This window comes from Coffea arabica, chromosome 3e (genome assembly GCF_036785885.1).
Source record: "Coffea arabica cultivar ET-39 chromosome 3e, Coffea Arabica ET-39 HiFi, whole genome shotgun sequence".
Classification (NCBI taxonomy): domain Eukaryota; kingdom Viridiplantae; phylum Streptophyta; class Magnoliopsida; order Gentianales; family Rubiaceae; genus Coffea; species Coffea arabica.
In genome coordinates, this window is record NC_092315.1 from 36,725,481 (window position 1) to 36,797,569 (window position 72,089).

At 38.4% G+C, this 72,089-nt stretch overlaps 2 protein-coding genes across 2 annotated transcripts; one reads left to right on the forward strand and one right to left on the reverse strand.

The window, feature by feature from the left end:
* Positions 1-464: 464 nt before the first annotated feature.
* LOC140038482 (uncharacterized) lies at positions 465-49,492 on the forward strand. The gene is made up of 3 exons (XM_072083852.1): positions 465-1,382; positions 1,626-3,388; positions 49,009-49,492. The coding sequence occupies exons 1-3, from the start codon at positions 465-467 to the stop codon at positions 49,490-49,492; spliced, it is 3,165 nt and encodes a 1,054-aa protein (XP_071939953.1).
* Positions 49,493-49,994: 502 nt separating this feature from the next.
* Positions 49,995-52,481, reverse strand: LOC113737568 (uncharacterized). Its single transcript, XM_072083394.1, has 3 exons — positions 50,922-52,481; positions 50,350-50,827; positions 49,995-50,256 (listed from the first exon to the last, which is right to left on the reverse strand). The coding sequence occupies exons 1-2, from the start codon at positions 52,435-52,437 to the stop codon at positions 50,565-50,567; spliced, it is 1,779 nt and encodes a 592-aa protein (XP_071939495.1). The 5' UTR covers positions 52,438-52,481; the 3' UTR covers positions 49,995-50,256; positions 50,350-50,564.
* Positions 52,482-72,089: the final 19,608 nt, after the last annotated feature.

Here is a 72,089-nt window from a genome sequence, read left to right on the forward strand (position 1 = left end):
TCTGGAAAGCTAAGCCAGGGTTAAGATCTAAAGGCAAGTCATTTCATATTTTCAGGTAATATTTAAACATAGCTTCTCGTCGAAGCCCCATCATAACGCGATCCCGAAGTAAAACCCAAAGGAATCATGTAGACATGAGTACTCAGCCCGAATCGTCTGATAAGACCGCTGCAACTACCCAGCCGGAAGCCACAAGTCCCGGGGTTCAGTTGACTGAATTACTCACCAAATTTGGGGAAATGGCATCTGAAATGGCCGCCCAAAAGAAGTTGATCGACGAGCTCATTAGTAGCGGAGTGCAGCCTGAGCCTGTGCCCGCCAAACAACCGGAATCCGAACCATTTGTCATTCCTCCAATTCAAACCACTTTTGAGGGAGTTTTCAACCCGCAGTATACTTATACTCAAAATCCTCTGTTCTATCCTTCCTATGGGCAAGGATTTCAGCCTCAAGGTGGTCCAAACATGCCTCTGGATCCACAAGCTTTTTATCAGACTACCGCAGAGCCTGTTGTGCCAGAGCATACTGTTCAAACCAAGCCAGAAGTGGGAGAGTCGTCCGCCCCGGTGGATATGAAGCTACTCAAGAGATTGGATCGTTTCGATGAGTTCATCAAGAAAAGCCAAGGTTTAAGCAAACACGGGGTGCTAGACTACGATGATCTGTGCCTGTTTCCAAATGTACAGCTGCCCGTGGGGTTCAAGACTCCGAAGTTCAATAAATATGATGGTACGGGCAACCCTAAGACACACTTGCGTTTGTTTGCCAACAAGTTGGGCAGACCGGTGGATGACGAAAACTTGCCATTAAGGTTATTTCCAGAGAGTCTAGAGGGAGACGCCCTCGATTGGTATTCCAACTTAAAGCCAGAGGAGGTGAAGACTTGGCTTGATCTATCCAACGCCTTCATCAGACAATACGAATATAATTACGAGCTAGCACCAACCAGAACTACTTTGGAAGGCACAAAGAGGCGACCATCTGAAGGTCACAAGACATACGCCAAAAGATGGAGAAAGATAGCTGCCAAGGTTGAGCCTCCGATGACCGAAGATGAAATTGTTCGCACTTTTATAAAGGCGCATGATCCTCCACACTTTGAAGAAATCTTCCGTATGACCGGATGTTCATTTGCTGCGATTGTGAATAAACTCGAAGAGTATGATGATTTTGTGAGAACCGGGAAAATTGTTAACGTCTCTGCCTTAAAATCGCAAGTAGAAGCTTTGCAAGGGCAAGGGAGCAGTGGAAAGAAGCTGCATTTTAAAAAGAAAGAGGGGGATGCAACTTTTATCTGGAACCAGAACCCTTCACCCAAACCCCGATACCAACACAATCCAACCTATCAACCACATTACCCTTATTATTCAAACCCGCACCATGTATATACTACCAATATCCATCACCTTCGACCTCGCCCAAGCTATCCTAACTCACCTTTAGCTCCTTTTCAAATTTCTCAACCAAATCCGCCCTAAAACCGACCTCGCCCTCCATATAACCCAAGATTTCCTTCCCCAAATAGACATGTTTACAGCTATCCTCAACCTCCTGAACCTTACAACCGACCCCCTAGCCGTACATTTATCAATTTAGGCAGGCCTCTGGACCAATTGTATGACCAGTTGAAGGCCGCCAGGAAAATTGGTATGGTACCCCCTCCTACCTATCCATATGGCATGCCCGCGTGGTATAACCCACAAGCTGTCTGTGCTTATCATTCAGGGGCACCCGGATATTCAACTTTGGATTGCAAGGCTCTTAAGCATAAAGTTCAAGATATGATTGAAGCTGGAGAGATTGTAATTTGGAAAAGGGAGGCACAAGGGCCGAATATAAATAGGAACCCCTTGCCGGAACATGCTAATACCATTGGGGTCATTCTGGACGACAGAGAGTATGACGAACTAGCCCAAAAATTGGCAAGGGAAGCTGAGGTGTTTGGGGTCACAGACCAACCATTTGTAATAGAGATGCCATTTGAGGAAGACAAAAGACCCTTTACTTTGGATCTCACTCCAGCTGAGAGCGAGGCTTTGGAGCCAGTGGTCATCGAATTCCCAGAGCAGGCGCCTGTTCTAAGTTTGCAACGAGTGCCATGGAATTACAATGAATCTGTCATACAAATTGGAGGAAAGCCAGTTGCCAAAGAGGAGGTGTCAGTGGTCACTAGATCAGGGAGAATTGCAAGTCCGTTTGGAGCTACCGTCCCGATTAAAACAAACGGTCCCGAGCTGCCCGCTAAACCAGCAATTACTGAGAAGGAAGCCTTGGATTTTCTTAAAAGGCTGCAAAGAAGCGAATATAACGTAGTCGAGAAGCTAAGCAAGTCGCCCGTCCAAATATCCATGTTGGATCTGCTTTTTTCTTCGGATATGCATAGGGATGCGTTGCTCGAAGTGTTGACTAAAGCTCAAATCCCTAAGGACATTTCGGTTGATAATTTCTCACATATAGTTGGGAATGTATTATCTACAAAGCAAATCACTTTCTCCGATGATGAATTACCAGCAGAAGGTATTGGACATAACAAGGCTCTGTACATAGCTGTGAGGTACAATGGGAAAATGCTACCAAAGGCGTTGATTGACAACAGATCTGCGCTTAATATCTGTCCTTGGAGTACCTTGGAAAAGCTAGGGTTGCAAGATATCAAGCTGAGGTCTTCAGGGACCATAGTTCGAGGTTTTGATGGAGCACAAAGGGAACCAATAGGAGAAGTGGATTTAGTGATCGAGATGGGGCCCGCACAGTTTCAAATAACCTGCCAAGTTATGCACTTTCCTAGTGTTTACAATGTTTTGCTTGGAAGGCCGTGGATTCATAAGTCCGGGGCTGTGCCTTCTTCATTGCATCAATTGTTAAAATTCATAGTAAATGACAAGTTGATAACTATCTTTGCCGAAGAGAATTGCTTCGTAATTGCTGATTCTGGGTCCGAAGAAGATGGTAGCCGAAACGCCACAGTGACCCCTCATAGCACAGCTGATATCGTCTCCGTAAGTTGGATAACAAAAGAGGAACGAGCTCTGTCAAAGGCCAGTGTCATGATGGCTAAGGAAATGATTCGCGGAGGATATGAGTTTGACAAAGGGCTGGGACGCGATTTACAAGGAATTCTGAAACCAGTGGTAATTGTGGAGAAGAATGACTCATTCGGTTTGGGTTTCCGACCAACCGCTAAAGACATCAAAGAAATGAAGGAACGCAAGAGAGCAGAGAAAGAAAGCAGGCAAAAGGCCTTTGATATTCCACCACTGCATTATACCTTTCCACGACCAACCGAGGTGATCACGTTAGAGATTAACCCAGTTGACGAAATCGAAACCAGTTTGGCCCAATTGTTCGTTGGGGCAACATTTGAAGACAGTCTCCCAGATGAGGCCGAGTTTCCCGACATCCCTGAAGGATCAATTTCCAATTGGACAGCCGAGTTTCTGCCCATTCAGAAGGAGTTTCGGTAAAACTAGAGGGGTTTGTCATTCATGCGAATTCATGAAAATACTTCTGCATCTGTAAATAGCTAATGAAAGCATCTTTATCTTTGACTAAAATTTGCACATGTAAATATTGTTTCCGCTTGCTTTCCTTTTATTTTCGCTTTCAATCAAAGGTTTTATGAAAATGCACAAGTGGTTCTTATCATGTTGTTTTGTTTATTCGTTTGTCATATTGCTTATTCATTTGATTGTTGTATGTTTGTTTGCTTATTACCCCACGTTCGTTAATTCTTTCAGATGGCCAAAAATAAAACTGTTTGACCCTTTGGATATCACTGTTCTGGAATTCAATAATGGCAATCTCTATATCACTCACGACTTGGAGGTCTGGGAATCTGAGCTCCAAAGCGAGAGTGATAATGAGGAGGTATTCGATTCTTGTGCAAAGAACTTTGAACAATATGAGGAGAAACCAAAACCGAACCTGGAAGAAACAGAAAAGGTCAACATTGGCACTAAAGATGAAGTTTAGGAGGTGCAAATTAGTATTCATTTGAATGAGAGGCAGAAAAAGGAGATGCTTGAATTCTTGACTATGTTCCAGGATGTATTTACATGGTCCTATGATGATATGATTGGTATTTCAACTGATGTGGTAGTGCATAAGTTGCCCACAGACCCTACTTTTCCACCCGTAAAACAAAAACCCCGAAAATTCAAACCAGATATGAGCCTCAAAATAAAAGAGCAAATTGAAAAACAGCTCAAAACCAACATTATCATTGTTTTCCATTACCCTATTTGGCTTTCGAATCCAGTCCCTGTTCCAAAAAAGAATGGAGAGGTGCGAGTTTGTGTTGATTATAGAGACCTCAATAAGGCCAGTCCTAAAGATGATTTTCCTTTACCAAATATTCACATTCTCCTAGACAATACCGCTGGGCATGAGATTGAATCTTTTTGTGATTGCTTCGCTGGATACCACCAGATTTTGATGGCAGAAGAGGATAGGGAGAAAACTGCTTTTATCACCCCTTGGGGCACATTTTGCTACCGAATGATGCCGTTTAGTTTAAAGAATGCTGGGGCTACGTATCAAAGGACCATGACCACCCTGTTTCATGATATGATCCACCGGGAGATGGAGGTCTACGTGGATGACATCATAATCAAGTCTAAAAGGGCAGAGAACTATTTGGTTGATTTGAAGAAGCTGTTCGAAAGGTTGCGAAAGTACAATTTGAAACTAAATCCTGCAAAGTGTGCCTTTGGGGCACCAGCTGGTAAATTGTTGGGCTTCATTGTTAGTAAAAGAGGCATAGAGATAGATCCAGCGAAAATCAAAGCAATTCGAGATATGCCAGTGCCGAAAACTCAGAAGGACGTGAAAAGTTTCTTAGGAAATATCAATTTTATTGGGAGATTTATTGCCCAACTAACTGCCACATGCGAGCCGTTATTCAAATTATTGAGAAAGAATGTGCCATTGTATTGGAGTGAAGAATGCCAACAAGCTTTGATAAGATCAAGGATTATTTGTTACATCCGCCAGTCTTGGTGCCACCCAAGCCGGATCGACCATTAATCATGTACCTATCTGTGCTTGAAGAAGCAGTTGGTTGTGTCCTTGGGCAGCATGATGACTCCGGAAGGAAGGAGCAAGCCATTTACTATCTAAGCAAAAAGTTCACGCAGTATGAGGCTAATTATTCATTCATTGAGAAAAGCTGCTGTACATTGGCCTGGGCAGCTCAAAAGCTGAGACACTACCTGTTGAGCCATACCACTTATCTTATTTCCCGATCTGATCCTTTGAAGTATCTTTTGGAGAAGCCGATGCTAACTGGACGTCTGGCTAAATGGCAGATAATTCTCTCAGAGTTCGATATTGTTTTCACTTCACAAAAGGCTGTCAAGGGGCAAGCTATAGCTGATCATTTGGCAGAAAACCCAAAGGATGATGATTATCAACCACTTCATACTTATTTCCCTGATGAGAGAGTCTTATTTGTAGGCGGCACAGACGATATAAGTGAGCAAAGCCCTGAATGGAGGCTTTTCTTCGATGGAGCTTCGAATTCTCTCGGAGCTGGAATTGGAGCTGTTTTGGTTTCACCCGAAGGGAAGCACTACCCTGCCGCTGCCAAATTGCAATTTGCTTGCACGAACAACATGGCCGAATATGAAGCCTGCATTTTTGGTCTTAAAATGGCTTTAGAAATGGAAATCAAAGAATTGATAGCTTTCAGTGATTCAGATTTGCTCGTGCACCAAACCTTGAAGCAGTGAATAACCAAAGATTCAAAAATTCTGCCCTACCATTGTAGTCTGCTCACTCTGGCCAAGCAATTTCGAAATTTGGAGTTCAGACATCTCCCGCGAGCCCGAGACGCATTTGCTGATGCTTTGGCCACTTTAGCTTCTATGATCCAGTATCCAGATGAATTGAGTATCGAACCAATCCAGATTCAACTCCAAGACAAGCCTGCACACTGTTGGGTTGTAGACAAGTCTGCTGACAACATTCCTTGGTATAATGATATTAAGGAGTTTCTCAAAACAGAGTCTTACCCTCTGCATGCTAGTACAAAGGACAAGAGTTTTCTGCGTAGAATGGCTTCAAAATTTTTCTTAAGTGGAGAAGTTTTGTACAAAAGAACCTCAGATTTGAACCTTTTAAGGTGCGTCGATGAAGATGAAGCTCAGTATATGATGAAAGAGGTGCATAGTGGCGTTTGTGGACCTCACATGAATGGCCATTTGCTAGCAAAGAAAATCATGAGAACCGGACACTTCTGGCTTACTATGGAGCATGATTGTATAGATTTTGTCCGGAGATGTATAAAATGTCAAATGCACGGTGACGTTATACGCGCTCCACCTACTGAATTACATAGCATGACCGCCCCATGGCCCTGTTCAATGTGGGGTATGGACGTGATTGGTACAATCGATCCTCCTGCTTCAAATAGACATCGATTTATATTGGTGGCGATTGAGTACTTTACTAAATGGGTTGAAGCGGAGTCATTCAAACATGTTACGAAGAAGGTAGTTGCCAATTTCTTGAGAGATCACATCATCTGTCGCTTTGGAGTACCCAAAACGCTTATTACAGACAATGCCAACAATCTGAATAATGACATGGTATATGGACTATGCGAGCAGTTCAAGATCAGACACCGCAACTCTGCCATTTATAGGCCTCAGATGAATGGAGCTGTAGAAGCCGCAAATAAGAATTTGAAGAAGATTATCCGCAAAATGACTGAAAGGCATCGCGATTGGCATGAAAAGTTACCTTATGCATTAATGGCGTACAGGACTTCTATCCGGACATCGACTGGGGCAACGCCATATTCACTCATGTATGGAATGGAAGCTGTATTGCCAGCTGAAGTTGAAATTCCTTCGCTACGAATGCTCATGGAAGCTAAATTGGAGGAGGCTGATTGGATGAAGCGGCGCCATGAGCAATTGACTTTGATCGATGAAAAGCGGCTCAATGCTATCTGTCATGGTCAGTGTTATCAGAAACGTGTGGCCCAAGCTTACAACAAAAAGTCCATCGGCATGCGTTCGAAGAAGGTGACAAAGTACTAAAGCGGATTTTGCCAATGCAGGATGAAGCTAAAGGCAAATTTGCTCCAAATTGGCAAGGGCCGTTCATTGTCCAAAAGGTATTACCTGGCGGAGCACTTATTTTGGCAGAAATGGATGGGCGGGCATTCCCTCAACCCATCAACTCGGACATGTGTAAGAAGTTCTTCATTTGATTATGTAAAATTTCTTTTAGAAATTCACGCAAACGGCGAAATGTAAGTCAGGCCATCTTCTTTTACACTTAAAACATTTTATCCCTACTTGTCCTCTTTGAGCCATCAGAATTGACAAAATTTTTGCTTGATAAACCCTGAGAATTGCAAATCCCACACTGGGGCAAATTTATTTTGTAAAAAAAAAAAAAAAAAAGAGAGAAAGAACCCCACACTGGGGCAAATTTAGTCTTTTAATGCAATACAAGATGCAAAGAGAGAAAATCCAATCAAACTGGGGCAAAATTCCTTGGTTTCGTTTAAAAACTGGAGATAATTTCAAAATGATGCAATCTCAGGTAGTTTCACACCTTTCATCAAAATTTGCTTTCAAGCCTCAACCTTTTTCAAAGCACCCCACCGGACCTCATTACAAAAGCCCAAAGTCCTGGCTTTTGTCACTTGCTGCATTTTTACTTGAAAGTTTGCTAATTAATTGGCAAGTGATGTCCATAATGCTTTCACCTAAAATTTATATGGGAAGTGCATTTTACTGATGCCAACAATCTCTTAACCACATTTCTCAGTTGATCGGGAATGAGGTAGTTCTGCTACTCTATAGGTGAAAACCCGAAAGGGCGCCTAAAAAAAATAAAAAAAAATAAAAAAAAAGGAGGAGGGGGGCAACCTTGGTGAAAACCCGAAAGGGCACCAAGGCAGGTTTTCTCAACAGACGAAACGAGAAGGAACAGCTGGTGACCTGGTTCATTTAGACTTTTCCTCATGATTGTGATACTTCTGCCAGAATCGAATTCCGAAGCAAATATATCCAAAGGCTTGAACATGATATTCATTGGCCAAATTTGTATTTTTCCTTTACAAATATTCTTTTGCAAAATGTATCTTTATAAACCTCTTGGTTTCTCTCGATTATTTGCGTTCGATTGCTTGTGGTTATCTGCATTCTTTTGCATGCTCATCTTTGCCTGACATAGGAAATCATTCTGCATATATCATTGATTTTTATATGACAAATTTTTCATGCATCATTTTTTCATCATTGGATTCGAATGGATGATAAACCCTAAGGTTTGTGCAAGGAGTAAAATGCAACAAAGCTGCTACATAGATTTGGTGACATGGTAAATACGTACTTTGTCAGTCTCAGAAATGGAAAGGTTTCAAAATTACAAGTTCAACTAAGCCAGACGCCGCAGAACAGAAGCAAAAGCACCACAAGACTCATGTTTACACGATTCTCAAGGCAAACCGGATCAAATGATGGTGGCAAGTCCATTATTTCTTCTTTTTCTTGCAGGAACGGTGCATTTACAAATGAAACAACCACTCTCCTTTTCACATCCAAATCGATGCCAGAAAAATCTCCCCAGTAAGCAAAGATGAAGCGGTGATGTTATTAGCAAAGCTTGATCATAAGATACAACATCAGCTATCGCTTCAGCTACAGAGATCAAATCTCCCTCTTGGTACAAAAGTTTGAACTACTCCCAGGTAAAAACTCAATTTATTGTTTAAACCTCCCCGGTGAAGTCCCGTTTTAAATTCCTGTTCGGGTCAGTCTCGTTTTAAATTCCTGTTCGGGTCAGTCCCGTATTAAAATTCCTGTTCAGGTCAGTCCCGTTTTAAATTCCTGTTCGGGTCAGTCCCCTTTTAAAATTCCTGTTCGGGTCAGTCCCGTTTTAAATTTCTGTTCGGGTCAGTCCCGTTTTAAATTTCATGATTCGGGTCAGTCCCGTTTAAATTCCTGTTCAGGTCAGTCCCGGTTTAAATTCCTGTTCGGGTCAGTCCCGTTTTAAATTTCATGTTCGGGTCAGTCCCGTTTTAAATTCTTGTTCGGGTCAGTCCCGTTTTAAATTTCTGTTTTAAATTTCTGTTCGGGTCAGTCCCGTTTTAAAATTCCTATTCGGGTCCGTCCCGTTTTACATTTCTGTTCGGGTCAGTCCCGTTTTAAAATTTCTGTTCGGGTCAGTCCCGTTTTAAATTCCTGTTCGGGTCAGTCCCGTTTCTTTTTTTAAATTCCTGTTCGTTGGAATTATTTTGCAGCCAAACAACACAGGTGAGTATTTTGTGTCTACTTCTTTGTCTCAAGTTTTTCCAAAACTCAGACAAAGAGGGACAAACTGTAGACACCAAATTTTTAGTGTTAGTTTTGTATTGATTTCTTGTATTTTCTTTAGTTTTTTATTTATTGTATTTTATGTTATTATTTTATTTTTGAGTAATTTTAGCGTAAGAATTTATTGAAAAGAAAAAGAAAAATCCTTCACAAAAATGTATTTTAATCCTTTTCAAATTCAAGTTATTGTTTATCGATTAAAAAAAAAGTAAAAAAAATAAGAGAAAAGAAAAAGAGGAAAAAGAGGAAAATTGTAGTTTTTATTTTTATCCTTTGGGTGCTAATTTTGTACATTTTTATTTAAGTTTATTTAAATTGTTATTTCTGTATTATTATTATTATTATTATTTATTTTTAAAAAAAAAAGAAGAAGAAGAAAAAAAAAAGGGGGAACCCCGCAAGCGGGTTTCAGGCTATTTAACAGGTTCGAAAAAAAAAGAAAAAAAAGAAAAAGAGAGACGTTTTGTTTCAGCCGCAGCAGAAGAGAAGTGCAGCTGCGTTTTTCGGCTATTTTCCTGGTTTTCTTTAGCTCCCTTCGATCAATGTTAGCACTGTTACACCTGGCTTTCATCCACAAGCCAAAGGAAAATTTAGAAGTGAAGGCAAATCCGATGGCTGAGAGAGGGACGGTGATCTGAAACTGGTTATAAGCCATCGAGATGAGGTTTTCTAGGGTGAGAGTCTGATATAAAAGAGGGAGCTAAGGGTTTAGAGAAAAAAAGAGAAAACCGAGGTGCGGCGGCGGAGTTAGAAAGAAAAAAGGAGAAAGAAAGACAGAAAAACAGAGCAAGAGTGAGGGAGCTAGAAGGAGTTCTTGACGGCTGGAAAACTGAGGGCTTTGAGAGAGTTGAGACCGAAAAAGGTTAGGAAAAACTGAAAAAAGAGAAGAAGAGGAACTGGAGAGCGTCGGGAGTTGGAGATAAATTGAAAGCTGAGAGAGGAGAAGGGAAAAACGAGAAGGCCAAGCAAGGAAGTGTTACCGGAATTGCTGACCGAAGCGGAAAGCTGCTACCACCGCCTTCTGCTATTTTCAGTCCGGATCTTCAACAAAAGAAGGCCACTGTAAGCCATTCTCTCATGTAAACTTTTTTTTTTTTTCAGATGCTAATCCTTTAAGCTTTCCAAGTCTGTATGCGTGTGATTGGAACCCCATGCTTTTACCTTTAGCATTAAAGCTGTCGTCTTTCTGTTTGTTGTTACCTTGCACGTTCAGTTTGAGGTTCATTTGCTGTTTGTTCATGGGTTGCAATTTAATGCCAAGATGCTAGCTTTGAAAGGGGAGGGTATTTACAGGGTTTGTCCTTGCCGAAATTCTGGATAGGTTGTACAGAAAAAGGGCTTGCATTTTTTTTCACTTTGAATTTGTCTGCCTCTGTTCGAATGTTGGGTTTTATTTGGAATCTGGGATTTCGGTCTTTTTCCGCTATTGTTAGTTTCCGCAAGAACAAAAGAACCATGCCCGTGAAATTTGCATGAAAACAATAGCAAGAGCTGCGGTTGAAGGATTGCAGAAAAATGTTTTTTTTATGCTTGCTATGTCCATGTTTCTTTCTCTCGTGTGTTCATGCGCACCTGTGGCTGTCTCATTGTGTTCCTTGTTGGCTGCAACAAGATTGGAATTCCTTGTTTGTCACAGTAGTGTTGACGGATTGGGGTCTTTAGCTTGTTGCAGCAGCGTGGAGGGATCTTTTTCTTTTCTTTCGATTATTGAAATTCTGGCTGAGTTTAGCTTTCCTTTTGCTTTGGCTTGCTGAGTGATGGTGATGCCATGTATATGTTTGTTTACCATTACAAGTAGCAATGTGCGACATGCCATCAGGCTGGAACAAGTAGTCCAAAAACTGTTGCAGCCACGGCCTCTTTTCTCATTTTTAGACTTGTAGTTGTTCTAACCAAAGTCTGAGTTCACATTTTGTTAGATTCTGGTTTCGTTGTTGGTTTAGCACTATTTCAATTATGCATGTCTGTTTTCCCAGGCTTTTGTTCCTTATATTCTTTCCTGTGTTGTATGTTTTCATCCCTGAAGTTTAGTCTATCACAATTGGGAAGCTCAGTTCATGTTTTGATGCTAGAGAGATGGGATTGTATCATTCTGTCAAAATGGCATGTTATTGTTTTCTTCTATTCTGTTGTTGTGCAAGAAGTCATGAGCGAATGAATGGCTAAAGGTTGCAGGAAGAATTGCAGAAGCTTTCTTCGTACTAGCTTCGCATGAAAGTTGCATGAAAAACTTTCCAAAATTGCACTTTGGCCCCCAAGTCTTCCTTGGTTTCACTATGGCCCAATCATGTCCTAATTTCTTGCAATTAGGTCCTAGAAATATTGCAATTTGAACCATTACTTGACCCTTTCTTTACTTTTGGCCCTTTGAAGTCCCTAAAATGTTTAATTGGGTTTGAGTGCTTGATTAATGTTTGTAATTGAGTCCTTGGTGGGTCCCTTTCTTGGAAACTATGCATTATTGGATTTCATTTAAGTTGCAATTAGGAGGAATTTGGTGATTTTGTTTTATTTTACTATTAAATTGGTGCATTAATCCCTTGTTTTGATGGTTTTAGCCCAAGTTATCTATTTCTTTGGTGACTTTAGCCCAAGTTAAGTCTTGTTCACTTTACTAACATCACAAACGGGGAGGTATAACTTCTTTTATCCTTTTTTGTCTCTCCTCTATGTGATCCAACGTGCTAAGTGAGAATTGCATGTCTACTTGGCTTTCCTTGCTTTTCCTTAATTCCTTTCATTTATTTCATTTACTTTTGCTTTTATTAAGTTATTCTTTTATGGGGCATGTGTACACCTCTTGGCTTGTAATAGATAGGGCTTGGAGAGCATTTTTATTCACTTTTCCCCTTCTCCCATTTGTTTTAGTTAGCAAATGTAATAGGTTCATTAGCTTGATTGCTTGCTTTTGTTGCTATGTGTTAATTTGCTTTATTAGGCTCTTGCATTTAGTCGAGCATGCTAAATGTTATGTGCTACGTGTTTATAGGTGATTGGCATGTCTACTTGCTTTCTATAGTCGTAGATGAATATGATAGATGAATGCACGTCACCACACTAGTCCAACGCTAGTTGTGGCTCATTGTCCCGTTTTCTACTAGTCCAACGCTAGTAGGAATTCATAGATATGGGCTAGTCCAACGCTAGATCCAATAGGCCGTCCCCTCTCGTTGGTACATACTTGCATGTTTCACTACATTTCATGCATTTTTCTTAGTTTTTTTTAGCATTTGGCATGCCCCTCCAACCCTTTCCCTTTCATTTTAGGTTCTTGCATCCTCATGCTAGGTATAGGGTACATTTGCTTGAGAGTCCCCTTTCGATAAGGGAAACGAGCGAGTGTGGCTACAAAATAGCCTTAGCACGCTAGTCCTTCCTTCTAATCAAAGGGAAAATTAAAGTCGTGAAGTTAAGAGTCATTCCCGTACCCGACTTGATGCATTCCTCTAGGTTCATACACTCTCATTCTCATCATGTCACTCCATCACCTTCTTTATCTACATTTTCTCACTACTTATCTCTTTCTCAATACAAATGCCATGTTCACACTTTTTTTTTTCTTGTCACTTGTTTTTCTACCTCACAAATTGCACCCAATTGCACTTATATGTATCTACTATCATATTTTCATCTATTTGCACACAAACACCTTTATTTTCTCAATTTGCACACATGCACTTATCTTACATTTGCACACATGCACGTTTTCTTACATTTTCACACTTGCACTCATACTTGAGTCTTCATTTGCATCATTCGCGACCTCTATGAGGACTTTCCTTATTGGCCACCACAACTCATGTGGTTGGGACCAAAAAGCCTCATAAGAGACATTTTAGATTTAGGATTGCATTTTTCTTTTTTCTCGCATCTATTAGTCATATCCATCATGCAATACATACTTTGGGTAGAAGAATTAGGAAAAGTGGGACTAAGTCACGTAACTAGCTTTGGCTAGGGTAAGGGAGTGCCTTAGGCTTTGAGTTTGCCTTCTCCCTTATCAAATGTGACCCCCGATCCCTTTCTTTGGTTACGTAGACCTAAAAGTTCTTTAAAAGGGTTTGTTTACTTTTTTCTTTCAAAAACAAAAATCATTTTTTGGGTGACTTGGTACACCCTAACTCTATACCAAGTGGCGACTCCATTTTTCATTCAAAAAACCCTTTTTGAACTATATTTTTGGCCAAACCGTCGCATTTCACAATCCCACGGCCTTTTATTTTCACTTTCACACACGTTCACATACATATCTCACACACTACTCACACCATCAAAAGTGGGGAGCGACACCACGAAAATAAAATAAAATGGGATAACAGTAAATAAACGTGCACGTATGAAGTGTTCCCTATTTTGAGGGAAGGGGTTGAGAACCAACGCGAGGCTCTAAAGGTGACACACACCCCCCCCCAAATGCAATGCAAAGCGCGAGATAAAATAAGTACAATATACATCCAAACAACCAATCATATATACGTGAGTGAGGGAATACCTTGATACGCGCGCGAGGCAAAAAGTCCTAAAAAGGAAAATGCAACCCTAATATCCAAATGCTATGCATAAAAAGGGTAGAAAAAGGAAAAGAATAGCTAAATCAAATACTTGGACCCACTTAGGAAGTCCCCAGTGGAGTCGCTAACTGTCGCGCCCCACTTTTTGAAGGTGTGAAAGTAGTGTGTGGGATATGTATGTGAACGTGTGTGAAAATGAAAATAAAAGGCCATGGGATTGTGAAATGCGACGGTTTGGCCAAACAAAGTTCAAAAAGGGTTTTTGAATGGAAAATGGAGTCGCTACTTGGTATAGAGTTAGGGTGTACCAAGTCACCCAAAAATGAATTTTTTGGAAAGAAAAGCAAACAAACCCTTTTTAAAGAACTTTTAGATCTACGTAACCAAAGAAAGGGATCGGGGGTCACATTTGATAAGGGAGAAGGCAAAGGCAAAGCCTAAGGCACTCCCTTACACTAGCCAAAGCTAGTTGCGTGACTTAGCCCCTTCTTTTCCTAATTTTTCTACCCAAAGTATGTGTTGCATGTTGGATATGACTAAAGGATATGAAAACAAATGCAATCCTAAATCTAAAAATGTTTCTTATGAGGCTTTTTGGTCCCAACCACATGAATTGTGATGGCCAATAATGAAAGCCTTCATAGAAGTCATGAATAATGCAAATGAAGACTCAAGTATGAGTGTAAGTGTGCAAATGTAAGAAAAAATGCATGTGTGCAAGTGCATGTGTGCCAATAGAGAAAATAAAGGTGTTTGTGTGCAAGTGGATGAAAATATGGTATAATAGTAGGAAATATAGTAGTGTGCCAATTGGGTGTAATTTGTGAGGTAGAAAAAATAAGTAAGTGATAGGAAAAAAAGAAAATTGTGCAAACATGGCATGTGGATTGAGAAAAATATAAGTAGTGAGAGAATGTGGATAAAGAAAATGAGAAAGTGATATGATAAAAATAAGAGTGTATGAACCTAGAGGAATGCATCAAGTCGGGTACGGGAATGACTCCTAACTTCATGATTTTAATTTTTCCTTTGATTAGAAGGAAGAACTAGCGTGCTAAGGCTATTTTGTAGCCACACTCGCTCGTTTCCCTTTTCGAAAGGGGACTCTCAAGCAAATGTACCCTATAACTAGCATGAGGATGCAAGAACCTAAAATGAAGGGGAAGGATTGGAGGAGCATGCCAAATGCTAGGAAACTAAGAAAAATGCATGAAATGTAGTAAAACATGCAAGTATGAACTAGCGAGGGAAATCCCTAAGGGTCTAGCGTTGGACTAGCCCATATCTATGAATTCCTACTAGCGTTGGACTAGTGGAAAACGGGACAATGAGCCACAACTAGCGTTGGACTAGTGTGGTGACGTGCATTCATCCATTACATTTATCATTGACTATAGAAAGCAAGTAGACATGCCAATCACCTATAAACACGTAGCACATAACACTTAGCATGCTCGACTAAATGCAAGAGCCTAATAAAGCAAATTAACACGTAGCAACAAAAGCAAGCAATCAATCTAATGAACCTATCACATTTGCTAACAAAAGGGGAAGGGGAAAAATGGACAAAAATGCTCTTCAAGCCCTATCTATTACAAGCCAAGAGGTGTACACATACCCCATAAAGAATAACTTAAATAAAAACAAAAGCAAATGAATAAATGAAAGGAATTAAGGAGAGGCAAGGAAGCAAAGTAGACATGCAATTCTTCACTTAGCACGTTGGATCACATAGGAGAGACAAAAGAAAGGATAAAAGAAATTATACTTCCTCATTCATGATGTTAGTAAAGTAAACACGACTTAACTTGGGCTAGAGTCACCAAAGAAAGGGATAACTTGGGCTAAAACCATCAAAGCAAGGGATTAATGCACCAATTTAATGGTAAAATGCAAATAAGGCAATTTGAATTCACCAAATCATCGAATCTTTCTTCAATTGCAACTTAAAAATGATCAAATAATGCATAATTTCTAAGCAAAAGTGAATCATTGATCAAATTTCTAAAATAGCAAAATGACTAAGGACCCAATAACAACCATTAACCAATCAATCAAGGCCAATTGAAACATTTTAGGAACTTTGAAGGTCCAAGAGCAAGAAAAGGTCAAGTAATGGTTCAAGTTGCAATCAACTTAGGACTTAATTGCAAGAGATTGGAATGTAATTGGGTCTTTGTAGCATTACTAGAGACTAAAGGGAGCAAAGTAATTTTCAAAAGGTTGCTTTACATGCAAAATCAATGTAATCACGTAGAAGGCTTTCTGCAACAGGACAAGCAAGACTGCTGCATTTTTCATGGTTTGGTTCTTTACCATGGCTGTGTTTAATCCAATGGAAATTTCCATCCCAACACAGCTAACATTCTATCAAACATCAAGCTTCGATCATAAACAAGGAAACATAGCATTCGACACCCAAACATGCAAATTTCAAACCCAGAAATGCCATTCTTTCTCGGAAGCTTTAGTGTCAAAACAGTCATGAAGGAATAGACTACAAAACAAGTATGCATTACCCAAAACACCCAAACAAATCTAATCTCCGAAACAAACTTCTAAAGACTTCAATCCACACTCCCAATAAACAAAACCAGAACATCAGAGCAATATAAACACATCACGTCAAACATGCCAGATCCGCTGCAAATTCAGCAACCAAGAAGAAAAAAAAATGGCTGCAACAAGCCAAAAGCTTGAAGCTTGTCGCAGCATACTCTAAATCTGACTCTTAAGGGTCCTGACAGCCAAAACAAATGATACACGGACCATTTTCAAACAAAGCAAGGGGAAAGCATGAAGGATGCACGGGGAAAAAGCAATTGGTCTCTGTTTCGGATGAAATCTATGGTGATATCATCCGAAACCAACTAAAGTTTACAGCTTCATCAGCAGACATCCAAGATGACAGCCATGACGCGGATCCACCATCTCCCCAGATGTACAAATAAAAACGTGAAGGAAGAAAACTCACAGCAAATTTGGCGACAAAACGATTTAACAATCAGATGAAAGCTTGATGATTCATGACCGAAAGAGAATGAAAGGTTACCTTCACTCCTTTGAATCGTAGACAAACAACGCCTGGAGGGAGGAGCAATGAATCACTGACGCAGGCCAAGCGAAGCTGGGAAAAGTTCCACTTTTCTGCTGCGATTGCCCTCCAGATTCTCGATCACCTCTCTCCTTGTTAAGTTGCCGGTTTCTTCCTCAACCCTTGACTGTTCTTGCTTTCCTGTTCTTCCTTTCTTTTCTCTCAATTTTCTTAGCCACCCCTCTCTGGTTTCTTTTCCTAGCCGTCCGTCCTCTCTCCTCCCTCCTGTTTGCTAGCTCTCTCCAGATCCCCCCTTTTTTCCTCTGTCGGCTACTGCCAAATGCAACCCACCTTCATGCCAAACCCTTCATCCCACGGTCCTCCTTTGCTGCTTCTCCTTCTTTTCATTTTAGCCTTCCACCTTGCATGGAAGCTTCCTCCATTTAGCCAGGTGTCTGACCACCTGGAACCACCAGCCTTCTTTTCTAAAATTGCAGCCAAAGGGCTGCCCGAGGCCTTCCTTGCAAGCTGCGAAAATACGCAGCTTACATGTCACGATTTTTCTTTTCCAGGATAAAATATTAATAATAATAATAACAATAATAGAAATAAAAAATAAAATGCAATCAAAAAATGTTTGTAACTTCTTAAACAGCCCAAAACCTGTATGCGGGTTTTCTCGGTTTTTTCCCCCTTTTTTTTTTAGAATAATAATAAAACTAAGTAATAAAAAACAACAATTTAAGTAGCATCACACTAAAAACAATAAAGTTGCCATTTTTCAATCTTTTTTCCTTCATTTTTCATTTTCATCTTTTTTCTTTTCTTTTTTCTCTTTTTTTTCTTTTTCGAGAAATTCTATGCTAAAAACTTTCAAATAAAGATAAAACTAAAAAACTAAAAACTAAAAAGTGAATAAAACTAACATGACAAATAAAACTAAATAGTAAATGAAATTACACTAAAATTTTGGTGTCTACAACAAGCGATAAGTTAGGCATCTCCTGTGAGATCCCCTTGAAGGTCCTCTTGAGTGCCTGAGCAATTAATAATAATCTATCACTCATAATCCCAATTATCGAAGAAGATTGTACTAGAGTACAATCTAAGAAAATCTCATGAAAATGAGCCCTATTTACACGTGAATCGAGGCTCAAAGGCAGGGTTTTAAAGTACAAGAGAAATCTGGTTTTCATTTCTAAATTCAAGTGTAAAACGATCATGTGATATCGAAGGGAAATGGAGAATTCGAAAAACTCCATTTCCTTAAGTTTCGAAAATTTCAGTTTTGATACGAAATCTTTGAAAAATCGTATCTCATTCTTTACAAGTCCAAAATTAGAAAACTTGGTACCGTTGGAAACTCCTTCCAAAGTACTAAAAGTTCCTAGAAGATACTTTTCCATGGTTCCAAATGAAAGATATTTAAAATTTGGCTCAAAGTTACTATTTTAGACTATCAAGGCAGTTTCGGGGTTGGTTTTTGGCCAACTTTAGAAATTCGTCAAAATTCACAGAATTTGAACTAGCCTCTAAAATTTTAAACTCAATTAGAATTATAATCAAAGTTTAAAACAAACAAGCAGAACAAGAATTAGAGTTTTGAGCACCAAGATATGGCGGCTCAAAGTTATTGAAAAGTGAGACCGTTAGGCTAAATTCCAGATTTAATTCACGAATGTTGGGACTTTGGTTGAACATCTTAACGGACTTGAAATTGCACCAAAATTAACAGTCTTATACTACCATATAAGGGCTATTTCTCTGTCAGATTTCATGGAAAAATACATATGGAAAGTTGGTTAACCAAATCACTAAAGTTTCCAAATTTCTAAGGCAAATCTGCATTGTACTTGAGTTTTCCTTTTCGCAAACGTTTGGCCAACGAAGACATCTTAAATATCATTCATTTGTATAGACATTGTTTAAGAAGCATCCAAGATGTGTTGGTAGGTGATTAACACCAAGAATTTCGAAACAGCAAGTCCCAATCAAGGTTAAGGCATCAACTAGCCGAAAGATTTCAATCTCTGAATCAGTTTCGAACATCGGCCAAAAATCGCTCAATTCAACTTGGAATTGAGCGTGGTTGATGGATTTGAAAACTAGATTCATAAAGCTACAATTTCTCAGAAGAAATCATTTTCAAAATCTGTCCACAACTAGCTCACATTTGAGCATCAATTCGCTGCTCAATATAGAGCTTCCAGTGAATTAGTGAAACAGGACAGTCACGTTCAAATGATTGGTATGGATTATTCAGGTGCAATCAGAATGTGCATTTTATACCTTTGCAAAGCTGGGAATGACTAGTTTCCATTTCAGCAAATAGCACTCGATTTAGACATCGGAGTAAAAAGTTATAGCTGTTTGAAAAACACTGCCAGTGCAATACGGGAAAATTTTCAGTTTTGAATGAACTTTTGAAATCACCACATTTGGCCAACCAAATCACGTAATTTTTTGTGGAAACCTTCCACACAACCCATACAACATATATACATATAAAAAATTCAATAGGACTTAAAAAATATGCTCTAAAGGTCACGGCATTCACAGGGGCAGAAATGGAAAAATTCTCGCCTTCACTTCCTTTGAGCTTTCATCCATAATATCACTCATTTCTACTAATTTAAGCACTAATCCAACATTATTAACATCAAAACTCACAAAATCAGTCCATCAAACCATAGTGGGAGTTCATAGAGCCCACTCACCAATTTTTCAATAATTTAAAGCTACTCATAAGAAATTATGAATTCATAAGTGCTAAACAACTTCCATAAGTCAAGATTTGCAAGGTTGATCGTCACTTTCTTTCTTAGATGATTAAGGCAGAAATTTCGGTCCTCCTTACTCAAGAAAAAGGGATTTGAATCTCTTTTTGTAGCTTGAGTTGCTCTCCAAGTAGATTTCAAAGTGTGGTTAAAGTTTGAGGTGATTTGGTGGAAATTTAGTGATGAAATGAAGAAGAGCTTGAAGGAGAAATTTGGTTCTTTTCTTCTTGATATGCATGGCTGGAATGGAGCAGAAAAGCGAGTGTTTTGGGCTCTAATGAAGCTTCCAAGAGAAGCTAAAATGTGTGGCTCTAATTAATTCAAAAGTCAACTTTTTTTCCCGCGCGCACGCGCGTGTTTTGTGTTCGCTTCCCCTCGAGTTTGTTGCACTAGTGCACTAAACCTCTAATGCACTTACATTCATACTATTATTATTCACTCTTAATGGTCTTAAATTAAAGGTCTAAAGTCCCTCAATTAATCGCGCGCGTAAAAACACGTACTTCCGATTTGTGCGCGATAAAGTGGAATTTTCAAGAAATTCTTATAACGATAGTATAACTATCTAACACTTGAACACTTAAACATAAAAATACTTATTTTAAGACTAATGTACAAGTCTCCAATTTTTCAGACTCTTTGTACTCTTAAATTGGTTATTACTTCCAAATGCACATTCACTATTCTCATTTAACGAGCTTCCAAAAATTAAAATTTTGAAATAAGTCACTTTAAAAATATAATTAAGCTATAGATCCATCTAATTAGGTCTAAAAAGGTTAGAAAATAATATTCGGGGCAATTGTTCAAATAAATAATTAAATAAGTTAGAATTAGGAGTTTAAAATAAACAATTTTTCGAGGCCTCACACAAAACCACCCTAAGGAGCTCATCATTGGTGATCCATCCGAGAATGTCAGAACTTGTTCCTCTTCTAAACAACTAATGGATAATTTTGCATTAGTTTCACACTTTGAACCAAAAAATGTTGTTGATACTTTGAAAGATGAGAACTGGATTTTAGCTATGGAAGAGGAGTTAAATCAATTTGAAAGGAACAAGGTGTGGACATTAGTTGCTAGACCAAAAGATCATTCTGTCATTGGCACAAAGTGAATTTTTAAAAACAAAATGAATGACAAAGGTGAGGTAGTAAGAAATAAGGCCAGACTTGTAGCCAGGGGATATACTCAAGTAGAAGGAATTGATTTTGATGAATCATTTGCACTCGTAGCTAGGCTAGAATCAATTAGAATGTTTTTGGCCTTTGCATGTTTCAAGAACTTTAAATTATTTCAAATGGATGTTAAAAGTACTTTCTTTAATGGATTTATTGATTAAGAAGTATATGTTGGTCAACCTCCTAGTTTTGAAAATGAAATTTATCCAAATCATGTATTTAAACTCTCAAAAGCTTTGTATGGACTAAAACAAGCTCCAAGAGTATGGTATGTGAGTGGTTTTTTGATTGAAAATGGCTTTAAAAGAGGTATTGTGGATACTACTCTTTTCACTAAGCAAACTTCACATGATCTTTTAATTGTGCAAATATATGTGGATGATATTATATTCGGTGCTGCTAATGAGAGCTTGTGCAAGGATTTTTCCAATATCATGCAAAAAGAGTTTGAAATGAGCATGATAAGAGAATTAAATTTCTTCCTTGGACTCCAAGTGGTTCCAACCCAAGATGGAACATTCATCAACCAAACAAAATACACCAAGGAGCTGCTCAAAAGATTTGGAATGGAAGATTCAAAGCAGGTCGGAACACCTATGTGCACATCTACCAACCTTGACAAGAATGAAGAAGGTACAAAAGTTGATGAAAAGAAGTATAGAGATATGATTGGTAGTTTGTTTTACTTAACTGCTAGTAGACCAGATATCATGTTTGATGTGTGTTTATGTGCTCATTTTCAGTCTTGTCCAAAGGAATTTCATTTAAATGCAGTAAAAAGAAGTCTTAGATATCTAAAAGAAACCTTGAATTTTGGTCTATGGTATCCTAAATGTCATGAACTCCCTTTATGTGGATTCTCTGATGCTAACTTTGACGGTTGTAGGGTTGATAGAAAAAGTACAACAGGTATATGTAACTTTCTTGAAAAATATTTAGTATCCTGGTTTACCAAGAAACAAAATGCTATTTCATTATCTACAACTGAAGCTGAATATGTTGCCGCTGGAGCTTGTTGTGTTCAATTTTTGTAGACACCAAATTTTTGGTGTAATTCCTTTTACTTTTTTATTCTCATTTGTCGTGGTTGCTTTTAGTTTTTATTTTATTTTTAAGTTTTAGCGTAGGAAAATCATGGAAAAGGAAAAATCATAAAAAAAAGAGAAAAAAAAAGAAAAAAAAGCGTTCAAAAAATATGTTGTAGTTGTTTCAGATTTAGTTTCATTATTTAAAAATGAAAAATGATGAAAAATTAAAATTTGTAAGAAAAGGAAAAGAAGGAAAAGAATTTGTTCATAAAAATATGTTTTGAGCATTTTTTTTTAGTATTTTATTTATTTTAGTTAAAATTATTTCTTACTTTTCAAAAAAACAAAAAAAACAAAAAAAACAAAAAAAAAAAAAGGATACCAGCGGCAAGCTGCATTTGTAGCAGCTTGCAAGAAAGGACCTGTGCGGCTCCTTAAGCTGCAAATATGGCAGGATTGATTTAGGGTTTAGAGGTTAGGATTCTCATATAAAAAGGAAGAAGGATAGCAGCCGCAAGGGGGAGGTTTTGGTGGGTAACAAAAAGAGAGGGAGGAATCGGGAAAGAAAAAAGGGGAGCAAGATAGGCAAGGTGACGGGGGGGAAGAGAGAGAGAGGAAAGCCGAGAGCTAGGAAGAGGGCAAAAGAGGAGTGAGTGTGTGAGAGCTGGGAAAGTTGAGACAAGGGCGACGGCTGAAAAGTTGGAAGAGAGGGTGACGGAAGGAAGCAAGAGACTAAGAAAAGGAAAGTGGCGGGTCTTGGGAAGAACAAACAAAGAAGGAGAATCCGGCAAGGAAGAAAGCTGTGGTCTTTGGACTGAGAGAAAAGATCTGAGCAGGGAGAGAAGGAAGTCGCGTTTCTGAAAATTTGGTGGATCCTTATCGAAGGTCAGATCTTCATAGCTTGTTACTAAAATCTACAACCTGGGCTGTTTGATCCTTGAGCAGTTGCATCACTCATTCTGCCTTGAGATTTCTACCGCCCCTTTGAGTCTTCAAGACAGAGAAAGGTAACTATCCAGCCCCCTTTTGTTCATTTGTATGAAAACAAATCCTTTAGATAGGAGCATAGTTTTCTTGTTTGATGGCCTGGCTGGTCCACCGCTGCAGGATGGTTCCCCATTCCCTCGTTGATTAATTGCATATTTTTGCTCTAGAATTTCTGTTTCCAAACACTAGATGACTGGGCTAATGTTTTGACAAATCATGTTAGAAGATTAGGATGGTTTTGCTTGTTAGAATCGCAAGTTATGATTTTGTTTGTCAAAAGTTGCAAAAACCTGCACATAAAATCTGCTGCAACAAGCTCCAAGCTCTTGGTCCTGTTGCAGCAGCGTGCGCAGATACCTTTTCTTTTCCTTAGATGGCCGAAGCTTTGGTTTTGTTTCAAACGCTTGATTTGGTTTGTAGCTTGACTGAAATGTCCTGTGCATGATTGGGAACTTGGTGTCAAAGGTCATCAGTAATTTCTGGTTTGATAAATCTGTTGGTATGATGAAACAACAAGTTTGGAAACCAAAAAAAAAATGCAGCAAGTTTCATTTCGGTTATTGCAGAAGCTGTTTCGAAGTCGTCACTAGCATGAGGGGCTTCCTATAAGTTGCATTTTTGTCAGGAGGTTTTGCCATGTTTGTGACTGTAGTTGGTTCAAAGTCTTATATGACTCAGCCGAAAGTTTCATGGGATTGCAGAAACTGTTTGAACAAAAATTGCAGCAAGAAATATAGGAATGATTTTGGGTTTTACCAGTTTTTTTTCATTCCCCCCTGATTTGCATGTCTAAGTTAATGTCTTATGATGGTTTTTGAGAATCTAATGAACTCCCTGAATAGCCAAGGAAGCTTTAAGATCACGGAAAAATGAGAAGAGTTTCGCTGCACTTGTTTTTGCTGTTATAAACTCTCGCCGCCCCTTTGTTTTTTAGCAGTCATCAACCTGAATTTTCTTATTTGATCTCGCAATGAGTGTATTATTTGGCTTGGTTGATGATCATGGGAATATTTTATGTTTGTTTGACTCAAAAGTTGAAGTTTTGCTGGTAATATTTCGGTGATGAAGCACAGCAATGTGCGGAGAGAAATTTCTGCTGCATTTATTTTCCATTCTTTTGCGGATTAGTTCCTTTCATCCTTGCCGGTCTGCTTATATTCTTTACTTTGGATCTGCAACAAAGTCTAGCTATTGATTTAGTTGGTGGCTGAGAGTTAAAATCTTGGTATTCAGTGAACCTGTTTGCATGAAATTTGCCTTGAATGAACAAAGAAAGTTGCAGCAGTTTTATGCTTCAGATTTTTTTTGCATATTTTTCCAGTATTTTTGCACAAGATCTTTCTAAATTTCTGGCCATTGGATTGTGACTATCATGTAGTTTCATTTAAGTTGAAGTCTAGATGATTAGTTTTGGATTAAATCTGGAATTTTTTACTTGAAAGGAAGAGGCAGTAATGTGCACCTGTTCTTGATTGCTGAAGGCTGTGTTGCATTTTTTTCCTTTTTCTTTCTTTTGCTTTTAGTTTTCCTTTTGCTGGTTAGTTCCAATTTTGTTTATTTCAATCCTACCATGAAGTTGTATGTTTAGTAGACAATTTTGTTTGCATGGTAAATAGATAGAATTGCACCTGAACATTGCCGCAAGCTTGGAACAAAATGTCATCAGAATTCATCCTTTTTAGTTGCAGAATGTTAAGCTCTTCACGTATGCATGCATGCAAATATCTTTCAGAAAATTGCACTTTAACCCCCCCAAGTCTCTCCTTGTTCCACTAGGACCCAATCAATTAAATAATTTCATCAATTTGGTCCTTGGTAGTTTTAATTTTTGCAACTTCATTGTTTGTTTGATTCCAATTAGCCACCTTGCTTTGTTTAAATTGCACTTCATGCATGAATTTAAGAGCTTTATGACCATGTGAGCCCGTGTTTGCATATTTTCTTTAATTTCTTCAAATAAATTGGTACCTTGACCATTTCTTTTATTTTGGAGGATAAATAAGTTGATTTCACTCCATTAGAGCTTCATTTCAAGGGCGGTATATCTTCTTTTATCCCTTTTGTCTCTCCTATGTGATCCAATGTGCTAAGTGTGAATCGCATGCCTAATTTGCTTTCATTACCATTCTTTAGTTCCATTATTTCATTCCTTCTTGCTTTTATTAAATTATTCTTTTAAATGGGGTATGTGTACACCTCTTGGCTTGTAATAGATAGGGCGTAGCAAGTAATTTGGTCCATTTTCCCTTTCCCTTCTGTTTTAGTTAGCAAATGTAATGGTTGCATGCCTATGTGTTATATGTTAAATGTTTTATTAGGATTTTGCATCTAGTCAAGCATGCTAAATGTTATGTGCTACGTGTTTATAAGTGATTCGCATGTCTACTCGCTTTTTGTAGTATGGATGAATGGAATGGATGAATGTACGTCACCACACTAGTCCAACACTAGTTGTGGCTTCTTTTATCGTTTCCACTAGTCCAACGCTAGTCGGAATTCATAGGAGGGGCTAGTCCAATGCTAGACCCAATAGGTTTTTTTCCTTTTCTCATTAAGTGCATGATCACCACATATCACGCATTTTTCATTAGTTTTATCATTTGGTATGTTCCTCAAACCCCTTCCCCTTCACTTTAGGACTTGCATCTCATGCTAGTTAGCGTTCATTTGCGTGAGAGTCCCCTTAAATATGGGATATAGACGAGTGTGGCTTTTTCTAAGCCTTAGCACGCTTGTATTCTCTCTATCAAAAGGCAAATTGAGTCACGATTTAGGTCTCCCCGTACCCATTATGCATGAATTCCCTAGGTTCATGCATCCACTCTATCATTACACTTTCATTTTTTCCTCCCATTTGCACACGTACACCTTTTATCCCTCCATTTGCACACGTACACCTTTTATCCCTTCATTTGCACACGTACACCTTTTTATCCCTTCATTTGCACACGAACACTTTTATCATCACTTGCACACATGTACTTCATATTATCATTTCACACACCGCACCTTGCCCACTCACGTGCACATTTTCACTTACATATTATTGCCTTTTATTACTTTTTTTCAAACTCATGTCCTCACATTGCATACATGCATTCCATTCATTTGCATCCCACTCGCATTATTCGTGACCTCTTCAAAGGATCGTTATTGGGCTTCACAATTAATGTGATTGGCACCACTCAACCTTTGAAGGGAAATTTCCCCCAATACCCCTAGGTCTAGGGTTTTCCATTCATGTAGTACATCCAAATGTAATAAATTCTTTGGTTAAAACAAGAAAATCTTTGATTAAATCAACGCAACTAGCCTTGGCTAGGTCGAAGGGGTGCCTTGGATTTTTATCCTTGCCTTCCCCTTCGTCAAATGTGACTCCCGAACCTTTTTCTTTGTTTGCGTGGACTAGGAGTCGTTCAAAAGGGTTTCTTACTTTTTTCCTTAAAAATTCACTTTTTGGGTGACTTGGTACACCCTAACTCTATACCAAGTGGCGACTCCATTTTTCATATAAAAAACCCTTTTTGAACTATTTTTCTTGGGTCAAATCGTCGCATTTTCAAACCCCCATTTAGACCCATTTTTCTTTTAAATCACAATTCATTTTCCAATCACAAATATATTTTTCAAACCATTTATTTTATTTATCAAAAAATGGGGCGCGACAGTTGGCGACTCCACTGGGGACGTTTGAGAGTCCGAGCAAATTTGATTTAATCAACCTTTTTCTCTTTTTAACCTTTTCATTTATCACATTGGATGTTTAGAGTTGCATTTTTCCCTTTTTTAGGATTTTGCATTTCACGCGTATCCAATTACTCCCTCGCTTGCGAATGTATGTTTGGTTGATTGGATGTATGTTTACTTGCTTATCTCGCGCTTGCATTGCATTTGGGTGGGGGACATCACCTTAGAGCCTCGCGTTGGTTCTTGATCCCTCCCCTCCAAACGAGCACTAGCATACGTGCATACGCTTTAATTATTTTTACCCCCCATTTATTTTTCTTTTAGTGGCTTGTCACGCCACTCCACCCTATTAGGATTAGGTGACCCACTTGGACGTGTGATCACGACACGATGTGTGTGTAGCACGATCCGATGGGTCACTCAATCTTCCGCTTTAAGCTATGGGTTGATAGCCTTTAGCTTTTAGTCGAAGGTTGAGGATTTTGATAGATTCACTCAAACACGTAGCCGTGACACGATGTGTGCGTAGCGGTGTTTGGGGAATCGCTCGAGCCACCGACAAAGAACCTTGGGATTGATGACCCTTGGTTTCTAAGTCTGAAGGCTCGGGGACCTAAGCTTATCGAGTCTAGATGCATTAGCGAACCCCACCCTCATGCATCCATATTAGAATTGCCTTAGGGTAGAGTTGGCCTTATCCTGAGCTAGGGACACTATTCACGAGGGGAGGGGTCCAACCCCTTTCTCCCTTTTCTTGCTTTATTTCTTTGTATTGATTTCGTTGCTACAATGTGTTATGTGTATTTATCTGGCTGAACTAACTTTTCTTGGTTTTATGTCCCCATTGCATTCACAAACCCTATCAAATAAGAGGTCTGGCATGACCTTCTTTTAGAACCTACCCTCGTAGATAGGTTATTGCACGTTTAAGGATTTTGGTATATTGCATTCATAGATTTTGGTAATTGCATAGCATTTTAGGCCTACCCTGGCAAATAAAGGGTTCCTTAGGTCACGTTTCATTTCGAATTGCATATTTACATCGCTTTAATAACTGGCATCATGCATTAAACCCTAGAAAGGGAATGCCATTTAGGGGATCCCGCGTTAGGAATAAGCCGCCTTGCGTCTCGGATACTTAATCCAAGGAGACTTGCACGTTTACATTTTGTACCATCCAAAGGGGTAGTGCACAAGGTAAGGTAGGATCCGATCATTTTCATAGAGTGATCTTTGGAATATGAGCGTCTAATAATCACTTTTTGGCCATTTTTATCAAAGTTGGTAAAAATCCCTTGCGCAAAGGACATTAATTTGAAGAAATTCACAAATGATTCTTCCTATTGAGACGATGAATAAATTGAGGCCAAATCGTGATTTTAGAAGGCTCATGGACTAATTTTCTGAAACCATCAATGGCCGAACGATTCAATCGATCCATTTTGTCAATTCCTAATCAATTTTGAATAAATCAATTCATTTGACCAATTTACCCTTTTAGGGTGATTTGGTCGATTTTTGCATAAATCATCAATCTCCATTTTATTCATTGGACCAATTTACTCATTTCTTAGGTCAACTCAATCAATTTTGAATAAGTCATTCGATTTCATTTGACTAGTTTACCCTTTTTAGGGTGATCTAGTCAATTTTGAATCAATCATTCGATCCATTGGACCGATTTGCCTAGTTTTAGGGCGAGTTGGTCAAATCATCATTTCACTCGATCTGTTTGATCAATTGACTTCATTCAATTCATTTGATTAGTTTAATTCATTCTTAGGGTTATCCATTCAATTTTGAATAAATGCATTTGACCATTTTACCCTTTTTGAAGGCGATTCGGTCGATTTTTGAATAAATCATCCATTTTATCCAATCCATTTTGTCAATTCATTCATCATTTGACCAATTCATTCATTTTGACCAATTTACCCTTTTTAGGGTCATCTGGTCGATTTTGAATAAATCATCAATTCATTTGACCTGTTTCCCTTTTTAGGGTAATCCGGTCGATTTTAAATAAATGGTCAATTTCATTCAACCCATTTGACTAATCAGGGTTTCAATTTCAAATTGGGAAATTTAGTTGATTTTTGAGAAAACCATCCATTGTATCCAGCCATTTGATCAGTTGGAGTTTTGACCCGTGCTCCACTGAAAAAATTTGGTCAACGAATTCCAATCTCTTCGATAGGAAGTTCGTCAAGGTCAAACCCGTGCGTTTTTGCAAGTTCTTGTATCGATCAAAAGTAATCAATCCCTTCGGACGAGGTCCTCATTTTGACAAACGTCTCTTCTCATTCCAATGGGCCAAATTTTTCAAATTATTTTTCACTCCATAAGCTGATCGGATCCATCAGGTATTGTATAGTGCCTGCTCTGAAGGATTGCATTTTCATGCTAGGCCTACCCTTGGCACAAAAAGGGCTCCCCCATAGGACATGCATACCGATTTTATATTCTTTCTTACTAACTCTGGGTATTTTCCTTTTGTTTTCCCCCTTCCCCCCTGCATTCATAAGAATATTTCAATAAGGCAAAAACATTTTTCTATGGTTGACGATAATTTTGATCTAATAAAGTTTGAAAATCACAAGTATTATTTGATTCTTGGGCAGATCCAACAATGGAAACCTGAAAAACCCATCTGAAAGCTCTAGGCTAAGAGCTTCTAAGAGATTTCATAATTGTTTTCAAGGAAAATTCTATATATTTGACTTGTTAATATATTTTTGTGTCAAAAGAAAAGGAGACAAAAAGTGTATATGTGGAGCTCTTTACAAGTTTCTCTCTTCTCATTTGTATCATAATTGAATGAGAATTTTTGTTTCAAACTTTTTCAGCAATAAAATTTTTGGACAATCATTGTCTTGTACATATCATTCTTTATTCTTATTCATTGGAGATTTCATGATGAATTTTGAGAAATAAAACAAATTGAGATTTTTTCAACCTCTAGCCTAAAAATTCACAAGTGTATGCTTCCTAAATCCTTACATTTGATCGGTGATCCAAGTTATACAATAAGAGTGCTCAGAGGAAAAAAGAGGTGAATGATCACTCAAAAAGCCCCTTGAGATACCTTTTCTCCTTCACTTAACCCCAAAATAAAATCAGTCACATTGATTGATAAATTGCAAATTGAAGCAACTTTTTGCTTGCAAATGCCCATTGGTTTAACCAGATTCAATTCACATCTAAGTGAAAGCAAAAATGTGCATTACTCTTGTTTGTTTTGAAAATTTGGAATGATACTTCGAGCAATTTTTTCTCTACCTATACACATTTTATCATTTGCTCTCCCATTTGAGCCTTTGAAAGAATAATTTCGCTTCAAATAAGAGCCCTAATGATCACTACCCTATGTTGGAAAATTTTCAAATATCAAAAAGGGGAATGAATTTTCAATGACCATTTCGTTACTTTGGTTGTCATGAAGCGTAAGAATGATGCTTTGGCCATCATTTCTCCAACCCAAACACTGTTTTACCCCTTGCATCCTCATTTGAGCTAAAATTGGTGGTTCTTTTCGAAGCACCTATGATCGCACCCCACATTGGGGAAGGAGATTGGGGAATTTTGAAAAAAAGAAAAAGAAAAGGGGAAAGGGAACCGCAAATTGAGAAAATTTGATTCCACTTGGGTTCCAATTTTGAAAAAAAAAAAAAAAAAAAAAAAAGAAAAGGAAGAGTTTTGTCCGTGTGGATCGCCTATGTTTCACAAATATGGATGAACAAGCGTCTCCCTCATTCAATTAATTCATATACATGCCAGAAATTTTGCATTAACGAAAGTTTCCTTTCAGAGTTATTGTAAGGAACGGAACAAAGGTCAGGCCCTCTTCTTTTCCAATCAAGCATTCTATCCCTAGTTATCCCTTTTTGAGCCTTCAAAATGAATTATTTCGTTTGGCAACCCCTGAGAATCGCAAACCCCTCACTGGGGCAAGTTTGAGTTGAAAAGAAAAATTTCAAGAAGTGAAAAGTGAAAAGCCACAAAATCAAAAGACAAAAGAGAAAAGAGAACCTCAGTTCAAAAATAAACTGGGGCAAATTTTGTGAAAGTTCAAAAATGGCAAAAAGTTGAAAAATCAAAAGAAGAAAGAAAATGAAAGAGAAAAAGCCTCAATTGAGCATAAACTGGGGCAAAATTTTGATTTAACCCTAAAATAGGGTTGGCACAACAATGCGATCTCAGATTACTTAAACTACTCTTGAAATCTGCCTTCAAGCCTTAACTTTTCTAAACACCCCACCAGACCCCATTACAAAAGCCGAAAGTCCTGACTTCTGTTCTTTACAACGGCCCTGACAAGAAAATTTCTGATGTCGGAAAATTTTAGCTGTATTTCTGAATTGCTTGGATATGGGGTTGACGCTACTCACCATGTAAAAACCTACCAAGTTGAGGGAAAGGAAAAGAGGCAAAAAGCAAAGCAAGAAAAGTAAATGCAAGAAAATGTAGAAAATTCGACGCTGAAGTCCCTGGTGAGTGATGAGAAAAATGCAAACAAAGTCTGAGATCTTTAAGTTCAGAATAGGGGCGATTTTGAGAAGAATGCGATCTTTGCTGCAATGCCCTTGAAAATTATTTCTTTAACTATCGTTTCAAGCCACATTACAAGCTAATAAAGTCCATCGTTGACTTATTCTTTCATGACAATCCAAAGTGAGGATCATGCTCATAAGAAATTCATCAAGTCATTTGTGATCATAAGGGTATAACCCGTTTCCACATGTTTAGCTATCATTTCTACCCATTTGTTGCAAGCTTAAATCTTGTATGTTGACTAAGTTTTCTTGAAAATAAGGGTAACAAACTCTTTGCTTTCACTAAGATGTGATGTTGAATGGATTACAATTTGTGGGCACAAGAACCAGACAAATCTTGACCTCTCATTTTCCTTGGCCACCTCAAAAATCGGAAATAAAGCCACTCGATTAGTCCTGAAGATGAGCCAACTGGAAATGGTGACCCATTACCCAAAACACAGATGCTAAAAGTGAGGAAGAAATCCTCTGTGATTTGGTTTTATTTCAAGAAATTCATCATGAAATTTTCTTGTAGGAAACATAGTTCTTACAGTGTTCAAATAAATGGAAAGTCATCCGAACAAGCTTTTTCCATTAAATGGGCCCACATTGGGACAAATTTTTATTCATGGGATTTCACAGAATAAGCCCACACTGGGGCAAAATTTTTATATAGTTCATTTGACGATTTCGTCCAAGAATCAAATAATGCATTTTTCAAATCAAACACGCTGTTTCTTTTCATGAAATTCAAGTGCATGTCATATTTTTGTAAGCCCCCTGTGCAGGTATTCATAGTTGAAATCGACGAAGGAGCATCTGGTGATGTGGAAAGCAGACGCCGAAGAAAGAAAAGAGAGAAGGGAAAAGGGACCCTACACTGAGGGCAATTTATTTTGAAAAATTTTTTTTTCGAAAAATCAGAAAATTCAAAATTCAAAAAATCAAAAAAATCAAGTTCAAATTCTTGTTTCTTGGAAAATCAAATTTCTTGTTTCTTGACAATCACACTTAATTTCTTGACCAATTGGAGATAGGATTGGATCTTACCCCACTGAATATTTCAAAAATCACGTTGGGCCTGGATTTCGTGCCGCCAACATTCCAAACAGCAAGTTGGGCCTGGACTTCGGGCCGCCAACCTTCCAAGAATCAAGTTGGGCCTGGACTTCGTGCCGCCAACCCTCCAAAAAAAAAAAAAAAAAACACGTTGGGCCTGGAATTTGTGCCGCCAACTTCACAAAATCACGTTGGGCCTGGAATTTGTGCCGCCAACATCCCATTGAGTCTGAAATTTGTGCCGCCAGTGCAACCAAGGCAAGCTCGGGTATAATCCCACTGATCAATTCATCATACTGGGGCAAATTATTTTTGGGAAGTTTTTCAAAATAAAAAAAATAATAAATAAATAAAAAATCAAAAAAATCAAAAAATCAAAAAAATCAAAAAAATCAAAAAATCAAAAAAATCAAAAATCAAAAATCAAAAATCAAATCAAGTTTCATCACGGCAGGCTCGGGTTTTATCCCACTGACCGCTTTTATTTTCGTTGGGCATGGGTTTGTTTTTATCCCTCCGACCTCGGCAGGCTTGGGTTTTATCCCACTGACCGCTTTTATTTTCGTTGGGCACGGGTTTTATCCCTCCGACCTCGGCAGGCTCGGGTTTTATCCCACTGACCGCTTTTATTTTCGTTAGGGCACGGGTTTTATCCCTCCGACCTCGGCAGGCTCGGGTTTTATCCCACTGACCGCTTTTATTTTCGTTAGGGCACGGGTTTTATCCCTCCGACCTCGGCAGGCTCGGGTTTTATCCCACTGACCGCTTTTATTTTCGTTAGGGCACGGGTTTTATCCCTCCGACCTCGGCAGGCTCGGGTTTTATCCCACTGACCGCTTTTATTTTCGTTAGGGCACGGGTTTTATCCCTCCGACCTCGGCAGGCTCGGGTTTTATCCCACTGACCGCTTTTATTTTCGTTGGGTATGGGTTTTATCCCTCCGACCTCGGCAGGCTCGGGTTTTATCCCACTGACCGCTTTTATTTTCGTTGGGTATGAGTTTTATCCCTCTGACCTAGGCAGGCTCGGGTTTTATCCCACTGTCCGATTGTCAAAGCATGTTATTTTCATAGACACTGGAACGTGGGTCAGTCCCGCCAGTGAACATTTCAGTTTCACAGCCACTGGAACGTGGCTCAGTCCCATTAACACTTCATTTCACTTCTTTCATTTGCATCGCCAAAAAACATGGGTCAACCCCACTAAGACTCCATCTCACTTCAATTCATCTGATTAAAAATTCTGTTCGGGTCAGTCCCGTTTAAATCCTGTTCGGGTCAGTCCCGATTTTAAAATTTCCTGTCAGGGTCAGTCCCGTTTAAATTCTGTTCGGGTCAGTCCCCTTTAAATTTCTGTTCGGGTCAGTCCCGTTTAAATTCTTGTTCGGGTCAGTCCCGTTTAAATCCTGTTCGGGTCAGTCCCGTTTAAAAATTCTGTTCGGGTCAGTCCCGTTTAAAAATTCTGCTCGGGTCAGTCCCGTTTAAATTCTGTTCGGGTCAGTCCCGTTTAAATTCATGTTCGGTCCAGTCCCGTTTAAATTTCTGTCTCGGGTCAGTCCCGATTTTAAAATTTCCTGTCAGGGTCAGTCCCCATCATTTGAGTAATTCGCAGCCGAATAACGCAGGTAAGTATTTGGTGTCTACTTCTTTGTCTCAAGTTTTTCCAAAACTCAGACAAAGAGGGGCAAACTGTAGACACCAAATTTTTGGTGTAATTCCTTTTACTTTTTTATTCTCATTTGTCGTGGTTGCTTTTAGTTTTTATTTTATTTTTAAGTTTTAGCGTAGGAAAATCATGGAAAAGGAAAAATCATAAAAAAAAGAGAAAAAAAAAGAAAAAAAAGCGTTCAAAAAATATGTTGTAGTTGTTTCAGATTTAGTTTCATTATTTAAAAATGAAAAATGATGAAAAATTAAAATTTGTAAGAAAAGGAAAAGAAGGAAAAGAATTTGTTCATAAAAATATGTTTTGAGCATTTTTTTTTAGTATTTTATTTATTTTAGTTAAAATTATTTCTTACTTTTCAAAAAAAAAAAAAAAAAACAAAAAAAACAAAAAAAAAAAAGGATACCAGCGGCAAGCTGCATTTGTAGCAGCTTGCAAGAAAGGACCTGTGCGGCTCCTTAAGCTGCAAATATGGCAGGATTGATTTAGGGTTTAGAGGTTAGGATTCTCATATAAAAAGGAAGAAGGATAGCAGCCGCAAGGGGGAGGTTTTGGTGGGTAACAAAAAGAGAGGGAGGAATCGGGAAAGAAAAAAGGGGAGCAAGATAGGCAAGGTGACGGGGGGGAAGAGAGAGAGAGGAAAGCCGAGAGCTAGGAAGAGGGCAAAAGAGGAGTGAGTGTGTGAGAGCTGGGAAAGTTGAGACAAGGGCGACGGCTGAAAAGTTGGAAGAGAGGGTGACGGAAGGAAGCAAGAGACTAAGAAAAGGAAAGTGGCGGGTCTTGGGAAGAACAAACAAAGAAGGAGAATCCGGCAAGGAAGAAAGCTGTGGTCTTTGGACTGAGAGAAAAGATCTGAGCAGGGAGAGAAGGAAGTCGCGTTTCTGAAAATTTGGTGGATCCTTATCGAAGGTCAGATCTTCATAGCTTGTTACTAAAATCTACAACCTGGGCTGTTTGATCCTTGAGCAGTTGCATCACTCATTCTGCCTTGAGATTTCTACCGCCCCTTTGAGTCTTCAAGACAGAGAAAGGTAACTATCCAGCCCCCTTTTGTTCATTTGTATGAAAACAAATCCTTTAGATAGGAGCATAGTTTTCTTGTTTGATGGCCTGGCTGGTCCACCGCTGCAGGATGGTTCCCCATTCCCTCGTTGATTAATTGCATATTTTTGCTCTAGAATTTCTGTTTCCAAACACTAGATGACTGGGCTAATGTTTTGACAAATCATGTTAGAAGATTAGGATGGTTTTGCTTGTTAGAATCGCAAGTTATGATTTTGTTTGTCAAAAGTTGCAAAAACCTGCACATAAAATCTGCTGCAACAAGCTCCAAGCTCTTGGTCCTGTTGCAGCAGCGTGCGCAGATACCTTTTCTTTTCCTTAGATGGCCGAAGCTTTGGTTTTGTTTCAAACGCTTGATTTGGTTTGTAGCTTGACTGAAATGTCCTGTGCATGATTGGGAACTTGGTGTCAAAGGTCATCAGTAATTTCTGGTTTGATAAATCTGTTGGTATGATGAAACAACAAGTTTGGAAACCAAAAAAAAAATGCAGCAAGTTTCATTTCGGTTATTGCAGAAGCTGTTTCGAAGTCGTCACTAGCATGAGGGGCTTCCTATAAGTTGCATTTTTGTCAGGAGGTTTTGCCATGTTTGTGACTGTAGTTGGTTCAAAGTCTTATATGACTCAGCCGAAAGTTTCATGGGATTGCAGAAACTGTTTGAACAAAAATTGCAGCAAGAAATATAGGAATGATTTTGGGTTTTACCAGTTTTTTTTCATTCCCCCCTGATTTGCATGTCTAAGTTAATGTCTTATGATGGTTTTTGAGAATCTAATGAACTCCCTGAATAGCCAAGGAAGCTTTAAGATCACGGAAAAATGAGAAGAGTTTCGCTGCACTTGTTTTTGCTGTTATAAACTCTCGCCGCCCCTTTGTTTTTTAGCAGTCATCAACCTGAATTTTCTTATTTGATCTCGCAATGAGTGTATTATTTGGCTTGGTTGATGATCATGGGAATATTTTATGTTTGTTTGACTCAAAAGTTGAAGTTTTGCTGGTAATATTTCGGTGATGAAGCACAGCAATGTGCGGAGAGAAATTTCTGCTGCATTTATTTTCCATTCTTTTGCGGATTAGTTCCTTTCATCCTTGCCGGTCTGCTTATATTCTTTACTTTGGATCTGCAACAAAGTCTAGCTATTGATTTAGTTGGTGGCTGAGAGTTAAAATCTTGGTATTCAGTGAACCTGTTTGCATGAAATTTGCCTTGAATGAACAAAGAAAGTTGCAGCAGTTTTATGCTTCAGATTTTTTTTGCATATTTTTCCAGTATTTTTGCACAAGATCTTTCTAAATTTCTGGCCATTGGATTGTGACTATCATGTAGTTTCATTTAAGTTGAAGTCTAGATGATTAGTTTTGGATTAAATCTGGAATTTTTTACTTGAAAGGAAGAGGCAGTAATGTGCACCTGTTCTTGATTGCTGAAGGCTGTGTTGCATTTTTTTCCTTTTTCTTTCTTTTGCTTTTAGTTTTCCTTTTGCTGGTTAGTTCCAATTTTGTTTATTTCAATCCTACCATGAAGTTGTATGTTTAGTAGACAATTTTGTTTGCATGGTAAATAGATAGAATTGCACCTGAACATTGCCGCAAGCTTGGAACAAAATGTCATCAGAATTCATCCTTTTTAGTTGCAGAATGTTAAGCTCTTCACGTATGCATGCATGCAAATATCTTTCAGAAAATTGCACTTTAACCCCCCCAAGTCTCTCCTTGTTCCACTAGGACCCAATCAATTAAATAATTTCATCAATTTGGTCCTTGGTAGTTTTAATTTTTGCAACTTCATTGTTTGTTTGATTCCAATTAGCCACCTTGCTTTGTTTAAATTGCACTTCATGCATGAATTTAAGAGCTTTATGACCATGTGAGCCCGTGTTTGCATATTTTCTTTAATTTCTTCAAATAAATTGGTACCTTGACCATTTCTTTTATTTTGGAGGATAAATAAGTTGATTTCACTCCATTAGAGCTTCATTTCAAGGGCGGTATATCTTCTTTTATCCCTTTTGTCTCTCCTATGTGATCCAATGTGCTAAGTGTGAATCGCATGCCTAATTTGCTTTCATTACCATTCTTTAGTTCCATTATTTCATTCCTTCTTGCTTTTATTAAATTATTCTTTTAAATGGGGTATGTGTACACCTCTTGGCTTGTAATAGATAGGGCGTAGCAAGTAATTTGGTCCATTTTCCCTTTCCCTTCTGTTTTAGTTAGCAAATGTAATGGTTGCATGCCTATGTGTTATATGTTAAATGTTTTATTAGGATTTTGCATCTAGTCAAGCATGCTAAATGTTATGTGCTACGTGTTTATAAGTGATTCGCATGTCTACTCGCTTTTTGTAGTATGGATGAATGGAATGGATGAATGTACGTCACCACACTAGTCCAACACTAGTTGTGGCTTCTTTTATCGTTTCCACTAGTCCAACGCTAGTCGGAATTCATAGGAGGGGCTAGTCCAATGCTAGACCCAATAGGTTTTTTTCCTTTTCTCATTAAGTGCATGATCACCACATATCACGCATTTTTCATTAGTTTTATCATTTGGTATGTTCCTCAAACCCCTTCCCCTTCACTTTAGGACTTGCATCTCATGCTAGTTAGCGTTCATTTGCGTGAGAGTCCCCTTAAATATGGGATATAGACGAGTGTGGCTTTTTCTAAGCCTTAGCACGCTTGTATTCTCTCTATCAAAAGGCAAATTGAGTCACGATTTAGGTCTCCCCGTACCCATTATGCATGAATTCCCTAGGTTCATGCATCCACTCTATCATTACACTTTCATTTTTTCCTCCCATTTGCACACGTACACCTTTTATCCCTCCATTTGCACACGTACACCTTTTATCCCTTCATTTGCACACGTACACCTTTTTATCCCTTCATTTGCACACGAACACTTTTATCATCACTTGCACACATGTACTTCATATTATCATTTCACACACCGCACCTTGCCCACTCACGTGCACATTTTCACTTACATATTATTGCCTTTTATTACTTTTTTTCAAACTCATGTCCTCACATTGCATACATGCATTCCATTCATTTGCATCCCACTCGCATTATTCGTGACCTCTTCAAAGGATCGTTATTGGGCTTCACAATTAATGTGATTGGCACCACTCAACCTTTGAAGGGAAATTTCCCCCAATACCCCTAGGTCTAGGGTTTTCCATTCATGTAGTACATCCAAATGTAATAAATTCTTTGGTTAAAACAAGAAAATCTTTGATTAAATCAACGCAACTAGCCTTGGCTAGGTCGAAGGGGTGCCTTGGATTTTTATCCTTGCCTTCCCCTTCGTCAAATGTGACTCCCGAACCTTTTTCTTTGTTTGCGTGGACTAGGAGTCGTTCAAAAGGGTTTCTTACTTTTTTCCTTAAAAATTCACTTTTTGGGTGACTTGGTACACCCTAACTCTATACCAAGTGGCGACTCCATTTTTCATATAAAAAACCCTTTTTGAACTATTTTTCTTGGGTCAAATCGTCGCATTTTCAAACCCCCATTTAGACCCATTTTTCTTTTAAATCACAATTCATTTTCCAATCACAAATATATTTTTCAAACCATTTATTTTATTTATCAAAAAATGGGGCGCGACATTGGTACCCACTGATGGTCACAGAACTGATGCAAACAAAATGGAACTTTATCTGTTCTACTGTTTTCTTGAAAAAATTCGAATTGATTTTGATTTTGTCATGTGCAAATTTCTGCTCAAAATCAGCACTGACAGCCGTAGGAAACTGTCCTATGGAAAATTTCTGACTCCTATTTTTGCCCATTTTGAAATCCCCTTTACTGGCGAATCTCCAAAAGAGAGTGCATCAACTGCGTTTTCAAAGGCTTATTTTGAAAGGAAAAATCTGAAATTTTTTTAGGGTCATTGGTGCTACAAAGAAAATGTCTCTGAGTCTAGGAGAAAAAAATTTCATGAAACTCCTGTAACCCCTAGGACTTCTCGAGACCAGTCTATGTATGTGACACCCTTCACCATTCATCCTGGAAGGTCAACCTCTATGCATACTTCATCCAACCTTGAGGTCATCTCTCTGCTTGATGACCTCAAACAACATATCCTACTTCTTGAAGATGGCTTGATGATGACCATGACTTCTGATCAACAAGCCACCTTCATTGCCAAAAAGAATCTGCTTGTACCTCCCATTCCTCCAGAAAATGAAAATACACATCAAAAGGAGCCTAGAACTGAGCCAACCACTGAGGCTACCCCAGAATACTGTGCCTCCAGTTCTCAACCACAGGACAAGGGAAAAGCTCTGGCAACTGAATAAGAGACTGAAGAGGATGATGATGATGAGGATGAGGACACTGAGGAAGAAGAGCCTGCTCAGTTTCTCCTGGCTAGAAGAAGGTCTGGATACTCAAAGATCACCATATAGGCACTCCTAGGCTACTACACTTCATGATTAGGATAATGATTCATATTAGGTTTTTGCATCTTTTGCACTTAAAAACATTTGATGTGCTCTGTCTTAAGGATTTTACTCCTCTACTGGTCTGTAAAACTATTTAGTTATCCTTTATATTGAATATTGCTTATTTCAGTCTATCTGTAAATATTGGTTTCTGGTTGATAATGTTTTAGTTTTGATTATGAATGGATGGTGTTGCTATGTTCTGCCAATATTAGTTTTGCTAAATTCAGCTTGGATGTGTGTTGCTGATAATACTTGGTGGCAATGTTGGTAAGCCAATGTATTGGTAATATGGAAAATTTTACTGGTTGATTCAATGATGACAAAAAGGGGGAGATATGGATATGTAATCTATATGTGAGAGGGAGTCATTTTAAGGGAGAGTTGTGATTATTCTGAAGGGAAGTTGTGAATACTCCCTGAATGCATTAAGTTAGGGGGTACTGTACCTAAAACCTTTTTACTTCATCCATTGTTTTGTCATCATCAAAAAGGGAGAGATTATTTATCTTAATCTGTAACTTTTGATGATTACAAAAAATGGATGTTACTAATATTTTCTGATTAGATCTTTCCAGAATTGGAGCAGAACAGGTTCAAAGGCTAACATATGCTGAAATAGCTGTCAGACGCACATAAAGTGTGAGGACTCACAAATTTCGTATATTTTTCTCAAAAATGCCTTTTATTTGGAACTTATTCATTTATTGTAGCCCTACTACCCAATCATTCCACAATAAGTACAAATGAACTTAAAACGTAGGGTTTCGCTTTTGGTTTCAAGATTGGAGCAAATTAGGGTTTTCGCGATTTTCAGCCGGATGAATTTTCGGTACAGAGCAAGGACCAAATTTGGTGCTTAAGAGTGACTTTTAAGTGAGAAATAATATGTGATTAGGAGCAATGATATAAAGTTGGTGAATACAAAGTAAAAATCCTAATACGGGGAATTTAAGGAAAAACAGATCGAACCGACGTGTACCGGGTACTACCGATTTAACCACCACTTGACCACCACTTTCTTGCCATACAAGCTTATCACTAATTGAGCAAAATATCTTCCCTCTCATGATTACCTATTGACCAACATATGTGGCCCAAAATGCAAGGAAAGAAAGAGAAAATTGTGTGGTTGAGGTTGAGCCAAGTGTTGGCCAACATGTGGACTAAGTTAAACCTTATCTCTCCTACCTTCTTATAAGACAAACTAAGCTCTTTCTTCTTTATTTTTTCTTGCTTATGGACGAAATTTTTGAGAGAGAAAAGGGAGAGCAAGAGAAACCATTTTTTTTCTTCTTGATTTGTACCAACCAAGTGCTAAAATCGAATTCTAAACCGATTGATTGTAAGTTTGGAAGCTTGGGAAGCTAAGGGAACCAAAAACTTCAAGAAATAGTGGAGGATCACTCTTGCAAGCCTTCTTTTTGAGGTATAAAATCTGATCTATGGCTTTGATCCTTTTATTCTTGTTTAAGATGTTAAATAGTCCATGTTTGGGTTTGATTACAAGTGATGCAAGTTGTTGTGGTAATTTTTGGATGAAATATGTAAGTTAGAGTTTGATTAATTTCTGCCTAAACTTGTTGTATAGTTAGTATATGTTGTATATAAGGTTATATAGGGGGTTTTGGTAGCAAGTGTAGCAAGAAATTAAGAAAACTATCATTGAAACCAAAAGATTTCAGATTTCTGGAAATTTTCATCCTATTCTGCCGGTTTTTGTTGCACCATGTTAGAGGCCGAATTGGGCTTGGAATAAAACATGAAAGTTGTAGAGAATGATATTTTATAGGTTCCTAGAAAATTTCATCTCAATCGGAGCAACGTAGCCTGTGAAAAGACCAAAATACCCTCACTGTTTTAAGGTTTTTCCCAGTAGTCCGTTTGGTCAGTTTATCCAGTTTATCATGTTTATTCACTAGGATCCGTACTGATTTAGCCTTTTTCCAAAACATTAAAATTTTAGTACTCTGTCTTAGCTTTTAAATTCATCCAAGAACACCTTAAACAGACCTTGGTAGCCTGAGATATGACCATTCTAGTCTAGTGCGGTTAATTAGCCGTCAAGTTGGAAGTTGGTTCTGTAACTTGGGAATATGACCAGGTTACCCTGGAAATATGACTAAGTGACCTTCATGGAAGTTGTAGGACTTCGTCTTAGCTTCGAAACGGTATAAGTTACATACCAATCCGATAAGCGTAGCCTCGGATGTATTCTTTCCGCAACCACACGTCAAATCTGTCTTTCGCTAGGTTACATTTCCGCACTTGTTATCACTTAATTTTTGTTCTTGTATTGTATTGAGCCTATGGAATGGCTATTGAACTGAATTTGTGTCATGGACAACTTTGGGTTGGATTGAGAAAAATAATGAAGCCAAAATGGCTGGAAAATTTGGTAAACACAAAGGGTATGCTGCCCAAATTTACGCTCGAGGACTAGAAAACTATACTTACACTTTGTATTAGTAGTTATTTGAATTTTCTTTGGTCCACTTAACCTTTGTAGGGGTTTAACTGTCATATTTTCTCTTGGCTATTATTAGGGTTTCTTGGCGATTGAGAGTGTTATCCGGGAGGATACTTTGGACATTATTTTGCTTAAATATGTGAGTGTTCTATATACGTTTTGTTTCTATGACTATGTGGATTGTTGGGTCCATGTGATTATTTGTGACTATTTGATTAAATGTTACTTGTTTTCTATGATTTCTAAAATGAACTTTTGCTAGGTGAGTGTGTACTTTATCGCACTCGACCTAAATAAATATGAAATTTTCGGTGATTAAATGTTGAAATACTAGTTGCGCATGAATGTAAGTCTTTTGGCTGAACTGGGCCCTTGCTCTTGTTACCGATCGACTCGAGCCAGAAGCGGACTCGGTCGGGCGATATGGTGACCTGGGTGAACATTTGGTATACTCGAGTATTACCTTGTAGTCCGGCCATGTCCGGATGGGTGGAGTCCGGCCAACGTCCGGAAAGGGATGAATGAATGAACGCAGGCACGAGGGTTTTACTTCTCAAAAAAGGAAATTTTCAAATAATTGGAGTAATAAGGGGAAATGTCAAGGGAACGAACGAATGAACAAATAGCTCCTTGTGAGCCCGTATCCTTTTAATGAATGCATTATCATTGCTTTATATTGGACATGTTTTCTGGATTATTTGTTATTACATGATTAATGTCCTTGTTCAATTACTTGTTTTTGTATATAGAATCTCACTGAGCTTTTAGCTCACCCCTTTAGTTTGTTTTCCTTAACAGGGGAAGGCGAGCAAGGACGAGAGCTCAGTTTAGACTAGCCTAGACTAGTTTTTTGGTTTTGTAATGGTTCTCGCCCTAGTGCTTGGCACGGGCTGGATGTGTGGTGAACTGAGAACCTTTGTATATTCGATGTTTGTACTCCCTTTTGAGATAGTATTGTACATAAGTTTTGCGTTAAGTTTTGGATCGTCGTTATATTTATTCCCGTGATTTATTTCGATTTTAATTGAGGATTGAAGTGAACGAGTGAGTCCTGGCAGAGTTGGGCAGGCGACCCGCCGAACCCTTTGGTACGCCCTAGGGGGAAGTGGGGCCGTCACATAAAGACTGCATCGGCCGTCCGACAACCATTGAGTAATTTCGGATGCATGAAGAACCCACTCTCGAACATCCAAAGATGATAAGCCAAGTCCTCCAAACTAATTGACCTCGATCGGACGTACAACGCCTGAGTACCAGACGTCCGATAAACGTTGCGACACTTCGGCCGCAAAACATTGGAGGCACCGGACGTCCTAACGAATTGAAGGAGAATTCCCAATTTTACATCATACCTTCGGACGCATATTCTGGAGGTACCGGACATCCTAAACATTTCAAGAAAACTTCTTGAACTCACTGCCTGCGTTCGGATGCAGAAAACTAGCCTACCGGACGTCCGACATCACCAACGGCTAGTTGACTTTTCAGCTGCCTTCTATCCGTTGGTAGCATTAATTAAAGAATTTTTTGGTCCCTTATAAAAAGAAAAAAGTCAACCACTTCAGACAACTTTCGTACTTTGAGACTACATCAGATCTTGAGTGATTCAAGTGTGAGAATACTCTTTAAAGAAGATTTGTACTCTTAGTTGTAGAATTTTCAATAAGCTTTTAAGTGTGTTTCTATTTCTTCAATAGTGTAGCTTTGTGAGGGTTATCTGAATGACAGTAAAACTTCCTTGCTTGACCAAGTGCAGCTTGGGGCGATGAGGAAGTGATCCTTCCTTTGTACACAAGAGATTGGTTGTAAGTTGATCAACTTGAAGAAACTTGCTATATAAAGTGGTATTCAAACTCAAGTGGAGTTTGAAACTTAGTTTGCTATTCTATCCTTTTTATTTACTGTCTTGCAATATAAACTGTCTATTTCTTCTACTCCCAAGCACTTGTGCTTATTCATCAATTGCTGCATTGTGTGGTCCTTTAGAAAAAGAGGGCAAGTTCTCAAAAAGTAACTCATATCTTGGTTAGTTTTTAAACCACCTAATTCACCCCCCTCTTAGGTTGTTTTCGATCCTTACATATTTATATCTTGAGTTATAACCAAAATACCAAAAGGTATCAATGTTGTCAAACTTTTCTTCTTTAGAACTTGAATGCATTTCACATTTTGAACATTTTATACTTCATATTCTCTGTAAGCCTTTTCAAATCATCACAAATCAAATAAAATGATGTTCTCTTAATCCATGAAATGCTAAAACATACAAAAATACCACTAATTTGTACATTAAACCATATTTTTGCATGTTTTGGTCATAGAACACTACATGCATGAAAGAATTCATAAAGGATTTCAATTCTTCCATTTTAACCAAAAAATACATTAAAAAGAACTAACATTAAAACTTCATTAGAAATATGTAAAATATATGCTAATCAATCTATCCAAAAATTAGAAAAAAGAATGAAGGATAACTTAGAGAAGGCAACTAATTGTGTTCTTCACAAGTCAAATGAAATACATCGTGAAGTTTCTTGTCCTTATGGTAAAAAATATGCAGTTAATATTAAAGATAAGACATACTCTTGCAAGAGATGAGACGTCACAATGATGCCATGCTTCCATGTGATCTCAGTCCCATGGATTTTAATACAAGATCCTATGAATTACGTTGATAATTGTTACAGTGTGCAAACTTGTGACGACTGGAAAATTCGCTCATATTTTCTTAAAATTTTCTTTTATTTTGACTCAATTACCTTATGATCGTTTTACTACTCATTTACTCCCTCAATAGTTGTAATGAATAAGAGATTTAAGCATTTTACCCTTAGTATTATAGTTTGAGTAAATTAGGATTTTCTGGTATTTTGGCTGTGTGATCACTTGGTAAGATGTGTGTACTAAATTTGATGGTAAAGAGTGAGTTTTAGATAAGAAAAAGTGTGTGATTAGAAGTGATAATAATAAGTTAGTGAACTATAAGTAAAAACACAAGTACGCGAGTTAAGGAAAATAGGCTTGAACCGACATGCACGGTTTGTTACCGAGTGAGTACACCACTTGAACATTACTTTATTACCTTAATCTCCTTACTTTTATTTCAGTAAAATCAGCCCAAAATATTCCTTAAGTCAGGCGAAAATTTTGACCAAAAGAAAAGAGAGAAGAGAAAAAAATTGAGATCTAACTCTAAAGCGACACTTGGCGGAAATCAAAATTAACTTTGACCAAACAAATTCCTATCTTCTTATCATTCTTTTAGCTTCATTTCTTCTCCATTTCTAACTTGTTGGCAAGGAGGGAAAAATAGCAAGAGAGAAAACTCCAAGAGTTGATTCAACAACCAAATTTTGGAAGAAGGGGGTGTAGTTTTAACTTACAAGCAATTATTGGAAGGTATCATGATTTCCTTTCCTTTTCTTTTCCTTAATCTTGTTTAAATTTGGATAGAAGCTTATGTTCTTAGCTTATTATGGTTAATGATTCAGTTTTCGATGATATAATGAAGGGTTAGCTAGGGTTTACATTTTTAACCTTGATTATGGTTGTCTACCTAGTAATTGATGGTATTGAGCTAGTAATTGATGGTTTTGATGATATAGGACTTGATAGTATTGAGCCAGGATATAAATTATTAGAGTAGAAATGAATTTTCAGCTTTGATGATGAATCTGCCCTGTTTCCGCACTGTATATTCGTCCATGATAAAGGCTGAATCAAGTCTTGCTGAAAACATGAACGTTGTAGGGAGTGGAGTTAACTATCTTCCTGTAAAATTTCAAATCAATCGGAGCATTGTAGAGTATGAAATGACTAAACTACCCCTGACTGCCAAAAGCCTATTTCGCAGGTAGCTTTCTATTTTCTATAAGATTTCACATTTTGACCTTGAAAATGCACGAACTGGGTGTTAATGTCTTCATAAGAAATGTAGCTCTCTGTCTTAGCTTTGAAACACCATAAAATTTAACCCAATCCGATAAGCGTAGCTTCTACTGTGACCAAAACGTCGGAAGATGTCAAACCTGTTACTTAGTTATTCTTCTTTAATTCTAGTTCCAGCTTTGATTTTGATAGTTACATTGCTAGAATTCCCTTGTATTGGGATGACATTGAGCCTATTGAAGTGATATTATGTTAAGATCGTTTATGTGTGAATTTGGACGGAGTTGAAAAAAATAATGAAGCCATAAATGGCTGAAAAATAGCTAAATACAAAAGGCATGCTGTTCAAATTTTCACTCGAGGGTTAGGCATGTGTACTCGTGACTTGAGCGAAGATTTGAGGTCAAATTGAACTTGGATTGTCTATGGTATTCGAGTTTTTTTTCGTAAAGGTATATAAGCTGAAATTTGGCCGAAACTCATACCCTTGAAAAAATGAAAGTAGTGACCACTCAGAATATATTTTCCTCGTCTTTTGGACTCAAATGCGAATTCCAAAGTTTTAATTGCTTCTTTAGCAACACCAAAAGAGCAAGCATGAATTTTCTAGAGTTTGATACGTAACATGAATCCTATCGAAATGAGTTTCATTTACTTTATCTTCTTAAAGCGAAACTCTTAAGTTTCGAACCCTAGTTGATTTTAAGCTCGTAAATGATATTTTATCGCAGATTTGGACTCCAACCAAGGAGTTACACCTGAACGTAATTTTGACAAGTACTAAATCTTTGGTGAGTGCTTCCAAGTATATGATTGAACATGATACTTGATTTAAATACTTGATATTTGATTGATTTGGTAGGGCAAGCGTGTACTTTATCGCACTTGCCCTAATGTGATATGTACTTGTTTATTGTTGCAATTGACTTGATATACTTGTGCTTGACTTGTAAGTACTAAGCGGCAGCATGTACCACACTCAATCCAAGTGGGAGGTGCCTCTCATTCTGGTCTCTGTACTTTTATCTTGATTTAGTCGATTGGAGATGTTATCTCATTGATTTCTTGGGGACCCAAACCCTACTGGCTAGTTAATCGAGTCGAGTCGGCAAGGGCTTGGTCGATTAGATAATGAACCATGGGTATCTAGTGTTGTCGAGTAGAGTGTTATCTCCTCGACTAATCGGTATGCTCGAGTATTACCACCAGTGTTTATTGAGGATTTTGGGCCTAGTAGGGGGTTTGGATGGTGGACGGAGATTGTAGCTAAGTGGTGCTCTACTGGACTGGTTACTTTACTTGAAAGTTGACGGAGTGTCAACTACTACTGATCAAGCTCTAGTGAAGCAATGGGAACTTGGTTCTTGAGAGCCATCTGTATCCTTATACCCTGACATGATTATTACTTATCGGGTTATTGTTTCTTTTGAAAAACTTTACACTCGCTCATTTTGAAATTGGACACTTAAAGTGTTATTGCTCACTTTTATGAACTTGTTATGCTCGCTATTTTGCTACGTTGATACTTGTACTTTTAAATAATGGTCAACTTGCTATTTGGAACCTCACTGGATTTTTAGCTCATTCCACGCCATTTGTTTTCCTTACAGGGGATACGAGTAAGGCGTGAGATTGGTATAGGCTAGCATAATCTAGTTTTTAAAAATTTTGTGATTGTACTCGCACTAGTCGCTCAATTAGGGTTGAATGTATTGAGAACATAAATCTTTTGATATATTTGGGATTGTATGGATGTTTGAGATAGAAATAAATGTATTTATACGTTCCAAACTTGGGAACTGTTATTTCTTTCATTCTTGAGGTTGCACCCTATTTTCTTGACGTGAGTGAGTGAGTTCTGACGAGAGTTGGGCAGACGGTCCGCTAAACCCTAAGGTATGCCCTAGGGAGAGGTGGGGTTGTCACAAAACTTATCGTAGATGTTATGACCCATGCATATTACATGTGAATGGAGAGCATAATTGGGTAGACGTAAATGACAAACGACCACTCTCACCAGCATATTGAAGAGCATAAAAAAGACCCAAGAAATATAGAAGGATATTTACTAATATGCTATAGCAAGCAAAAGAGGAAATAAAAAGGGCGAGAAGATTTGGGCAAATTTGTAAGTGCACATACACTGGTGAGAGAGGTTATAACACAAGGCATACAAGCTTTTTACAGGAAAACAGTGGTGCACCATGTCACAAGAATGAAACTAGTCAAGATATCAAGCAAGTCAGGAATCATCTTTCACAATACAAGATGGACTAATTGTGTGGACCCAAAAATTATTTTTATATTTTATTTTGTTTCTTTGAATATATTTTCTTTACTTTAATTTATTACCTTAATTTTCTAGATATTTTTATAAGTGAGTCAATATTTTTTTATCATTTTTCTTATATAAGTTAGTGTATGTTAAATTCGCAGTGCATTATGGAAGTGGGACCCACTAGAAAGGTGTGTATTCAATTTAGTTGACAAACGGATATTTTTACAAGATAGTTTATGTGATTAGAACTGTTAAGAGTGAATTAGAAGAAAACAATATAAATTAGTCATTAGAGACAAACGAAAGACGAAGAGATAAGTTTTAAACCTTAAGCTGACACTTGTCGACCATCCAACCATCCTTTGATCAAGACTAGTCTTGGTCTTTATCTTGAAAAATTGGACAAATTCCTTCACTTTCTTCCTCCTTCTTGGCCTAAATTCTTAGCAAGAAAAGAGAGAAAAGAAACTCCAAATTTCACTTTGATTTCTTGCTTGAATCCTTGAGAAGTTCATCCTACAATCCAAATCCAATCTATAAAAAGTTGTATTGAGATAGAAAGAATGGCTGTTGTTGAGAGATTTAGAAGCTCTTAGTTGCATTTCTTCATTTCTTCATAGGGTTTAAAGGTATTTATTTCTAGAACCAACTTTCTTTTTTATCTTGCACTTGAGTAGATTTAAGACTTAATTATGGTAGATTCTATAAAAAATTTCAGCAGCAAAATAGTGAAGAAAAACAAGATAGTTTGTAATGATCCCACATCGGCTAAGGGAGGAAGTCCTGAACCGCTTTAATAACCTGTAGTGGTGTTCCCCATCTGGTCGAGACTTTTGGTGAGACATTAGCCTATTGTGTTGTCCAGCACCGCCAGGAACAAAATCCACGGCCCCACGGGACAGCTAACTGTGGGACAATATCGGTTAGGGGTGTTAGAGTTGGTACAAATGACTTGGACGAACTAGAAATTTGATTCTCAGGAACTTCGGGTAATGTGTTAGAGTGTCCATAAGTATGATTAACCCTGTCTAAATTATAAACTGTAGTTATTCTTGTAGGTTATGGACGGAGCTAGTGGGGAGGGCGGAGGTGAGCCATCTCAAAGGCGTTTCCGAGTTATCGACTACGAGGAGAGGCCGGGAGGACCGATTCGGCATTGGAGTACTGCTAGTCGGACTCGATGCTGTAGTGTTGCCAGAACTATTATATATCGATCGTGTGGTCGTAGCGGTGCTAAACAAGAGAAGGAGGCTTAGGCATGCCACTGTTAGGGATCACACTGAGATGGTAAGGTTGAGGGACATCATGAGAATGCAAGCGGATAGGATTCGGGAGCTCCAGGAGAACATAGCGACGGAGCAAGAGAGGATGAATACTCTTAGAGAGCAGTTGCAAGTAGTTAATGACCGTCTCACTAGAGTGGTCCAGGAGGTCAGGGACCGGTCTGAAGGCATTATTAACGAGTGTGAAGCGCTAATTCAAGGAGTGATTGGCGTTAATGCACAAGTAGAGGTTCAGTGTGACAGCCCCACCTCCCCCTAAGGCGAACCAAAGGGTTAAGCGAACCGCCTGCCCGACTCTCGCCAGAACTACAGAGTCGAACCTCACAAACCCTATAGTACGCGCGAGAACCCAACGAAAACGAACAACTGGAGGCCACCAAAAGTTAAAACAAAGCTTTCCAAACCATACGGAAGTACGGGACGTCGATTAAACACTTATACATATATTTACATCGGAGTCTTGAACAAATGAACCAAAATACAAGACAAAGTATTCACGCTACACAAAATACAATTAGGGTTTCAGTTACAGACTATGTTTTCAAACTCGGACCGGGACTCGACTCGGTAGAGGTCGGGGGTCAGGGGTCAATGGGTTCGACCGGGGTCGATAGGGGGTCGACTCGGATGACGTCATATATACATCATATATATATATATATTATATACACACACACATACCTGCAAATCAAATTTACAAAATATAACCAAAGAACCCAATCATCTAAATTTATATCTAATTCATCAAACAATTCACCAAATTCATCCAAACTCACAAATTTATAAAATAGAAATCCCATATATGTTCAATCATTAACAAATAGCAATCCAAATAAGGTAACAAGTTCATGTTCAAATGCTTGATAATATCAATCTAAATAAAACACCATGTTCCAAAGAACTATCTAAGCCATTCTTCATCTTCACCTTCATCATCCTTATCTCCAATTTCATAACTTTCGAAGTCAATATCATCAACATCATCCTCATCATCAAGTTGCACAATATTTGTGTCTTTCTTATCTACAAATCATTTAAATACTCATAAATAAAAATATTCAAAAATAGACACAAATTAAAAAGAAACTTAAATAAAGTTAGCAAATATAAACTTACGTGATTGAGAGGCTTCATTCTCGCTAGTTTTGGGAAATTCTTCTTCAATCATTTCTTCTAACTCATCATAATCAAGCTCTCCTTCTTGTTCCTCATCAATTACCCAAAATTCAACTTTATCAATAGTTTCATAATCCACCGGATCATAAGACCTCTTTTTATATGAAAACCTACAATGAAAAAAAGAGCAAAAAAAATAAAAGAAGTAAGTAATTTTAAAAAAGTAATAAATTTACAAAAAGAAAGTAAGCATGTATAATAGTAATTCCATACCTATTCTTCAAACGTAAATTATAATGAATATAAACAAGATCATTCAACCTTTGATGCTCAAGTCTATTTCTCTTTTTGGTATGGATGCGTTCAAATACACTCCAATTGCGTTCACATCCCGAAGAAGAAGATGTTTGGCTCAAGAGTTTAATTGCCAACTTTTGTAAATGTGGAGCATCATTACCAAACAATTTCCACCACTCATCTATATTAGTAAGACATAATTAGTAATCTTTTTTTAAAAAAAACCAACAAAAGTAATTCTTAACATAATCAATGTGAAATTAGAGTAGGCATACCTGGACGGGCAGTTTTGTGAGTATTTTGAGCAAATTCAAATCCAAAACTTTGATCCTTTGACCTAAACATTGATATTTCATCCATCATATATTGAAGTTCATCTATTTTTAGCTTTTGCATGACTTCTAAAACACTTTTCATAATCTCAGGCATGTGACAAGGGCTATCCTTATCATATTGAAAGGCCGGATTCAACCAAAAGGCAGCTGCATGAAGATCTTTTTTCAACATATTATCCCACCTCCTATCAATTATATCAATGTATGGACCATAGAACTTTTTCTTGTTCTTAAACAGCTCTTTAATGCCATTAACAACTCTCCACATGCCTTCATATACATAACCCAATGATGGTTTTTCATCAGAATCACAAATGCGCAACAAGCGCATAATTGGACCCATAATTCTCACAATAATCAAACAATTATTCCAAAACTTCCCATCAACAACAATTTGTTTGACTTCTTTACCTTTTTCATTTTTCAACTCTCTCTTGTATGCACTTGAAGTCACTAAAGCCTCCAAATGTTGTTTCAAATCATGAAGATTCTTCAAAGCAATAAAATTAGTACCAAATCGTGTTTCCGCAGGACGAAGAATCTCTCTCCAACCAGGCCTTTTTCTTAACCAACTAAGAATCCACTTTCGATTATGAACATACACAGTGACTCTTGAAGCAAGAGTAATTACATCTTTCACATGAGTCATTTCTCCAATATCTTTCATAATTAAATTCAAACAATGTGTTGCACAAGGAGACCAACTAATTGTAGGATATTTTTCAGAAAGTAATCGACCGGCAGCTTTATAATTACTTGCATTATCTGTGACCATGTGAACAACATTACTAGATCCAACAATCTCAACAATTTCTGAAAACAGATTACACAAATATTCAGCATTAGACTCAAAATCTGAAGCATCAACAGATTTGATAAATGAGATCCCACTAGGACAATAGACCAAAAAATTGATCAAACTTCTTTGCCTATTATCCTTCCAGCCATCACCCATAATTGTGCAACCAGTTTCAGCCCATTTACTACGTAGATTGTCAACAATTAATTCAACTTGCTTCTTTGCATCTTTCAACAAAGTTACCCTTAAAGCATGATAACTAGGTCCTTGATAACCATGACCCATACTTGTTATTTTTCCAATTGCTTGTTGGTAATAGGGAGAATTACAAGCATTCATTGGAATACATGCATCATAAAACCACAAAGCTATAGCCATGTCAGTACCATGCCATCTCTCTTTACTTTGCATACAAGACTTGATACTCGGTTGAGAGCGATCAAGAGATTTACCTGTCATATAAGATTCAATGCCATGTGCCTTTCTTTTTCCCTTATTCCCACTCATGTTAGTTTGAGTCTTTGTTTTTGGATGAGGAATTTCTTCAATATCATCATCTTCAAATCCCGCTACACTTCGGCCCACTGGATTTCCAATTTCAAATATCCCTTTTTTCTCTTTTGCTTTTTTAACATTTTCATTCAATGAATCTTCCATTATCTGCTGAACATCATTTGGCACATTTTTGCATGGAGCCACATTACCCTCACTTTTTCAAGATGATGCTTCACTCGATTAATACCTCCCCCTCTAAAAATACTACTGCACCATTGACATATCAAAATTCTTCTGCCTTGTGAATCTTGTCCTTCTATAGCATATCTCCAAGCTATATCAGTTTTTTGCCTAACATTTTCAGAACTTGACTTTGATGCCGATCCTTCATTTGTTGGTGTGGACTGTGAATCGGTACCTTCCATTGTCCTACATTAGAAAGAACATTGAAAATATTAAAAAATTTAAAAAATCTCCTATAAATGAAAATCTACAGCAATTATGCATAGCCATATATGCACAGACATTAGCCTGTCTTGTTTACAAAACCAGTGGAATTGCGCCTGTCTTGTTTACAAAACCAGTGGAGTCTTGTTACTAAACCAGTGGAATTGCGCCTGCCTTGATTCCAAAAATTACAGTGCCCAAGAAACAACCATTACAGTTTGGCAACAATTACAGTGCCCAAGAAACAAAATTTGGCCTGTCTTGTTTCGTGAGCCTGTCTTGTTTCTTGAGCAACAACCATTACAGTGCCCAAGAAACAAAATTTGGCAAATAGTGAATTTCCTTCAAGTTTGGCAATTAGGGCTGCTGCCTGTTTAATATCTAGAGCCATAAGAAAATGCCAGAGTTATAAACCTTATTCCTATAAGCTAAGACAGGGTTCAGATTCATAAGCCAGTAATGTAAAATCTCCAATTTAACGAAACATAATCAGTCAACATTTTATCGTTTTATAATGGATAAAACCATTAAAGCTCATGGTTAACAAAAATAGAAGGTCTAGCTATTAAAATGTGCATATGATTGGCGGTGCTAAATTATAGGACCTGGAGGTTTATCATACTTGTCTGTCCTCTCAAAATCATCTTCCATTCAAAGTAATCCTCATCCATTTCATCCCTTCCATGTAATCCTCATCCATTTCATCCATGTAAAAATGGTAGAAAGTTTTTAACATACGCCATAATAGTAAAGTTTTTGAAAAATCACAGGCATCATATTCGGGCAACAATAAATTTGCAAACTGATACATTTGTCTTTCATCTAGGTGATTCAGTTAGCTGGAAAGGGAGAAACGTGCATAAAAGAAAGGGAGAGAACTGAGAACAGAGCACAACAGTTGTGGCCTTCGTATTAGTTTCACACCCGCAATATCCAATCCCGAAGGCCCAGCATAATGAATCAAAAAATTCCAGCCACATATCAACTTTAGCATAACAAATCAACAATAATAGCCTTCAGATTGTAAAAATTACCAGATTTAGGCTTTTGCTTCAGTTCACCCGCTTGCTAACTACTTGCTTCTCTTGAAATCTGAACGAACTGGTGGTGTTGCGGCGGTGGAGGCCAGAGATTGAAGGCTGTGGATCTCAAGAGCGATGGAGGCCAGAGATCGGCGATGGATCTCAAGAGCGGCGGTGGTGGCTGAACGGCTGTGGTTATCGGCGAGGTTATCGCCTATCGGCTGAAGAAGAAACACTCAAACAGAAGCTCACGAAAGCTTTTGTCAATTTTGCTCTATTTTTTCAGTCAATTTTTAGCGTTTTTAGTTGGTCAATTTGTCAAAGTCTGACCCAAAAAAAGGCAGAAAATGGAAAAAAAATAAAAGACCGGAGTTAATCAAAAATTCCGGTTCACCGGTCCAATCCGAGTTATGACCGAGTTTGACCGGTTTTTTAACAGCCGAGTTTTTTAGCTAGCTCGGACCGGATGCCTGGCCGGTTCCCGGTCCGACCGGCCGGTCCAGTCCAAGCCTGAAAACACAGGTTACAGAGGAGCATAAACAAGAGAAGTCCTACAACTAGCTCAGCTCTTTTCTTCGAAAAATCTTGGTTTCAAAACATGGAACCCTGTAAGGAAAACAAAATAACGGGAAGGGGGTAAGCTTATGCCCAATGAGCTACCAGACATATAGCAGTAAAATCATAACATCTCACGTTTAACAAATCAGGTACACATGCCAGATATAAAGTAAAATAGTAGACACAATGATTCCAATAGGAAGGATACAGGCGGCTCTCAGGAGCCAGATTCCCATTTGCAGTACTTGATCCGAACCCGTTGACTCTCCGTCAACGTATTTAGAACTGACATATCCGTAGACCCCACTTTACACCAAATTTCGTCCACCAAACATACCTTTACCGGGCCCGAACACCTCAACAGAAACAGAAGTGGTAATACTCGAGTATACCGGAATCAAGAGTCTCAATACCCAAAGATTCTCAGAACAGACTACCGTGGTTCGTTATCTAATTGACCAGGCCCTTGCCGACCCGACTCGAGTAACTAGCCACAGGTGTTGAGCTCAAAGGTCACAGAAAGGTCGTTGGATACCAACCTCCAAATGACGTCCGAACAGACTCAGATACAGATAACAGATTATACACAGTAAGGAGGCATACAGACAGACAGTAGATATACAGACAGACAAGAGAATAAGTGTGATAAAGTACACTCTCGTCTCAAATAGAATAAACAGATAGTACAATCATTCAGATCACAGATTGCAAGTGCAGAAATCAAGTTAAGCAACAAATGAGGGGAGTGGTACACTCACCGGTTAAAGCAAGGATACTTCAAAAGTTTTACCCAAAGTGGCTTTAATCACCAAGAAACCCTAAAATAATCAAGATGAAACAATTATAGTTCGCACCTCCAAAAACCAAGTAAATGAAATGCATAAATGAGGCCCAACTTCATGTTGTATCCCTTTCCAGGTTAAGTACTGGTACCAAAGAATAAAAATATGACTTTTGAGTAAAAGATAACAGTTGGTCCTAGGGATACAAACAACCCTCAAAATCCTTCATTTTTACTAAGAGCAACTCAACTTGAAGGAATCGCATAGCCCTAAACTTTTGGGCAGCATGCCCTCTATATTTACCTATTTTTCAGCCATTTATGGCTTTATTATTTTCCTCAAGTCAGTCCAATTCAATAAAATAGCCCTTCAACTAGGCTCAAATTCATCCAAATACAAAGCAAGTCTAGGAATGCAACTAGAAATCAAATTTTAAGGACAAAGCTAAAAAGCAGGTTTGATGTCTCTTAGCGGAACAGACACAACTGAATCTACGCTTATCGGATTGGGGTACAATTTATACCGTTTCGAAGCTAAGACAGAGGGCTACAATTTTGATGAAGACCACTTAGTCTAGTTCTTACCCTAACTAGATCAAATTTACCAAAACAACTCCAGATTTTTCAGTTCGAAGCTCACTGTGGAATTCAACTAGCAGTCCTGATTCATTCACTCATATCTCAGTACACACAACTCCAATTCAGGTAATTCCAAAGCCATTTGAAAACTAAGGTACAAGGCTATAATTCTTAAGAAGACATCAACAACCAATTCGGTAATATTCCTGGTCAAACTAACCAATTACAGAAGCTGATTATCAGTTTCGGACAGAAACAGGGCAGCAGGGGTATTTCGGTCTTTTCATAGGCTACGTTTCCGATTGAGCCGAAATTTTGCAGGAAACTATAAAACATCATTGTCTACAACTTTCATGTTTTATACTAAGGCCAAGTCGGCCTCTAAATAGGAGAAACAGTACCAGGAAGAATGGAAATACTTGAAGCCCTAAACCGAAATTTCCACACCAAACCAGAATTTTTCGCAACCAATCGTATCCAACATATACTAGCTTCATTTTACACTATAATAAGCCCTCAATCCATGACCAAATCATGATTATCATACAAAACAGAAAAAGAACAATAATAAATCAAAATCCATCATACCTTCACTTCCAACCATAAACAAACCATAATCACACTATATGTCATCATATTAAACCACTAAAGCCACCAATTGAACATTATCAAAGCTAAAGGGAAAAGTTCTTAACAACTCACCTTGTAACCTCAAGAAAACAAGCAACTTAGCACCTTTGCTCCTCAAACCACTCCACCAACTACTTCAATACTACTTAGAAAAGGGTTTTTATGGAGAGATTTGAAGTTTTAACGGTTGGATCAAGAGATTGAGCAAGAAAATAGAAGGCAAAAGTTGAGAGATTTTCTTTCTTTTCTCCTTATGTTGCTCGGCCAAGAGGAAGACAAATGAAGCTCAAATTGGTCAAAATTCAAGTTTAGTAAAGGTAAAAGAAATTGGTCAAAGTCCACCCTCCAATCAAATCGCGCCACGTAGCACCTTTTAGGTTTAAACATATCCTTTTGTCCCTCCAACATTAATCCATTTAGGTAACCCCTAATTATTTTTTAACACCTAGTAATTAAATCCCTTTATGCAAAACTTAACCTAATTGGCCGAATTTTATCGAACTTATCGCACTAGTGGGTCCCACGTCCAATATACACTCCTAATTTCTCATGAACTAACTTATACTAGAAAAATGATTTAAAAATGATATTTACTTATAAAAATTATTTTTAAAATTTTTTCATATCAATAAAATGTGAAAAAACGTGCAATTAAAAGAAAATAAAACCTAGCAATTAAGAAAATTACGGGTTCTCACATTCAGGGCGATGGAACCCCTAAAGAGGAAGATGCACCTAGTTCTGACCATGAGGGAGAGTCCGTTAGCTCAGTCGGGAACTAGGATAGAGTTCTTATGAACCATGTTTTGATCCCGTATGAGGGGTGGTAGGAAAGTTCTTAATTAAATGCTTTTGTCCTTTTGGCATAGTTTTGTACATTTTACTTTGGGATAGGACCCCACTACTTTCATGGGATTACTTTTGCTTGTATCTGACTGCTACTATGTGGTTTGTATGATAAAGTTGTGTTATATATATATTTGACTTTTGATTTGTGTATACTTTTTGTAATTTGTTCATGCATATATTTATATTTAATATTATATTCACGTTTCGACTCTAGATTGGTTAAACCAAATGGAGGGTACCCGTAATGGAAGAGGTCGTGAGCGCAGATTTAGGCAACTCTCGAATGAAGGGGTAATCGGGAACTAATGCCTATCCTAAACCGGGAGTCGATCCTAGTGCTCAGGTAGCCGCCGCTATCCAGCACATAACTGATCTTTTGGCTCATGTAGTGGAACGTCAGGGCCAAAACCCTATTAATCAACCTGAAAATCCTAGAAATCACGTAGAGGGTGAGGATAGAACCCTTGAATGATTCCAACAGTTCTCCCCACCCAAATTCCTTGGAGAACGAGACCCTGACGTGGCCGAGAGATGGTTGGAGAAAATGATCGATATCTTCGCCGCTTTGCACTATACTGATGAGAGGCAGGTGACTTTTGTTGTCTTCCAGTTGGAGCGAGCAGCTCGTTCTTGGTGGAATGTGATAAGAATGAAGTGGGAGAGAAAACAAACCCCAAGAATTTGGGTAAATTTTATGAGAGAGTTCAACGCCAAGTATTTTTCGCCTCTAATCCAGGAGAAAAAAGAGAATGAGTTCATTAGATTTCGACAAGGAGCTCAAACTGTAGCAGAATATGCAAGCTAATTTACTAGATTATCCAAATTCGCTCCCGAAGTAGTAGTGACCGAGCAAAGGCGAATAAGGTGATTTGTTCAGGGGTTGAATGTAGAGATTCAAAAGGATCTAGCAGTAGCCTAAATCAACACCTTTAGTGACGCTGTGGAGAAAGCCCAGCGAGTCAAAAGTGCGAGGTTACAAATTAGAAACTTCGAAGCAAAGAAACGGGGATTTCCTGGAAGTAGTTCGGGACAAGGAGAAAAGAGTACACCTCCCAAGTCTGGAAGGAGAACTGGAGGAGTGAGACTTCCGAGGATGTCAAGAGGAGCTCCACCAAGAGGTGGTCAAGTCGAGCGAGGCCAACAGAGAGGTGCCTCACAGGGAAGCTCAGCTCTTGCTTTCCGTGGTCCCTGCGGGTATTGTGGGAAGCCGAACCACACGGAAGAAAATTATTGGAGGAAAGAAAGAAAGTGCTTGCACTGTGGGAGTGTCGATCATCAGATCACCAGTTGTCCAGTCCCACTTCGAGAAAAGAGTGGGACCCAACAACAAACAAAGACCAACCTGGGACAGTCCAAGGTGGAAGGGACTAGATCGAAGGTGCCAGCTCGAGTGTGCTCCCTAGAACAACATCAGGTCCCTGACTCGTCTGAGGCCATAGAAGGTATGATCCCTGTATCCCACTGTTTAGTTAAGATTTTGATAGATCCTGGTGCTACCCATCCATTTGTCAATCTCAATTTTATGTATGGAATGGATGTAAAGTCTGTTAAATTGTCATATGATCTGGAAGTTAGTACTCCTGCGGGTAACCAACATTTGATCACCAGTATGGTGTATAACAATTGCGAAATTTGGATGGAGAGAGAAAATTATTGGGGGATCTAATAAACTTAGCCATTAAGGGGTACGATGTTATATTGGATATGAATTGGTTAGCTAAATATGATTCCCAACTAGATTGTAAGAGGAAAGTGGTAGAATTTCGTATACCTGGGGAGGACACTTTAAGGCTAGATGTAAGGGGTTGATTAGTCTCATCTGCACTGATTTCGGGTATTCAGGTTAGGAAATTACTAAGTAAGGGGGCGCAAGGGTTCCTAGCTTTTCTTGTAAATACTCCGATCGATAAGTTGAAGGTAGAAGATGTACCGGTAGTGATGAAATATCCAGATGTCTTCCCTGATGAGTTAGTGACTTTACCTCTAGAAAGGGAGATAGAATTTAAGATTGACTTGTTACCGGGGACATCACGTATCTCTAAAACTCCCTATCGGATGGCACCTACTGAGCTTAAGGAATTGAAATTGCAGTTGCAAGACCTATTGGAGCGAGGGTTCATTTGAGAAAGTGAATCTCCATGGGGAGCCCCTGTACTATTTGTTAAGAAGAAAGACAGGAGTTTAACGTTATGTATAGACTATCGGGGGTTGAACAATGTGACAATTAAGTGTGAGAACCCGTAATTTTCTTAATTGCTAGGTTTTATTTTATTTTAATTGCACCCTTTTTCACATTTTATTTTTTTTGAAAAATTGTGATAATAATTTTTATGAGTAAATATAGTTTTTAGATGATTTTTCTAGTACCAGTTAGTTTTTGAGAAATTAAGAGCGTATACCGAACGTGGGACCCGCTAGTGCGAAAAGTTCAGAAAAAATTCGGCCAATTAGGTTAAGTTTGGGATACTGGGATTAATTTACTAGGTGCTAAGAGATAATTATAGGTTACCAAGTGGATTGGTGTGAGAGGAATAAAGGATAGATTAGCATTAAATGAAGTGACAAGTGTCACTTGAAGATTCATTCTTACCTTTTGACCCCTATTCATGACTTTACCATTTAAACTAAAAATTGACCAAAATTACTTCAATTTTGCAAGCTTCTTGGCCGGCTCTTATCAAGCAAAAAGGAAAGAAAAGCTCTCAATTTTCTAGTCTCCAATCTTGCCCAATTTTTCAATTCAACTGTTTAATCTTCAAATTTTCCTAAAAACCTCTTAGTTTGGTGATATTAAGGTTGGTTGTGAAGTTGTTTGGAAGGCTAAGGTGGTTAGTTGCTTCCCTTCTTGTATTTTAAGGTGAATATCTAAGGAACTCCTCTTTTGTTCTTGATGATGTTTAATTAATGGCTTGTGGTAGCCTAAGAGGTGTTTTTGTGGGTTATTTCATGACTTTTAGTTGAGATTGGTGACTTTTATATTTATTCTTGAATTTTTCTGTTTCCATATGTGTAATATGGTGCGGCCATGATTGATGATTGGAAATGATCTTGAATGAAGCTAGAAGGTATAAATTGTGGTTAATTGCAGAAAATTTCTGCTTTGGAAAGAAATTTTGAAAGTTAGGGTTTCATTTCCCCTCATTCTGCCTGGCACTGTTCATCATAGTTACAGTCCGAATTAGCCTTGGGTTAAAACATGAAAGTTGTAGGGAATGATATTTTAGAGATGCCTCCAAAATTTCAGGCCAACCGGAGTAGCGTACCTTATGAAAAGACTGAAATACCCCTGCTGCCCTGTTTCTACCCAAACATGCTAATCAACTTCTGTAATTGGTTGTTTTGACCAGGAATACTACTGATTTGGTTTTTGATGCCTTCTTAAGAAATATAGCCTGAACTCTTAGCTTTCAGATGGCTTTAGAATCACTTGAATTGGATTTTGGTAGCCTAAATTATGGTTGTTTAACCAGAATGCGGTTCGCTAACTTGTTTATGCGGTTCTGGTTTGGTATATTGAACTTTTGACTTAGTTGCACTACAAACTGGACTGAGTGACCTTCTTCAATATTGTAGCCCTTTCTGTTAGCTACGAAACAGTGTATCTTGTACATCCATCCGACAATCATAGTGCCGGTTGTGTCCAATACGCTAAACGACGTCAAAACTATTTTAGGGTTTTAGAGCTTAACTTTCATTTCCAGATTTTTCCCTAGCTTGAATTGTACTTGTACTACTTGGAGCTTATTGAACGGCTATTGAATGAAATTATTTTGTGTGTGACTTTGGGAGTGATTGAGGAAAAAAAAAGGGAAGCCTTGATGGCTAGAAAAGTAAGCAAATTTAGGGGAAGTGCTGTCCAATTTTCAAGGCCGTTTGGCTCCTTTAAGTTTGAATTGCCTTTTGGTAGAAATGAAGGGCTTTTGGGTTGTTTGAGCCTAGGTCTTCATGTTACCTTTTCGTTCCTAAAAATCATGTTTTGCACCCTTGCATTAGTAATTATGTGGCGAGGCATACGACTAGTAGTCGAGCCTCACATGTGCATTCTATTTACTCGATTTTGGAAGTGGAACCTTCAATTGTTTTACTTTGGTTCTTTTAGGGTTTCTTGGCGATTAAAGCCAGTTTGAAGTGAAAATTTTGAAGTATCCGTACTTGAACCGGTGAGTGTACCACTCCCCTCATTTGTTGTTTAACTCGGTTTCGGTACATGCAATCTGTGATATGAACGTCTGAACTATCTGTTTATTTTGTTTGAGACGAGGGTGTACTTTATCACACTCGTTCTCTTGTCTGTTCATATGCCAATTCTTGGTGCGAATTTGAATCTTTTATCTGTATCTGTATCTGTATCTATATCTGTTATCTGTATCTGTATCTATTCTGATGTCGTTTGGAAGCTGGTATCCAACGACCTTTCTGAAACCTTTGAGCTCAACACCTGTGGCTAGTTACTCGAGTCGGGCCGGCAAGGGCCTGGTCGATTAGATAACGAACCACGGTAGTCTGTTTTGGGATCTTTGGGTATTGAGACCCTTGATTCCAGTATACTCGAGTATTACCATTTCTGAACTGATTGGAGTTCGGGCCCGGTAGGGGTATGTGAGGTGGAAGAAATCGGAGAAAGTGGAGTCTACGGTATTGGTTACTTCTTTAATGTTGACGGAGTGTCAACTATTATTTCGATCAAGTTTCGGTGAAGCAAATGGGAATTTTGGCTCCTGAGAGCCACCCGTATCCTTTCTGTCTATGGTGTTTGTTCATTTCTTATTTGACTCGCATATGTGATTAATTGAATATGAAGTTTCACGTTTCTACTTGCTATTATTTTGGTACCTCATTAAGCGTAAGCTCACCCCTTTCCCGTTATCTTTGTTTTCCTTACAGGGAACCACTTTTGGGGATAAGATGTTTTGAAGCACGAGTCGAGCTACATTTAATATACTTTTGTAAAGCTCCTCGATAGTTGGAAAACCCTAAATGTATTTTGATCTAATTATCTTCTTTTGTTCCGTAAATTACAAACATTTGTGTATAAGACTATTTACCCTGTTCATGTATCCTAGTTGGATTGGAAATGTTTTCCCGAGTTATATGGCCACATCTGTATTCGTTTGGCCCCTGGTTGGGTGGTGACGTGGCAACCACTATTCATTGTGGTTTTGATTTTCGTTTTGCCCTTTGGCGACTTTGAATCGTTTGAGCGCGCTATTTCCTTCCTGAACGTTTTCGATTTCATTTAACTGCTTGATAGTCCTGGCGAGAGCTGGGCAGGCAGCCCGCTGAACCCTTTGGTTCGCCTTAGGGTAAGGTGGGGCTGTCACAGGTGGTATCAGAGCCACTTCGCGTGGTCTCTGCGTGGAGTGGCTTGGGCCAAATGGTGTTATGGTCCTGCTTTCATGAATGCGTTAAAAGGTATAAGTGCTCTTTTGAGCGTAAGCTATGAACCGTGCATGTCATGAGTGTAAGGATCATTATCATGGGACTTGAGGAAGCTAGGTATGTATGTCTGGTAGGAATCTTTAATATGGATGATTTACACTTGGGACCGGCCGGCTAGAGTTGTGAATCATCTTAGATGGTATTCTTGTGCCCGGATACGAAAGAGATGAGAGCCTAAGTTAGAAAGGATTGGGCGAACTAGAAATGCGATTCTATGGAACTTCGTGTGGTTTGTTCGGGTGTGGTTAACCGTGATCAACCTTGATTAAGATATAAATGGTGTTGCTATCGTAGATTATGGACGGAGCCCTAGAGGTGGGAAAAGCTTTTCGTGAGTCCTTTTGTACTCGTGACCTAGTCTGTCTATAGTACTTTTGGAGGACCCCTTTTGTTTCATGGGATGATTTTGTATGTACTTGACTGACTGTTCTGTATAATTGCTTGACCCGGTTATGTGTTCTATATATATGTGTTATATGTTTAAATGCTCTACGACATAGTTGTTTTAGTTAATTGTTCTTGTTTAATTGTTCCTGTTTAGTGCTACGAAAAGGAGGGTTATGTGCCCTTTAACAGTTTATTTATTTTGTGACCTAGATTGACTTAGATTGATGGAAGGCACTCGTAGTGGTCGAGGTCGTGGACGCGGGGGTAGGCAACCCACGCCTGAAAGGGGCACAGGGAAAACCTCATCTGGACCTAACCCTGAACCGAGAGTTGATCCTAACATCCAAATAGCGGCTGCCATGCAGCAAATGACTAATTTACTAGCCCAAGTGGTGCACCAACAGGGCCAAAACCCGAACCCTAACCCTGGAAACCCTGGCAACCACGTCGAGAGCGATGACAGGGCACTTGAAAGGTTCCAGAAGTTCACCCCACCGAAATTCATTGGGGAGCCCGACCCGGATGTCGCCGAAAGGTGGCTCGAGAAAATGGTAGATATTTTTGCTGCCTTGCACTATACCGAGGAGAGGCAAGTAACCTTTGCCGTCTTTCAACTGGAAGGGGCGGCCCGTTCCTGGTGGAATGTCATTAGGCAAAAATGGGAACGGGAACAAACGCCCAGAACTTGGGTAAATTTTATAAGGGAATTCAACGCGAAATTTTTTCCTCCTCTAGTTCAGGAGAGGAAGGAAGATGAGTTTATCTGACTCCGCCAAGGGGCTCAGTCTGTGGTGGAATACGAGAGCCAATTCACCCGCCTATCCAAATTTGCCCCTGAGTTGATTATGACCGAGCAACGGCGGATCAGGCGTTTTATCCAGGGCTTGAACGTGGAGATCCAGAAAGATCTAGCCATAGCCCAAATTAACACCTTCAGCGATGCCGTAGAGAAGGCGCAACGAGTAGAGAATGCTAGGCTGCAGGTGAAAAACTTTCAAGCCAAGAAAAGGGGCTTTCCTGGGAGTAGCTCTGAGCAAGAAGGTACAAGTACGCCCCCTAAGATTGGAAAGGGAAACGGGGGAGTACGACAACCAGGGGTGTCACGTGATGTCTCTCAGGAGGGACCGGTCTCTGCTACTCGTGGTCCTTGCGGATATTGCGGAGGGCCAAATCATACGGAGGCAAATTGTTGGAAGAAAGAGGGAAAATGTCTGCGCTGCGGAAGTGTCGATCATCGGATTGCTGACTGTCCAGTTCGATTGCAAAAAGGAAAAGGGACCCCGCAACCAACTAAGACTAACCCTGGACAGTCGAAAAAGGAAGGGGCTGGATTGAAGGTACCGGCTCGGGTATATTCTTTAGAGCACCATCAGGTTCCTGACTCGTCTGAGGACGTAGAAGGTATGATCCGTTAGGTACCTTAGATTTTGAAAGATTCCGTTGATAAGAAAATTTCGAGAACAAAATTACTTTAAGAGGGAGAGAGTGTGAGAACCCGTAATTTTCTTAATTGCTAGGTTTTATTTTCTTTTAATTGCACGCTTTTCCACATTTTATTTATTTGAAAAATTGTGATAATAATTTTTATGAGTAAATATAGTTTTTAGATGATTTTTCTAGTACCAGTTAGTTTTTGAGAAATTAAGAGCGTATACCGGACGTGGGACCCGTTAGTGCGAAAAGTTCGGAAAAAATTCGGCCAATTAGGTTAAGTTTGGGATATTGGGATTAATTTACTAGGTGCTAAGAGATAATTATAGGTTACCAAGTGGATTGGTGTGAGAGGAATAAAGGATAGATTAGCATTAAATGAAGTGACAAGTGTCACTTGAAGATTCATTCTTACATTTTGACCTTTTGACCACTATTCATGACTTTACCATTTAAACTAAAAATTGACCAAAATTACTTCAATTTTGCAAGCTTCTTGGCCGGCTCTTATAAAGCAAAAAGGAAAGAAAAGCTCTCAATTTTCTAGTCTCCAATCTTGCCCAATTTTTCAATTCAACTATTTAATCTTCAAATTTTCCTATAAAACCTCTTAGTTTGGTGATATTAAGGTTGGTTGTGAAGTTGTTTGGAAGGCTAAGGTGGTTAGTTGCTTCCCTTCTTGTATTTTAAGGTGAGTATCTAAGGAACTCCTCTTTTGTTCTTGATGATGTTTAATTAATAGCTTGTGGTAGTCTAAGAGGTGTTTTTGTGGGTTATTTCATGACTTTTAGTTGAGATTGGTGACTTTAATATTTATTCTTGAATTTTTCTGTTTCCATATGTGTAATATGGTGCGGCCATGATTGATGATTGGAAATGATCTTGAATGAAGCTAGAAGGTATAAATTGTGGTTAATTACAGAAAATTTTTACTTTGGAAAGAAATTTTGGAAGTTAGGGTTTCATTTCCCCTCATTCTGCCCGGCACTGTTCATCATAGTTAGAAGCCGAATTAGCCTTGGGTTAAAACATGAAAGTTGTAGGGAATGATATTTTAGAGATGCCTCCAAAATTTCAGGCCAACCGGAGTAGCGTACCTTATGAAAAGACTGAAATACCCCTGCTGCCCTGTTTCTACCCAAACATGCTAATCAACTTCTGTAATTGGTTGTTTTGACCAGGAATACTACTGATTTGGTTTTTGATGCCTTCTTAAGAAATATATCCTGAACTCTTAGCTTTCAGATGGCTTTAGAATCACTTGAATTGGATTTTAGTAGCCTGAATTATGGTTGTATAACCAGAATGCGGTTTGCTAACTTGTTTATGCGGTTCTAGTTTGGTATATTGAACTTTTGACTTAGTTGCACTACAAACTGGACTGAGTGGCCTTCTTCAATATTGTAGCCCTTTCTGTTAGCTACGAAATGTTGTATCTTGTACATCCATCCGACAATCATAGTGCCGGTTGTGTCCAATACGCTAAACGACGTCAAAACTGTTTTGGGGTTTTAGAGCTTAACTTTCATTTCCGAACTTTTCCCTAGCTTGAATTGTACTTGTACTACTTGGAGCTTATTGAACGGCTATTGAATGAAATTATTTTGTTTGTGAATTTGGGAGTGATTGTGGAAAAAAAAAGTGAAGCTTTGATGGCTGGAAAAGTAATCAAATTTAGGGGAAGTACTGTCCAATTTTCTAGGCCGTTTGGCTCCTTTAAGTTTGAATTGCCTTTTGGTAGAAATGAAGTGCTTTTGGGTTGTTTGAGCCTAGGTCTTCATGTTACCTTTTCGTTCCCAAAAATCATGTTTTGCACCCTTGCATTAGTTATTATTTGGCGAGGCATACGACTAGTAGTCGAGCCTCAAATGTGCATTCTGTTTACTCGATTTTGGAAGTGGAACCTTCAATTATTTTACTTTGGTTCTTTTAGAGTTTCTTGGCGATTAAAGCCAGTTTGAAGTGAAAATTTTGAAGTATCCGTACTTGAACCGGTGAGTGTACCACTCCCCTCATTTGTTGTTTAACTCGGTTTCGGTACATGCAATCTGTGATATGAACGTCTGAACTATCTGTCTCACCCCATTTTTGAATAAAAAAATAAAAGACGAGTTTAGAAAAATGGCTTTTGATTCATTTTTTGATTAGAAAATGAATTTTTTGATTTAAGAAGAGAATGAAAAACATGGGTCTAAATGGGACTTGAAAATCCGACGATTTGACCCAAAAATATAGTTTAAAAAGGGTTTGAAAAATGGAGTCGCCACTTGGTATAGAGTTAAGGTGTACCAAGTCACCTAAAAATGAATTTTTAAAGAAAAAGTAGAAAAACCTTTTTTAAACGACTCCATGTCTACAAAATTCAGAGAAAAAGATTCGGGAGTCACATTTGAAGAAAGGGAAGGCAAGGATAAGAATCCAAGGCACCCTTTCAACCTAGCCAAGACTAGTTGCGCGATTTAGTCAAAGATTTTCTTATTTTTAACCTAAAAATTTATCACATTTGGATGTACTATATGAATGCATATCCTAAACCCAGGAGGGTATCGGGGGGTTGAAATGTATCTTCAAAGCTTACTTGGTACCATTCACATTAATTGTGACGTCCAATAAAGACTCTTTAAAGAAGTCACGAATAATGCAAGTCATGAGACTCGAAAGAAAGAAAAAGTAAAGAAAATAATAATATACAAATGTGTATGACCTAAAGGAATGCATCATAATGGGTGCGGGGGACTTATACTCGTGACTTTCAATGTTCCCTTTAATAGAGAGAATACGAGCGTGCTAAGGCTAAAAAAAAGCCAAACTCGTCCATATCCCATATTCGAGGGGTTTTTCCTAGTCTAATCAAGCAAATGTACTAACCTAGGTCTAGTGCTTAGATGAAATGCAAGTCTAATGTCATGTTTCATACAAAGGGGTAAGTAATATACATATAAGGGAAAATATGGGGAAAGAGATATACGTATAAGGAGGGATGTCATGCAAAAATGATAAAAGACCCTAAAAGGTGAAAAAATATGCATGAGAATGTAATGTAGTCATACAATCATGATCTAACGTGCGGATGGTTCCTAAGGGTCTAGCGTTGGACTAGCCCTTAACTAACGTTCTCTCACAAGCATTGGACTTGTGAGGGCTCGAGAGGAAGACCATACTAGCATTGGACTAGCCACGGTGACGTGCATTCATCCACATAAGCACATATAATAATAAAAGCAAGTAGACATGCAGAGGCACATAATTTTCACGTAGCATGTAGCACACAAGCATGCTTATCTAGATGCCAAAATCCTAGGAAAAGCAATTAACACGTAACACATAGGCATTCAAAAACACACAAGGCAAATAAAGCAAATAAAGCCCTAACTATTACATTCGGAGGAGCCCTATTACAATCTAAAAGGGAAAACGAAATAAAATAAAATAATAACCTAGCTATTACAACTTTGGCATTCAAGTGCCTTCAAATGATCAAAATTGAACTAAAAATAAATATACAAACTAAAGCCAACAAAGAAAATAAATAAAATAAACAAATAAATAATAATAAAAACATTTAAGAGGCATGCAAATTAAACACGTAAAATCACATAGGGCACGTAGGGTCACCTAAAGTAAGAAATTAGGGATAGAGTTTACCTCCCTGGAGATGGTAATGAAATGAAGGAAATATTAGCTTCAAAATAATAAAAAGGTCAAGGAACCAATTAAATAGTAAAGTATAAACAAAATCACTGGATCCTTCCTAATTGCAACTTAAATGAAACCAAGTAATGCATAATTTCCAAGAAAAAGTAAATTATTGATCAAATTTCTAAAATAGAAAAACTACCAACCAATTGTAAATATTAACCAATCATTCGAGTCCAATTAGAAGTTTTGGGAACTTCAAAGGTCCGAAAGTAATAAAAAGGTTAAGTAATGGTTCAAATTGCAATTACTCTAGGACCTAATTGCAAGAAATTAAAACATAATTGGGCCATAGTAAGACAAGGAGAGACTTTGAGGGGCCAAAGTGCAATTTTTCTGGAAATTGTTCATGCAAAATGCATGCAAATGTAACGAGGGAGCCTTCTGCAACGAAAACCATTCAACAACTTTTGAAACTTTCTGCAACTTTCGGCTTCTATTCACACAGGAAAACAGCCATGAACATGAAATTAAATGAAACATGCAAGCCTGTCAACTAATTGCACAAGACCCAACTCAACACAAATCATACAATGACACAAGATCAAGGATTCAAGATCCCTTCTCTCCAACAGATTCACAAAAACCAGAAAAACATCTTTTGCTACCTCTCCTAAACTCTAGCATGTTGGGTTCAATTTCTGATGAATTTTTTTGGATGCAATCCAAACTTACCTAATGGCCAAACCAACAAATTTAGATCAAAACAACAAGATTATCCAGTAATCTTTCCATTTTTCAACCACAAAGTCTCATTTTTACGCACGAAAAACCGAAAGAGAGAGCATGCGGCAATTTGGAAATTTTTCGGCCACTTGAGTTTTCATTCCCAGAAGCCACAGAAAACTTGCAGCCCAACATTCATTAGATTTCTCATGAGCACATAATTGACAATGCAATCAAGGGAGACTAAGAAAAAGAAAACTGGCCAGTTGAAATGCATTCATACATTTCTTGCTGCAATTTGTAGCTCAAACTCGCGCCAAGGGATTACCAAGGTACTTTATCAGAAACACTAACCATCCAACATACAAACAGACCCAAAGGAACAATCAGACCAAACCAGAACCTCAGCTACCCAAAAAAAGAAGTCCAGTTTCGTCAACATTGGAGAACAAGTGCTTCAGCAAACTGAAAGGAAGAACTAAAGCTGCTGCAACAATCCGAAGGCTACGAACTTGTTGCGGTAAGAAATTCCTACGCTTGCATTTCAGTCAAACAAACTCTAACTCAAACCACAGTATCGGCAGGTATAGTTTTCAATTTTCAACATAAAACCTTGGATGTAAACACATAAAAGGGTCAAAACACAGGGGCATGCCAAATCTGTAAATTTCACTAGCAACTTGAGTCTTCATTTTCACTTTTGGGTTTCATCATTGAGCATTAACATGATGCAAATCAAATCCAAAACAACAAATACGCATATCTCAGCTAAGAATCCGACACAAACAAGCAATATACGTAGTAGCTAGCAATCGACGAGGCATTGAAAATTTTCATTCAAACTGTGAAACATCTTTGCAACCGTGAATCTTGGACAAAAATGATCTAACCCCAAACTCCTAAATGACCTAAGTCGCTACCCCAAAACTCCAGTCCAACCCACCAGATTCACACAGAAATAGGTATGAAAAGGAAAACTCAGTACATCCATCCAGTAAACTAAGAACAAAACAGGTAAAAGACGTTATCCCTTCCAAAGGCAAAACCAAGGCTGGGATGATCAGAAAGGGGTCGCTGCTCAATCCAAAATCCTCTCTCTTTCCGATTCTGCTACTCTTCCATTCTCCCTTCGCTATTCTCTATCGATGCCTTCAACGATGCCCTCTTTCTTTTTACTTTGTTTTCAGCCAGCCATTCCCTGTTCTTGCTCTCGGTTTCTCACTTTTTCCGTAGCCTCCTTAACCCTAGCTGCCAACTATCCCCCCATCTTGTTCGCTCTTCAAACCCTTCCGTTCCTCTCTTCTCCCCTTTCTGGTTTCTTTCTTTTTTTTCTCACTCAACCAGCCGTCAACTTTCTTTCATCAGTTGTTACCCAAGAAACCCCTCCGTAGCCTTCTGTGTTTTTTCTCTACCCACAGCCGCCAATGAGCCTCCCCCTTTTCTTGCCGTCTATTTTTCCTTTTATATGGGACCCCCAGGTTCCTAAAACCCTCAAAGTTCATCTTGATGGCTCCAAATGATTCCAACGCCCCAGCCCCCCTCCTAGCCATTGATCATGGCTTTTAATAGACAAAATGCAAGAAACCGCAGAAGCTCTCTTTTTTTTCTTTTTTTCATTTTCATCATTCATTTTCTCTTTTTTTAATTTAATTAATAATAAACAAAATATAAAGAAAAATAACTAATTAAGAAAGATCGAATAAAATGAGCGACACTAGGCATAAAAAGATAAAAATGAAGTGCTAATTAATAATAATTTTTTTAATTAAATAACAATGAATTTAAATCTAAAATAACTAAAGCATATTTTTGTGAATGCTTTTCTTTTTTTTCCTACGCTAGAATGGCTTAAAATAAAAAACTAAAAGACTAAAAGTAAATAAAAAATAAAAATAAATAGTAAATGAAATTACACTAAAAATTTGGTGTCTACACTATCTATTTATTTTGTTTGAGACGAGGGTGTACTTTATCACATTCGTTTTCTTGTCTGTTCATATGCCAATTCTTGGTGCGAATCTGAATCTTTTATCTGTATCTGTATCTGTATCTATATCTGTTATCTGTATCTATATCTGTATCTGTTCTGATGTCGTTTGGAAGCTGGTATCCAACGACCTTTCTGAAACCTCTGAGCTCAACACCTGTGGCTAGTTACTCAAGTCGGGCCGGCAAGGGCCTGGTCGATTAGATAACGAACCAGGTAGTCTGTTTTGGGATCTTTGGGTATTGAGACCCTTGATTCCGGTATACTCGAGTATTACCATTTCTGAACTGATTGGAGTTCGGGCCCGGTAGGGGTATGTGAGGTAGAAGGAATCGGAGAAAGTGGAGTCTACGGTATTGGTTACTTCTTTAATGTTGACGGAGTGTCAACTATTATTTCGATCAAGTTTCGGTGAAGCAAATGGGAATTTGGCTCCTGAGAGCCACCCATATCCTTTCTGTCTATGGTGTTTGTTCATTTCTTATTTGACTCACATATGTGATTAATTGAATATGAAGTTCCACGTTTCTACTTGCTACTATTTTGGTACCTCATTGAGCGTAAGCTCACCTCCTTCCCGTTATCTTTGTTTTCCTTACAGGGAACCACTTTTGGGGCTAAGATGTTTTGAAGCACGAGTCGAGCTAGATTTAATATACTTTTGTAAAGCTCCTCGATAGTTGGAAAACCCTAAATGTATTTTGATCTAATTATCTTCTTTTGTTCCGTAAATTACAAACGTATGTGTATAAGACTATTTACCCTGTTCATGTATCCTAGTTGGATTGGAAATGTTTTCCCGAGTTATATGGCCACATCTGTATTCGTTTGGCCCCTGGTTGGGTGGTGACGTGGCAACCACTATTCATTGTGGTTTTGATTTCGTTTTGCCCTTTAGCGACTTTGAATCGTTTGAGCGCGCTATTTCCTTCCTGAACGTTTTCGATTTCATTTAACTGCTCGATAGTCCTAGCGAGAGTTGGGCAGGCATCCCGCTAAACCCTTTGGTTTGCCTTAGGGTAAGGTGGGGCTGTCACATTAAGAATAAATACCCACTGCCCCATATTGATGAGTTGTTTGACTAGCTGCAATGAGCAGTGGTATTTTCAAAGTTAGACCTCCGATAGGGATACTATCAGTTGCTAATTAGGAAGGAAGATATACCAAAGGCTGCATTCAATTCTAGATATGGGCATTTTGAGTTCACAATCATGCCCTTTGAATTGACCAATGCCCCTGCCGCATTTATGAATTTGATGCATCGAGTTTTCAAACCCTACTTGGCTCCATTTGTAGTTGTGTTTATCGACGACATTTTGGTCTATTTAAAAACCCGAGAAGA

Bases quoted from the DNA above. Each gene is read 5' to 3' on its own strand.
- LOC140038482 (XM_072083852.1), top strand. From the start codon at position 465: ATGCCTCTGGATCCACAAGCTTTTTATCAGACTACCGCAGAGCCTGTT. The intron at 1,383-1,625 runs GTATATACTACC...TTGTATGACCAG, and splicing joins ATTATTCAAACCCGCACCAT to TTGAAGGCCGCCAGGAAAAT. The intron at 3,389-49,008 runs GTTTCCCGACAT...TTATTCTTGTAG, and splicing joins AGTCTCCCAGATGAGGCCGA to GTTATGGACGGAGCTAGTGG.
- LOC113737568 (XM_072083394.1), bottom strand. From the start codon at position 52,437: ATGGAAGATTCATTGAATGAAAATGTTAAAAAAGCAAAAGAGAAAAAA. The intron at 50,828-50,921 runs GTATGCCTACTC...TTACTAATATAG, and splicing joins TCACAAAACTGCCCGTCCAG to ATGAGTGGTGGAAATTGTTT.